Genomic DNA, 72089 nt, shown 5'->3' on the forward strand with positions numbered 1-72089 from the left:
AGCATTTAGCTTACCCCATTCCTTTTGTTTTTCTTAGCAGGGGCCGACGCGCGGATTTTGGCACTTACACTAGTGTAGTTAAGTTTGTTTGTAATAGTTGGACAGTTAGGATGTTTGTTTTTGTTTTGGTGGTTTGTATAAGGACCCTTCTTAGGGTCTATCTTCTGCTGGTTGTGGTTGTAGTATATTAGAGTGGTTTGACTCGAGACTTTTGAAGATGTAAATATAACTTTTGGGATTGTACATATTGTATATAGTGCTCTTTCGATCTATCTCGTTTTATTGCTTTAAGTTTTGAGTCCTGGCGCGAGCTAGGCAGGCGGCCCGCCAATACCCTTGGGTTCGCCCTTGGGAGAAGTGGGGTCGTCACACCTACTAACTGGATTTTCTTCAGAGTAATGCTCTTCCATCTGCTTATCAGATGGCTCAACAGTTGGAGTATCTCGCTTCCTTTGAGCAGTTTGCTTCACCTTTCCACCTCGATTTGCAGTTTTCTTTTTGGATGCTTTGATGGAGGGTTCCACAATATCAATATCCTCATCTCTAAGTCTAAAAGAGTGTCCTTTATCGGGTGTTAAGAGATAAGTAGGGTGTGTGAAGTGATTGATGTGAGAGAGAAAAGAAATGACAAGATTGCATTTAATGTAGTGCCACTTGTCACCATGTCATTAGTCTTACTTTAAGAGTTACTATTCACCTTTTGACATTTTTTGACTTTTGACCCAAATAAGTAAATATCTTCAAAAAAATTCACCAAAAATTCTCTCATTTTCTTCCTCCATGGCCGGCCCTCCCTAAGCAAGAAGAAAGACAAAACTCTTCAATATTCTAGCCAACTCCAAGCTCAAATCAACTAAACCACTTGCTTAACTTAGTTTTTACTCCATAAATTTCTTCCTTCTAGTGCTAGCAAGTTGTTTGGTGAACTTTGTTTGAAGAGCAAAGGTGTCCTACATCCCTCTCTCTCTTGATCTCTTGGTAAGTGTTGCTTGAACACCCTACTACCTTCAATAATGGTTACATGATGCTTAGAAGTGGCTTAAGTGGTTGAAAATGTGGTTTATCTCTTGGTTTGGCTTGTTATGGTGAAGTTTTTATTTTATTGGGAATTTTTCTGGTTTAATATGATCTTGATGTTGGGGGCTTGTATGATGAATTGTAATGGTTGGAAATGGCTCTAGTGGATGTCAAATGTGGTTAAATGCAACTAATTTTGGATTTGGATGGAAAATTGGAAAGTTAGGGTTCTTGAAGCCCCAATTCTGTCCGGTTTTAGATCACTGTGTTAGAGGCCGAATTTGACTTTGCTCAAAACATGAAAGTTGTAGGTATTGATGAGGTTGATGTGCCTGTAAAATTTCAGGTCATTTGGATTAATGTAGAATGAGTTATGACGAAATTACTGTAGCTGTTCTGCTTTGAGCAGAATGCGAAAACTGCGATAGTAATTGGCCATTTTGACTGGAATTGGTTTGGATTTTGGAGTTGGTGTCTTCTGATGAAATGTAGCTGAGTGTCTTAGCTAACATATGCCTTTGGAATTTCGGCATTTGGACTTGTAAGGACTGAGATATACCGATTACAGTTTTTTGTGTTTTGCGAACCTGTTTTAGGAATTCTGGGCTAGTATTTGGCATATTTGACCTAGTTGTGTTACGAACTGGATTGAGTGGTCTTCTACATTATTGTAGCCCTGTTTCATAGCTTCGAAACGGTGGGTCTTACACCCCCAACCGATATTTGTAGTGAGAGTTGTACCATTACCGCATAATGAGTGTAAAACAGTTTTCTATTTGGGGCCTTTCTGGTTTGCTATTATGCCCATTTATGCATATGAAACCCTATTAGGGTTGTGAATTGGTGTTGTTTATGGCTCGGCATGGAGTCTTATTGTATGTGTTGCATGATTCTAGGGCGTGAAGGTAGTGCACGACGGCTTGGTGATCGTGGTACATGAAATACCACTTACTTGCTTGGTGAGTATACCACTCACTAAATTGTTACTATGTGGCTTTGTTAAATGTTATGTGATGCCTTGATGGCTTATTCGAATATTGAAATTGATTAAGGTGAGGGTGTACTTGACCGCCCTCACCTCTTTTGATATTGTCACTGAATGGCTACCGTTTTATTGCATTACTGAACTTGATATATTGGTTGGTGAATTCCATTTCATGGAACTGAATTGATGTCGTTTGGACGATGTCCAACGGCCTTACTGCATTACTGAGCTCAACCCCGTTTGGTAGTCAATTGGATCGAGCCGGCGAGGGCTTGGTCGTGAAGATTGAATCGCCACGGGGACTGTACTGGGGAACCTTGTGGTAATGAGACCCTTGGTTCCGGTAAACTCGAGTATTACCAAAATATTACTGAATGGAGTGCGGGCCCGGTTGGGGTATGTTGGGTGGAAGGAATGGAAGTAAAGAGTTGTCTACGGTTTGGTATTTTAACATTGACGGAGAGTCAATGAGATTGGTTCAAGATTGCAAGCGTGGAAATGGGCTCTTGAGAGCCGACCGTATCCTTTTACTGTTTTGCTTCATTGCTTATTTGTGCACTTTAAATGAAGGTTCATTCTTATATGACTTTGATTGCTTATTGGGTGGTATACCACTGGGCTTTAGCTCATTCCGTGTTATTTGTTTTCCTTACAGGGTTATAATTACTTTTGAGAAGGGATTGGATAGTCAATTGCCGATTGAGCATGTAAATGCCTTTTGTATTGCTCTTGAAGTGAAACCCTAATGTTAAACGGGTTCATTTCCTTTTGATAGGCAAATCGAATGTGTACTTGTTAGTGAATGGTTTTGGTTTGCCGTTGTGGCTTGTAAATGGCTAATGTTATGTTGTATATGTTTTTAAATGCTTGGTTGGGTTTCGGACGGGTCGGTTACCATTCATGGCCGACTCTGGAGTTCGTTTCTTTTATTTTGGGTTATTTTGCCCTTTTGCATTGTTGCGCGCGTTATAAGTTTCAAAACGTGATAGATTGCTTTATACTGCACCGTTAGTCCTGGCGAGAGCTGGGCAGGCAGTCCGCTAACCCCTTTGGTTCGCCTTAGGGGAAGGTGGGGCTGTCACAGGTGGTATCAGAGCCTAGGTTTGAATTAGCCTGGGTGTTATAGGAATGCTTGACTTGAGGATTTTATTGTTTATGCCTATTAAGTGTATTCATGTTATTTCTTCCTTTGCTATAGGATGGATGCCAGTGGTGACCCGAGTGACCGTCCGGTAGGCGATCGTCCTCGTAGCACGCTGCCGACAATTAAGTATCAACTTAGGCAGAAGGGGGCCGTGGTCCGTTGGAGCCCGGCCAGCCGCGTTCGACAGTGTGGGTGTCGTAGCAACTTTGCCTACCCAAATACACTAGTTTTGTCGGTGGCAAAGGAACGTGAGGAGTTTGCTAAGGAAAATACTAAGCTGGAAGCTGTGGTTGCGGCGTTGGAGACCGAGGTGGCCCAGGTGAAGGCCACTAACGAGAAGCAGGCCTCGCGTATTAAAGAATTAGAGTATGACGTGCTTGAGGTCGAGGACCGAGTGGACGACCTCTGCGATCAGCTGAGGACTACACGTGAGCGCGAGACTAAGCGAGCTCGCAAAGTGAGGGGTCGTGCTGAGGCGATCCTCAACCTATGCGACGACGGACTTGAGGAGTCTAGTGACGAGGCCTCGTATGCTGGGGCCGAGGCTGGGGAGGAATCTACCCCATCGCCTGGGTCTCAGACCCCGGCGACTGACTAGGCCTTGATCTTAGAGGCTTCTTTTGGATAGGTGGTGGTTTTGGTATGTACATAGGGATAGGGATAGAGCCTTAGCTAATCGTTTTGGATGTAGGGTTAGCTACGTGTAAATTTCTTTTGATAGGCCTATCCTCGGGAGGATCGTGTATGTACGTACGTGCTCTGGCCGTACTTGACTGACTGATTGTAAATATGTGTTTGGCTTGTATATATGTGTGCTTGTGATCCTGTTTGAAATGCATCTATATGTGCTAAGTGAAAGTTTATGTGTTACTTACATGCTTTGTTACTGCTTTGGTTTAGTACTTTTGCCTAGACCAAGTATACCTTATGGAAGGAACACGAAGTGGTCGGGGACGTGGGCGCGGTATTAGGCAACCCACACCAGTTAGGGAAACGGGGGAAGCTTCTACTGGACCAAACCCTGAACCCCAGATAAACCCCAACATTCAAATAGCTGCTGCTATGCAGCAAATGACCAACCTACTTGCACAGGTTGTGCAACAACAGGGCCAAAACCCAAACCCTAATCCCGGAAACCCTGGCCACCATATCGAGAGCGAAGATAGGGCGCTAGAACGTTTCCAAAAGTTTTCCCCACCAAAGTTTATTGGGGGACCCGACCCTGACGTCGCCGAGAAATGGCTGGAGAAGATGGTTGATATATTCGCGGCTTTACACTACCCGGACGAACGGCAGGTCACTTTTGCCGTGTTTCAACTCGAAGGGGCTGCCCGTTCCTGGTGGAACGTAATTAGACAGAAATGGGAGCGAGAGCAGACTCCGAGGACGTGGGTGAACTTCATCCGGGAATTTAATGCCAAGTTTTTCCCTCCTCTAGTCCAGGAGAGGAAGGAGGACGAATTTATCCGGCTCCGGCAAGGGGCTCAGACGGTGGCGGAGTACGAGAGCCAGTTTACCCGCCTGTCCAAATTCGCGCCTGAACTAATCATGACCGAGCAACGAAGGGTGAGGCGCTTTATTCAGGGCTTGAACGTTGAGATCCAGAAGGACCTCGCGGCGGCTCAAATCACTACTTTTAGCGAGGCAATGGAAAAAGCCCAACGGGTCGAGAGTGCACGGCTTCAGGTCCGAAACTTCCAGGCTAAGAAGCGTGGTTTTCCTGGGAGTACGTCCGGACAAGGTGAGAGGAGCACTCCCTCCAAATTTGGACGAGGCATGGGTGGTGGTCGACAGTCCGGATCAGGCAGAGGGACTCCGTTCAGGGGTGGTCAAGCTGGGCGAGGACCGAGGGGAAACACCCAGAGTGGCTCGGCTTCGGCACCTCGTGGTCCCTGTGGGCACTGCGGAAAGACAAACCACACCGAGGACAATTGCTGGAGGAAACTGGGGAAATGCCTGCGGTGTGGAAGTGCGGACCATCAGCTGGCTACATGTCCGGTCCTGAAACAAGACGGAAAGGGGAGCCAACTACCGTCGAGGACCAATACTGGAACGGCCAAGGGAGACGGATCCAAACCAAAAGTGCCAGCTAGGGTATATTCCTTAGAGCCCCACCAGGTCCCAGAGTCTTCCGAGGTGGTGGAAGGTACGATCCCTATTTTCCACCGTTTTGCCAAAGTTTTAATTGATCCTGGTGCCACTCATTCGTTTGTTAACCCTGATTTCATGTGTGGCATCGATATAAAACCTGCTAGCTTACCATATGACTTAGAAGTTAGTACACCTACGGGGAATCAACGTTTGGTGACTAGTATGGTTTATAGGGATTGCGACGTATGGGTAGGTGAAAGGAGGTTTTTAGGGGACTTGATTAGCTTATCCATTAAGGGGTACGACGTGATTTTGGGTATGGACTGGTTAGCCAGATATAACGCCCAACTGGACTGTAAAACGAAAATAGTTGAATTTCGCATTCCTGGCGAGGCAACCTTAAGGTTAGATATAAGGGGTAGGTTAGCCTCATCTGCTCTCATTTCGGGCATTCGAGCTAGGAAATTGATAAGTAGAGGGGCGCAAGGATATTTGGCCTTTTTAATTAATACCCCTACGGATAAGTTAAAAGTGGAAGACGTGGCGATAGTGAGGGAATTTCCGGATGTATTTCCTGACGAGTTAGTAGCCCTACCTCCGGAAAGAGAGATAGAATTCCGAATAGATCTTTTACCTGGAACCGCACCTATCTCCAAAACCCCTTACCGAATGGCGCCTGCAGAACTTAAAGAGCTTAAGTTGCAATTACAAGACCTTTTGGAGCGGGGATTCATCCACGAGAGTGAGTCTCCTTGGGGAGCTCCGGTCCTATTCGTGAAGAAAAAGGATGGAACTTTGAGGATGTGTATTGACTATAGGGGGCTGAACAACGTGACGATCAAGAATAAGTATCCACTGCCCCACATCGACGAGTTGTTTGACCAGCTGCAAGGAGCAGTGGTCTTCTCGAAGTTGGACCTCCGACAGGGATACTATCAGTTATTGATAAAGAAGGAGGACATTCCGAAAACTGCCTTCAACTCGAGATACGGGCATTACGAGTTCGCCGTTATGCCCTTTGGATTGACTAATGCTCCCGCCGCCTTCATGGACCTAATGCATAGGGTTTTTAAACCCTATCTAGACCGGTTTGTCGTGGTGTTCATTGACGACATTTTGGTCTACTCTAAGTCACGTGAGGAGCATGAGAAACATTTGAGAGTGGTGTTGCAGACCTTGAGGGAACATCAGCTATACGCCAAGTTTAGCAAATGCGAGTTCTGGTTGGAGAAAGTGGCATTTCTAGGGCACGTGATCTCTCATGAAGGTATTTCGGTGGACCCGGCGAAGGTTGAGGCCGTGACAAATTGGAAGAGGCCAGAAACCCCCACGGAAATTCGTAGCTTTCTAGGGCTAGCTGGGTATTACCGAAGGTTTATTAAAGATTTTTCCAAACTGGCAGGACCTCTAACTGACTTGACAAAGAAGCATGGTCAGTTTATCTGGAACGGCCGATGCGAAACAAGTTTTCAGGAGTTAAAGAAAAGATTGACCATGGCTCCGGTCCTAGTGTTGCCAAATGGAGTGGACGGGTTTGCGGTGTATGCGGACGCGTCGCGAGAGGGATTGGGATGTGTTTTGATGCAGAACCGGAATGTGATTGCTTTTGCCTCTAGGAAATTGAAGCTTCACGAGCAGAACTATCCGACTCATGACCTGGAACTAGCTGCAGTTGTGTTTGCACTGAAAAAGTGGAGGCATTACCTATATGGGGTGACCTTCGAAGTGTTTTCGGATCACAAAAGCCTTAGATATCTTTTCTCCCAGAAGGAACTGAACATGAGGCAACGGCGATGGATGGAATTCCTGGAGGATTACGACTGTACGATCAATTACCATCCGGGAAAGGCGAATGTGGTAGCAGATGCCTTGAGTCGCCAGGTGCAAGTGGCAGGGCTAATGATTAAGGAGTGGGATCTACTAGAATCCGTGTGCGAGTGGAAACCCTGTCTTGGGAGTCATAAGGTGATATTTAGCAATGTCAGGGTGACCTCCACTCTACTGGAACGTATAAAAGAGGCGCAAGGCGAGGATGTGATGGTACGGAAGTGGAGAGAGAAAGTAGAAAAGGGAGAAACTACGGACTTCAATTTGAGTCCTGAAGGTATTTTGAAGTACCGAAACCGAATGGTGGTACCAAAGGACGAGTCATTGAAAGCAGAAATTCTGGAGGAAGCTCATAGGTCCAAGTATACAATCCATCCGGGTAGCAGTAAGATGTATCAAGACCTAAAAGGAATTTATTGGTGGGACAACATGAAGAAGGAAATCGCGCTGTACGTGCAGAAATGTCTCATTTGCCAGCAAGTGAAGGCAGAGCATCAAAAACCATCGGGTTTGTTACAACCCTTGGAGATACCCGAGTGGAAGTGGGAAAACATCACCATGGACTTCGTTTCAGGTTTACCAAGGACGCAAAGAGGACATGATGCCGTTTGGGTGATCGTTGATCGATTAACCAAGTCGGCCCATTTCTTACCGGTGAACATGAAGTATTCAATGGACAAATTGACCCGATTGTACATGGATGAAATTGTAAGGTTACACGGCGTGCCGGTGAGCATTGTCTCAGATCGGGATCCACGGTTCGTATCCCGGTTTTGGCAGAAGTTCCAAGAAACCCTGGGGACGAAACTCAATTTGAGCACTACTTATCATCCCCAGACGGATGGCCAGTCGGAACGGACGATTCAGACGCTAGAAGACATGCTACGAACCTGTATTCTGGACTTTGGAGGCAACTGGGGTCAGCACATGACCTTAGTAGAGTTCGCGTACAACAATAGCTTCCACTCGTCGATTCAAATGGCTCCGTACGAAGCTCTCTACGGACGCAAGTGCCGCTCACCGATTTACTGGGACGAAGTTGGCGAAAAGAAAGCACTGGACCCGACAACTATTCCGTGGATGGAAGAGGCTCACGAGAAGGTTAAGTTGATACGGCAACGAATCCAAACTGCCCAAAGTCGCCAAAAGAGCTACGCGGATAACCGAAGAAAAGACTTGGAGTTTGAAGTTGGGGACTACGTATTTCTCAAGATTACACCCTTACGAAGTCTTACAACGGGTAAAGGAAAGAAACTTCAACCACGGTACGTCGGACCCTACAAAATCCTTCAGAGGGTTGGAGCGGTCGCGTATCGATTGGAACTGCCATCCAGTCTATCTCGAATCCACGATGTATTTCACGTCTCGATGCTAAAGAAGTACCATCCTGACCCATCTCATGTTTTACAACCGGAGGATATCGAAGTAGATGAATCACTGGCCTACGAAGAGAAACCGGTTCAAGTACTCGATCGAAAAGTCAAAGAGCTCAGAAACAAGAAGATTCCGCTAGTGAAAGTGCTATGGAGAAACCACGGAGTGGAGGAAGCTACTTGGGAGATGGAAGAGGAAATGCGAAAGAAATACCCAAACCTTTTCGGGAATTAAGGTGAGAAATTTCGAGGACGAAATTCTTTTAAGGGGGGGAGAGTGTGAGAGCCCGTAAAACCCTAATTATTTTCCTAGGGTTTATTCCCCTTTAATTGCATAATTTTGCATTTTCTGGCTTAGAAATATTTTCTGAGAGGATTTTATGAGCAATTATAGTTTTAAGATGATTTTTCTAGCATTGGCGAGTTTTTAGAAAATTAAGGATAAATAATGGACGTGGGACCCACTAGTGCGAAAAGTTCGGAAAAATTCGGCCAATAAGGTTAAGTTTCGGATACTGTTTAAAATTTATCGGGTGTTAAGAGATAAGTAGTGTGTGTGAAGTGATTGATGTGAGAGAGAAAAGAAATGATAAGATTGCATTTAATGTAGTGCCACTTGTCACCATGTCATTAGTCTTACTTTAAGAGTTACTATTCACCTTTTGACATTTTTTGACTTTTGACCCAAATAAGTAAATATCTTCAAAAAAATTCACCAAAAATTCTCTCATTTTCTTCCTCCATGGCCGGCCCTCCCTAAGCAAGAAGAAAGACAAAACTCTTCAATATTCTAGCCAACTCCAAGCTCAAATCAACTAAACCACTTGCTTAACTTAGTTTTTACTCCATAAATTTCTTCCTTCTAGTGCTAGCAAGTTGTTTGGTGAACTTTGTTTGAAGAGCAAAGGTGTCCTACATCCCTCTCTCTCTTGATCTCTTGGTAAGTGTTGCTTGAACACCCTACTACCTTCAATAATGGTTACATGATGCTTAGAAGTGGCTTAAGTGGTTGAAAATGTGGTTTATCTCTTGGTTTGGCTTGTTATGGTGAAGTTTTTATTTTATTGGGAATTTTTCTGGTTTAATATGATCTTGATGTTGGGGGCTTGTATGATGAATTGTAATGGTTGGAAATGGCTCTAGTGGATGTCAAATGTGGTTAAATGCAACTAATTTTGGATTTGGATGGAAAATTGGAAAGTTAGGGTTCTTGAAGCCCCAATTCTGTCCGGTTTTAGATCACTGTGTTAGAGGCCGAATTTGACTTTGCTCAAAACATGAAAGTTGTAGGTATTGATGAGGTTGATGTGCCTGTAAAATTTCAGGTCATTTGGATTAATGTAGAATGAGTTATGACGAAATTACTGTAGCTGTTCTGCTTTGAGCAGAATGCGAAAACTGCGATAGTAATTGGCCATTTTGACTGGAATTGGTTTGGATTTTGGAGTTGGTGTCTTCTGATGAAATGTAGCTGAGTGTCTTAGCTAACATATGCCTTTGGAATTTCGGCATTTGGACTTGTAAGGACTGAGATATACCGATTACAGTTTTTTGTGTTTTGCGAACCTGTTTTAGGAATTCTGGGCTAGTATTTGGCATATTTGACCTAGTTGTGTTACGAACTGGATTGAGTGGTCTTCTACATTATTGTAGCCCTGTTTCATAGCTTCGAAACGGTGGGTCTTACACCCCCAACCGATATTTGTAGTGAGAGTTGTACCATTACCGCATAATGAGTGTAAAACAGTTTTCTATTTGGGGCCAAGACTAAGGCCATTTTCTAATTTCTGGTTTGCTATTATGCCCATTTATGCATATGAAACCCTATTAGGGTTGTGAATTGGTGTTGTTTATGGCTCGGCATGGAGTCTTATTGTATGTGTTGCATGATTCTAGGGCGTGAAGGTAGTGCACGACGGCTTGGTGATCGTGGTACATGAAATACCACTTACTTGCTTGGTGAGTATACCACTCACTAAATTGTTACTATGTGGCTTTGTTAAATGTTATGTGATGCCTTGATGGCTTATTCGAATATTGAAATTGATTAAGGTGAGGGTGTACTTGACCGCCCTCACCTCTTTTGATATTGTCACTGAATGGCTACCGTTTTATTGCATTACTGAACTTGATATATTGGTTGGTGAATTCCATTTCATGGAACTGAATTGATGTCGTTTGGACGATGTCCAACGGCCTTACTGCATTACTGAGCTCAACCCCGTTTGGTAGTCAATTGGATCGAGCCGGCGAGGGCTTGGTCGTGAAGATTGAATCGCCACGGGGACTGTACTGGGGAACCTTGTGGTAATGAGACCCTTGGTTCCGGTAAACTCGAGTATTACCAAAATATTACTGAATGGAGTGCGGGCCCGGTTGGGGTATGTTGGGTGGAAGGAATGGAAGTAAAGAGTTGTCTACGGTTTGGTATTTTAACATTGACGGAGAGTCAATGAGATTGGTTCAAGATTGCAAGCGTGGAAATGGGCTCTTGAGAGCCGACCGTATCCTTTTACTGTTTTGCTTCATTGCTTATTTGTGCACTTTAAATGAAGGTTCATTCTTATATGACTTTGATTGCTTATTGGGTGGTATACCACTGGGCTTTAGCTCATTCCGTGTTATTTGTTTTCCTTACAGGGTTATAATTACTTTTGAGAAGGGATTGGATAGTCAATTGCCGATTGAGCATGTAAATGCCTTTTGTATTGCTCTTGAAGTGAAACCCTAATGTTAAACGGGTTCATTTCCTTTTGATAGGCAAATCGAATGTGTACTTGTTAGTGAATGGTTTTGGTTTGCCGTTGTGGCTTGTAAATGGCTAATGTTATGTTGTATATGTTTTTAAATGCTTGGTTGGGTTTCGGACGGGTCGGTTACCATTCATGGCCGACTCTGGAGTTCGTTTCTTTTATTTTGGGTTATTTTGCCCTTTTGCATTGTTGCGCGCGTTATAAGTTTCAAAACGTGATAGATTGCTTTATACTGCACCGTTAGTCCTGGCGAGAGCTGGGCAGGCAGTCCGCTAACCCCTTTGGTTCGCCTTAGGGGAAGGTGGGGCTGTCACAGGTGGTATCAGAGCCTAGGTTTGAATTAGCCTGGGTGTTATAGGAATGCTTGACTTGAGGATTTTATTGTTTATGCCTATTAAGTGTATTCATGTTATTTCTTCCTTTGCTATAGGATGGATGCCAGTGGTGACCCGAGTGACCGTCCGGTAGGCGATCGTCCTCGTAGCACGCTGCCGACAATTAAGTATCAACTTAGGCAGAAGGGGGCCGTGGTCCGTTGGAGCCCGGCCAGCCGCGTTCGACAGTGTGGGTGTCGTAGCAACTTTGCCTACCCAAATACACTAGTTTTGTCGGTGGCAAAGGAACGTGAGGAGTTTGCTAAGGAAAATACTAAGCTGGAAGCTGTGGTTGCGGCGTTGGAGACCGAGGTGGCCCAGGTGAAGGCCACTAACGAGAAGCAGGCCTCGCGTATTAAAGAATTAGAGTATGACGTGCTTGAGGTCGAGGACCGAGTGGACGACCTCTGCGATCAGCTGAGGACTACACGTGAGCGCGAGACTAAGCGAGCTCGCAAAGTGAGGGGTCGTGCTGAGGCGATCCTCAACCTATGCGACGACGGACTTGAGGAGTCTAGTGACGAGGCCTCGTATGCTGGGGCCGAGGCTGGGGAGGAATCTACCCCATCGCCTGGGTCTCAGACCCCGGCGACTGACTAGGCCTTGATCTTAGAGGCTTCTTTTGGATAGGTGGTGGTTTTGGTATGTACATAGGGATAGGGATAGAGCCTTAGCTAATCGTTTTGGATGTAGGGTTAGCTACGTGTAAATTTCTTTTGATAGGCCTATCCTCGGGAGGATCGTGTATGTACGTACGTGCTCTGGCCGTACTTGACTGACTGATTGTAAATATGTGTTTGGCTTGTATATATGTGTGCTTGTGATCCTGTTTGAAATGCATCTATATGTGCTAAGTGAAAGTTTATGTGTTACTTACATGCTTTGTTACTGCTTTGGTTTAGTACTTTTGCCTAGACCAAGTATACCTTATGGAAGGAACACGAAGTGGTCGGGGACGTGGGCGCGGTATTAGGCAACCCACACCAGTTAGGGAAACGGGGGAAGCTTCTACTGGACCAAACCCTGAACCCCAGATAAACCCCAACATTCAAATAGCTGCTGCTATGCAGCAAATGACCAACCTACTTGCACAGGTTGTGCAACAACAGGGCCAAAACCCAAACCCTAATCCCGGAAACCCTGGCCACCATATCGAGAGCGAAGATAGGGCGCTAGAACGTTTCCAAAAGTTTTCCCCACCAAAGTTTATTGGGGGACCCGACCCTGACGTCGCCGAGAAATGGCTGGAGAAGATGGTTGATATATTCGCGGCTTTACACTACCCGGACGAACGGCAGGTCACTTTTGCCGTGTTTCAACTCGAAGGGGCTGCCCGTTCCTGGTGGAACGTAATTAGACAGAAATGGGAGCGAGAGCAGACTCCGAGGACGTGGGTGAACTTCATCCGGGAATTTAATGCCAAGTTTTTCCCTCCTCTAGTCCAGGAGAGGAAGGAGGACGAATTTATCCGGCTCCGGCAAGGGGCTCAGACGGTGGCGGAGTACGAGAGCCAGTTTACCCGCCTGTCCAAATTCGCGCCTGAACTAATCATGACCGAGCAACGAAGGGTGAGGCGCTTTATTCAGGGCTTGAACGTTGAGATCCAGAAGGACCTCGCGGCGGCTCAAATCACTACTTTTAGCGAGGCAATGGAAAAAGCCCAACGGGTCGAGAGTGCACGGCTTCAGGTCCGAAACTTCCAGGCTAAGAAGCGTGGTTTTCCTGGGAGTACGTCCGGACAAGGTGAGAGGAGCACTCCCTCCAAATTTGGACGAGGCATGGGTGGTGGTCGACAGTCCGGATCAGGCAGAGGGACTCCGTTCAGGGGTGGTCAAGCTGGGCGAGGACCGAGGGGAAACACCCAGAGTGGCTCGGCTTCGGCACCTCGTGGTCCCTGTGGGCACTGCGGAAAGACAAACCACACCGAGGACAATTGCTGGAGGAAACTGGGGAAATGCCTGCGGTGTGGAAGTGCGGACCATCAGCTGGCTACATGTCCGGTCCTGAAACAAGACGGAAAGGGGAGCCAACTACCGTCGAGGACCAATACTGGAACGGCCAAGGGAGACGGATCCAAACCAAAAGTGCCAGCTAGGGTATATTCCTTAGAGCCCCACCAGGTCCCAGAGTCTTCCGAGGTGGTGGAAGGTACGATCCCTATTTTCCACCGTTTTGCCAAAGTTTTAATTGATCCTGGTGCCACTCATTCGTTTGTTAACCCTGATTTCATGTGTGGCATCGATATAAAACCTGCTAGTTTACCATATGACTTAGAAGTTAGTACACCTACGGGGAATCAACGTTTGGTGACTAGTATGGTTTATAGGGATTGCGACGTATGGGTAGGTGAAAGGAGGTTTTTAGGGGACTTGATTAGCTTATCCATTAAGGGGTACGACGTGATTTTGGGTATGGACTGGTTAGCCAGATATAACGCCCAACTGGACTGTAAAACGAAAATAGTTGAATTTCGCATTCCTGGCGAGGCAACCTTAAGGTTAGATATAAGGGGTAGGTTAGCCTCATCTGCTCTCATTTCGGGCATTCGAGCTAGGAAATTGATAAGTAGAGGGGCGCAAGGATATTTGGCCTTTTTAATTAATACCCCTACGGATAAGTTAAAAGTGGAAGACGTGGCGATAGTGAGGGAATTTCCGGATGTATTTCCTGACGAGTTAGTAGCCCTACCTCCGGAAAGAGAGATAGAATTCCGAATAGATCTTTTACCTGGAACCGCACCTATCTCCAAAACCCCTTACCGAATGGCGCCTGCAGAACTTAAAGAGCTTAAGTTGCAATTACAAGACCTTTTGGAGCGGGGATTCATCCACGAGAGTGAGTCTCCTTGGGGAGCTCCGGTCCTATTCGTGAAGAAAAAGGATGGAACTTTGAGGATGTGTATTGACTATAGGGGGCTGAACAACGTGACGATCAAGAATAAGTATCCACTGCCCCACATCGACGAGTTGTTTGACCAGCTGCAAGGAGCAGTGGTCTTCTCGAAGTTGGACCTCCGACAGGGATACTATCAGTTATTGATAAAGAAGGAGGACATTCCGAAAACTGCCTTCAACTCGAGATACGGGCATTACGAGTTCGCCGTTATGCCCTTTGGATTGACTAATGCTCCCGCCGCCTTCATGGACCTAATGCATAGGGTTTTTAAACCCTATCTAGACCGGTTTGTCGTGGTGTTCATTGACGACATTTTGGTCTACTCTAAGTCACGTGAGGAGCATGAGAAACATTTGAGAGTGGTGTTGCAGACCTTGAGGGAACATCAGCTATACGCCAAGTTTAGCAAATGCGAGTTCTGGTTGGAGAAAGTGGCATTTCTAGGGCACGTGATCTCTCATGAAGGTATTTCGGTGGACCCGGCGAAGGTTGAGGCCGTGACAAATTGGAAGAGGCCAGAAACCCCCACGGAAATTCGTAGCTTTCTAGGGCTAGCTGGGTATTACCGAAGGTTTATTAAAGATTTTTCCAAACTGGCAGGACCTCTAACTGACTTGACAAAGAAGCATGGTCAGTTTATCTGGAACGGCCGATGCGAAACAAGTTTTCAGGAGTTAAAGAAAAGATTGACCATGGCTCCGGTCCTAGTGTTGCCAAATGGAGTGGACGGGTTTGCGGTGTATGCGGACGCGTCGCGAGAGGGATTGGGATGTGTTTTGATGCAGAACCGGAATGTGATTGCTTTTGCCTCTAGGAAATTGAAGCTTCACGAGCAGAACTATCCGACTCATGACCTGGAACTAGCTGCAGTTGTGTTTGCACTGAAAAAGTGGAGGCATTACCTATATGGGGTGACCTTCGAAGTGTTTTCGGATCACAAAAGCCTTAGATATCTTTTCTCCCAGAAGGAACTGAACATGAGGCAACGGCGATGGATGGAATTCCTGGAGGATTACGACTGTACGATCAATTACCATCCGGGAAAGGCGAATGTGGTAGCAGATGCCTTGAGTCGCCAGGTGCAAGTGGCAGGGCTAATGATTAAGGAGTGGGATCTACTAGAATCCGTGTGCGAGTGGAAACCCTGTCTTGGGAGTCATAAGGTGATATTTAGCAATGTCAGGGTGACCTCCACTCTACTGGAACGTATAAAAGAGGCGCAAGGCGAGGATGTGATGGTACGGAAGTGGAGAGAGAAAGTAGAAAAGGGAGAAACTACGGACTTCAATTTGAGTCCTGAAGGTATTTTGAAGTACCGAAACCGAATGGTGGTACCAAAGGACGAGTCATTGAAAGCAGAAATTCTGGAGGAAGCTCATAGGTCCAAGTATACAATCCATCCGGGTAGCAGTAAGATGTATCAAGACCTAAAAGGAATTTATTGGTGGGACAACATGAAGAAGGAAATCGCGCTGTACGTGCAGAAATGTCTCATTTGCCAGCAAGTGAAGGCAGAGCATCAAAAACCATCGGGTTTGTTACAACCCTTGGAGATACCCGAGTGGAAGTGGGAAAACATCACCATGGACTTCGTTTCAGGTTTACCAAGGACGCAAAGAGGACATGATGCCGTTTGGGTGATCGTTGATCGATTAACCAAGTCGGCCCATTTCTTACCGGTGAACATGAAGTATTCAATGGACAAATTGACCCGATTGTACATGGATGAAATTGTAAGGTTACACGGCGTGCCGGTGAGCATTGTCTCAGATCGGGATCCACGGTTCGTATCCCGGTTTTGGCAGAAGTTCCAAGAAACCCTGGGGACGAAACTCAATTTGAGCACTACTTATCATCCCCAGACGGATGGCCAGTCGGAACGGACGATTCAGACGCTAGAAGACATGCTACGAACCTGTATTCTGGACTTTGGAGGCAACTGGGGTCAGCACATGACCTTAGTAGAGTTCGCGTACAACAATAGCTTCCACTCGTCGATTCAAATGGCTCCGTACGAAGCTCTCTACGGACGCAAGTGCCGCTCACCGATTTACTGGGACGAAGTTGGCGAAAAGAAAGCACTGGACCCGACAACTATTCCGTGGATGGAAGAGGCTCACGAGAAGGTTAAGTTGATACGGCAACGAATCCAAACTGCCCAAAGTCGCCAAAAGAGCTACGCGGATAACCGAAGAAAAGACTTGGAGTTTGAAGTTGGGGACTACGTATTTCTCAAGATTACACCCTTACGAAGTCTTACAACGGGTAAAGGAAAGAAACTTCAACCACGGTACGTCGGACCCTACAAAATCCTTCAGAGGGTTGGAGCGGTCGCGTATCGATTGGAACTGCCATCCAGTCTATCTCGAATCCACGATGTATTTCACGTCTCGATGCTAAAGAAGTACCATCCTGACCCATCTCATGTTTTACAACCGGAGGATATCGAAGTAGATGAATCACTGGCCTACGAAGAGAAACCGGTTCAAGTACTCGATCGAAAAGTCAAAGAGCTCAGAAACAAGAAGATTCCGCTAGTGAAAGTGCTATGGAGAAACCACGGAGTGGAGGAAGCTACTTGGGAGATGGAAGAGGAAATGCGAAAGAAATACCCAAACCTTTTCGGGAATTAAGGTGAGAAATTTCGAGGACGAAATTCTTTTAAGGGGGGGAGAGTGTGAGAGCCCGTAAAACCCTAATTATTTTCCTAGGGTTTATTCCCCTTTAATTGCATAATTTTGCATTTTCTGGCTTAGAAATATTTTCTGAGAGGATTTTATGAGCAATTATAGTTTTAAGATGATTTTTCTAGCATTGGCGAGTTTTTAGAAAATTAAGGATAAATAATGGACGTGGGACCCACTAGTGCGAAAAGTTCGGAAAAATTCGGCCAATAAGGTTAAGTTTCGGATACTGTTTAAAATTTATCGGGTGTTAAGAGATAAGTAGTGTGTGTGAAGTGATTGATGTGAGAGAGAAAAGAAATGATAAGATTGCATTTAATGTAGTGCCACTTGTCACCATGTCATTAGTCTTACTTTAAGAGTTACTATTCACCTTTTGACATTTTTTGACTTTTGACCCAAATAAGTAAATATCTTCAAAAAAATTCACCAAAAATTCTCTCATTTTCTTCCTCCATGGCCGGCCCTCCCTAAGCAAGAAGAAAGACAAAACTCTTCAATATTCTAGCCAACTCCAAGCTCAAATCAACTAAACCACTTGCTTAACTTAGTTTTTACTCCATAAATTTCTTCCTTCTAGTGCTAGCAAGTTGTTTGGTGAACTTTGTTTGAAGAGCAAAGGTGTCCTACATCCCTCTCTCTCTTGATCTCTTGGTAAGTGTTGCTTGAACACCCTACTACCTTCAATAATGGTTACATGATGCTTAGAAGTGGCTTAAGTGGTTGAAAATGTGGTTTATCTCTTGGTTTGGCTTGTTATGGTGAAGTTTTTATTTTATTGGGAATTTTTCTGGTTTAATATGATCTTGATGTTGGGGGCTTGTATGATGAATTGTAATGGTTGGAAATGGCTCTAGTGGATGTCAAATGTGGTTAAATGCAACTAATTTTGGATTTGGATGGAAAATTGGAAAGTTAGGGTTCTTGAAGCCCCAATTCTGTCCGGTTTTAGATCACTGTGTTAGAGGCCGAATTTGACTTTGCTCAAAACATGAAAGTTGTAGGTATTGATGAGGTTGATGTGCCTGTAAAATTTCAGGTCATTTGGATTAATGTAGAATGAGTTATGACGAAATTACTGTAGCTGTTCTGCTTTGAGCAGAATGCGAAAACTGCGATAGTAATTGGCCATTTTGACTGGAATTGGTTTGGATTTTGGAGTTGGTGTCTTCTGATGAAATGTAGCTGAGTGTCTTAGCTAACATATGCCTTTGGAATTTCGGCATTTGGACTTGTAAGGACTGAGATATACCGATTACAGTTTTTTGTGTTTTGCGAACCTGTTTTAGGAATTCTGGGCTAGTATTTGGCATATTTGACCTAGTTGTGTTACAAACTGGATTGAGTGGTCTTCTACATTATTGTAGCCCTGTTTCATAGCTTCGAAACGGTGGGTCTTACACCCCCAACCGATATTTGTAGTGAGAGTTGTACCATTACCGCATAATGAGTGTAAAACAGTTTTCTATTTGGGGCCAAGACTAAGGCCATTTTCTAATTTCTGGTTTGCTATTATGCCCATTTATGCATATGAAACCCTATTAGGGTTGTGAATTGGTGTTGTTTATGGCTCGGCATGGAGTCTTATTGTATGTGTTGCATGATTCTAGGGCGTGAAGGTAGTGCACGACGGCTTGGTGATCGTGGTACATGAAATACCACTTACTTGCTTGGTGAGTATACCACTCACTAAATTGTTACTATGTGGCTTTGTTAAATGTTATGTGATGCCTTGATGGCTTATTCGAATATTGAAATTGATTAAGGTGAGGGTGTACTTGACCGCCCTCACCTCTTTTGATTTGCCCTTTTGCATTGTTGCGCGCGTTATAAGTTTCAAAACGTGATAGATTGCTTTATACTGCACCGTTAGTCCTGGCGAGAGCTGGGCAGGCAGTCCGCTAACCCCTTTGGTTCGCCTTAGGGGAAGGTGGGGCTGTCACATTAGTGAAAAGAGTAGTATCTACTGTGCCTCTTTTGAAGCCATTTTCAATCAAAAAACCACTCAAACGTTCATACCATGGTCTTGGAGCTTGTTTTATTCCATATAAGGTTTTTGAAAGTTTAAAAACATGATTTGGATAAATTTCATTTTCAAAACCAGGAGGTTGATGAACATAAAATTCTTGATCTATAAAGCCATTTAAGAAAGCATTTTTAACATCCATTTGAAATAATTTAAAATTCTTGAAACATGCAAAAGTCAAAAATATTCTAATAGATTCTAACCTAACTACGGGTGCAAATGATTCATCAAAATCTATTCCTTCTTCTTGAGTATATCCCTTAACTACCAATCTGGCCTTATTTCTAACTATCTCACCTTTGTCATTTATTTTATTTCTAAAGTCCCACTTAATACCAATGATAGGATGATCTTGTGGTCTAGCAACTAATATCCAAACTTTGTTTCTTTCAAATTGATTTAACTTCTCTTCCATGGCTAAAATCCAGATATCATCTTTCAATGCATCAACAACATTTTTGGGCTCAAAATGTTAGACCAATGCAAAGTTATCTATTAGTTGTCTAGAAGAGGAACGTGTTCTGACCTTTTCGGATGGATCACCGATGATAAGTTCCTTAGGATGGTTTTGGACAAATTTCCAACCTCTTGGAAGATCATGAGGAATGGTAGTGTCTCTGTCATTGTCTTCCCTAATAGGACTGTCTTGATTTTCATCTTCCTTTGAATCATTTTCTGATGAAGTTGTGCCTTGGTTACTAATTGTTAGCTTTTTAGTTCTTTTAGAATACCTACATCATCATGTTCACTACAACTCATGGAAATGTCACCATTAGATTCATCGAAAGTGATATGTATAGCTTCCTCTATAACCAGAGTTCTACGATTATAAATTCTAAAATCTCTCTTATTTTCACAATATTCCAAGAAGATCCCCTCATCAGATTTTTTATCAAACTTACCAAGATGCTCCTTGATGTTTAGAACGAAGCATTTGTAACCAAAGACTTTAAAATAACCAACGACAGGCTTTTTATCAAATAACAACTTATACGAAGTTTTGTTCAAGATTGGTTTTAAAAGAACTCTGTTTATAGTATAGCAGGCAGTGTTTATAGTTTTAGTCTAAAAGTACATTGGTAAATTACATTCACTAAGTATGGTTCTAGCAGCCTCTTGAAGAGTTCTATTTTTCCTTTCAACCACTCCAGTTTGCTGGGAAACTCTAGCAATAGAAAACTCATGTGTAATGCCATTGTTGTCACAAAATTCTGGAAAGCCACAAAAATAAAATCTGTGCCGTTGTCACTTCAGATTTTTATGATTTTCAAACCAATCAGATTTTGAACCATAGCAAATAGAGAAACAAAGTTTTTGAAAGCATCATCTTTATGTGCAAAAAACATCACCCAAGTGTATCTAGAATGGTCATCAACAACAACAAAACAAAATCTTTTGCCACCTAGGCTTGTCGTTTGAGTAGGACCAAAAAGATCAACATGTAAGACTTCTAAGAGTTTTGTAGTAGAAACACATTTCTTGGGTTTAAAAGATACCTTGACTTGTTTTTCAAATTGGCAAGCATCACAGATACAGTTTTTACTAAAGTTGAGTTTTGGAAACCCTCTAACCAATTCCTTTTTGGAAATCTCTTTTAGCAAATCCATATTGAAATGACAAAGCCTTCTGTGCCACAACCAGGGATCCTCATTTGCTACTTTGAGACAACTAAGGCTAGAAGAATCAACCTTTTCAAGAATAACTACATGAATGTCATTAACTCTTTTCCTTTGAAAACAATGTTGAACTTTGAGTCAAGAACAAGGCATTCATGTTTTTTAAATAACACAAATAGGTTCCTATCACATAATTGACTATCACTTAGCAAGTTATAGCTCAGGCTGTCAACTAAAAAGATATTATGAACAAAAGTTTGACTATTCTTACCAATATCACCAATTCCAACAGTTTTGGCTTCATTGTCATCTTCAAAAGTTACCTTTCCACTTGCTTTTGGCTTGAACTTGATGAACTGTAATGCATCACCGGTCATATGTCTTGAGCATCCACTATCAATGAATCATTTTGATTCTTTAACAATGTTCACTAAGTTCACCTACACAAAAGTCCACAAGATAATATTTGGTAACCATTACTTTTTGGATCCTTGAGAGTTAGCATTATGTCTAACCATCTACATGCATCTCATACCATTTCTCATGTTTTTCTTAACATGATAGTTGCTATTCATGTGACCAAATTGACAACAAAAGCTGCACATAGTTGATGGATCATTCAAATGAACAGGTTTAACAAAACTGACTTGACTTCTCCTATAGATTGAAAATCATTCGCATGATAATTTAACTTATTCTGATGAGAGCTAAAGTGAGATTTTTTAACATTCCTTTGAATGTAATTCTGTTTCTGATGTTGAAGCCACTGGCCAAGATCATTCATTCTTCTTTTCAAACAATTTTGTTTATTTTTGAGTATGTCACAGAAATTTGTTTTTCTATCGAGTTTAGCATGCAAATCTAATTCAATCCTTTTCAGATTTTCATTTTCATTTTTCAAGCGTTTGTTTTATCGATAAAGATTTGCATTGTCTTGAATTAAAAAGCTGATCTTCTGTTTTAGTTCCTTGTTTCTGACATAGGATTCTTTCAAATTGTTGCAAATTTTTTCTAAAAACGAATTAACATCATCATCAGATTCACTGTCACTATCAGTTAGAGAGTTACACGAAATTACCTCTTCATCACCAATGGCCATGAACTTGGGCAGATTCCTCTTCTTCTTCGACTTGACCTTCTGAATTGCAGTTATTCTAGGTGATTTGAAAATTGTTGAACCTTGATTTTAGTTCAACATTGCTCTCCTTCTTCCTTTTTATTGGACACTCATTTGCATATTATCCAAGTTGGCCGCATTCAAAACACTTATCAGTTTGCTTTTTGTTAAACTCTAGTTTCCCTTTATTTCTCAAGTTGTTGGACTGATTCAGGAAGGAATTGCTCGGACTACCTTTTCTGAATCCCCTCTTGTTGAGTATTCTTTTAAAACCTCTTGTGATGAGTGCAATGTGACTGTCATCACCTTCCATGTCTTCTCCATTCAGGGAGGCTATATCCTCTTCATCTTGTGAAGCTTTCAAAACAATACTCCTCCTCATTTTTGTGTCTTCTTCTTCCTGCAGCTTGGATTTGAGTTTCAACTCATAAGAGGTTAGATAGTTAATAAGAGATTCAATAGGTAGAATATTTAGACCTTTAACTTTCTCTATGGCAGTCACTTTACTCTCCCAATCCTTTGATAACGCATTCAAATTTTTTTATTTTTTCCACTTAGAGAGTAGTTCTTCTCAAGCACTTCTAAATCCTTGATAAGATCATTGAATCTGCAGTACATCTTGTCAATGTTTTCATGAGGTTCCATAATAAAGAATTCATACTTAGTGACTAGGATGGACTTCTTTTGTTCTCTCACATTCACGTTTCCTTCATGGATTTCTCTAAATTTATCCCAAATTTCTTTTGTAAATTTGCAGCCTTTGACTCTAATGGACTCATTTGTATCTAGAGCACTATATAATACATTCATAGCCTTGGCATATAGAATAAGATGAGTTATATTTTCAGCAGTCAACTCACTTCTTGTTTTTGGTCTCGGCCTATGAGTATTATCATCAATAATAGAAGCATCACATGGACCCTCATTAACAATAAATCATAACTCAATATCAATAGATTGTAAGAAAATGATCATCCTCTCCTTCCAACTCACATAGTTTGACCCATTGAATATTGGAGGCCTGGTGACAGATTGTCCTTCAAAGAACATGGCATTGTTGGTTGTCAATTTTACTTCCAAGCTGATTGAGTTTAATCCCTATGAGACCAAATTCTGATACCAATTATAAGGATCGAAAACAACCTAAGAGGGGGTGAATTAGGTTATCTAAAAAACTAGCCAAGATATGAGTCACTTTTTCTAAAACTTGCTTTCTTTTTCTAAAGGACCTCACAAAGAAACAATTAATGGACTAGCACAAGTAATTTGTAAGTAAAAGAAATAAACAATATATATTGCAAGACAGTAAGTAAAGGGATAGAATGACAGACCAAGTTTCAAACTTGACTTAAGTTTGAATATCACTTTATATACCAAGTTTCTTCAAGTTGATCAACTTACAACCAATCTCTTATGTACAAAGCAAGGATCACTTCCTCCTTGCCTCAAGTCTCACTTGATCAATCAAGGAAGTTTTACAATCACTTGGAATACCCCTCACAAAACTACACTATTGAAGAAACTGAATCACACTTGAAAAGCTAAAAGAAGATTACACAACTAAGAGGACAAATCTTCTTTTTTGGAGTATTCTTACACTTGAATCACTCAAAATCTGATGTAGACATAATGTGTGTCGCGCCCCATTTTTTGAATAAATAAATAAGATGGTTTAAAAAATGTATTTTTGGATTCAATTTGTGATTGGAAAATAAATTGTGATTTAAAAGAAAAAAATGGGTCTAAATGGGGTTTTGAAAATGCGACGATTTGACCCAAAATTATAGTTTAAAAAGGGTTTTTGAAATGAAGAACGGTGTCGCCACTTGGTAATGAGTTAAGGTGTACCAAGTCACCTAAAAAAATGTATTTTTAAAGAAAAATAGGAAAAAGTAGTGAGAAACCCTTTTTAAACGACTCCTAGTCTACGTAAACCAAAGAAAAAGGTTCGGGAGTCACATTTGACAAAGGGGAAGGCAAGGATAAAATCCAAGGCACCCCTTTGACCTAGCCAAGGCTAGTTGCATGATTTAATCAAAGATTTTCTTATTTTAACCAAAGAATTTATTACATTTGGGTGCACTACATGAATGCAAACCCTAGACCTAGGGGTATTGGGGGAAATTTCTCTTCAAAGGTTGAGTGGTGCCAATCACATTAATTGTGAAGCCCAATAACGATCCTTTGAAGAAGTCACGAATAATGCGAGTGGGATGCAAATGAATGGAATGCATGTATGCAATGTGAGGACATGAGTTTGAAAAAGTAATAAAAGGCAATAATATGTAAGTGAAAATGTGCACGTGAGTGGGCAAAGTACGGTATGTGAAATGATAATATGAAGTGCATGTGTGCAAATGATGATAAAAGTGTTCGTGTGCAAGTGAAGAAACATAAAGGTGCACGTGTGCAAAATGGGAGGAAAGATGAAAGTGTAATGATAGAGTGGATTTAGAATGCATGAGCCTAGGGAATTCATGCATATTGGGTACGGGGAGACCTAAATCGTGACTCAATTTGCCCTTTTATAGAGGGAATACAAGCGTGCTAAGGCTTAGAAAAAGCCACACTCGTCTATATCCCATATTTAAGGGGACTCTCAAGCAAATGAACCCTATAACTAGCATGAAATGCAAAAATCCTAAAATGGAGGGAAAAGGGGTTCGAGGGGCATGCAAAATGATAAAACTAAAAAAATGCATGAAATGAAGTGAAACATGCAAACATGTACTAACGAGGGGAAATCCCTAAGGGTCTAGCGTTGGACTAGCCCATTCTATGAATTCCGACTAGCGTTGGACTAGCGGAAACGTACATTCATCCATCACATTCATTCATGGCTATGAAAAGCGAGTAGACATGTCAAACACTCATAAACACATAGCACATAACATTTAGCATGCTCGACTAGATGCAAGGCCCTAACAAAGCAAATTAACACGTAGCAACTAAGCATGCAAGACACATAAGACAATTAAAGCCCTAACTATTACATTTGCTAGCTAGGCACACGTCTTCAATAGGTCTTCATCAAGTGCTCTCCAAGCCCTATCTATTACAAGCCAAGAGGTGTACACATACCCCATTAAAAGAATAACTTAATGAAAACAAAAGTAAATGACATAAGTAAAAGGAATTAAGGAAAAGCTAGGAAAGCAAAATAAGCATGCAATTCACTTAACACGTTGGGTCACATAGGAGAGAAACAAAAGGGATAAAAGAAATTATACCACCCCTTTGAATGGTGTCCTAATGAAAGAAAAATGGCTTCAAAATAATAAAAAGGTCAAGGTATCTCAAATAATAAAGTATAACAAAGTCACCAAATCTCTCCTAATTGCAATTTAAATGAAATCAAATAATGCATAAGTTTCAAGAAAAGGACCCACCAAGGACCCAATTACCAACTAAAAACCCAATTGCAAACCTTAGTCAACCATTCAAATTCAATTGAAACATTTAAGCACTCCAAAGGTCCCAAGAGCCAAGAAAAGGTCAAACAACCAATTTATTTAGGGAAATTAAAGAAAATAGGCAAACACGAGCTCATTTGGTCATAAAACCCCTAAAGTCATGACTTAAGCGCAATTGAAACAAAGCATGGTAGTTAATTGAAACAAACAAACAATGAAGTTGCACAAATTAAAATTTATCAAGGACCAAATTGATGAAATTATTTAATTGATTGGGTCCTAGTGGAACAAGGGGAGACTTGGGGGGTCAAAGTGCAATGTTAGAAAACTTTGGCATGCATGCATACGTACGAAACAAGATTTTCTGCAATGAACATCTTCTTGGCATTAACAACTGCTGGCTGCCTTTCTAATTCATACACAAATTCTAAACAACTTTAGCTAACCTTTTCACTTATCCAAACTTTGGATTAAACAACCAAACAATCAAGTTCCACATCTAACAAGCAAAACATGGATGGAAACTATACAAACACTTATGAATCCTTTATGCAAGATAGAAGAAGATTGCTGCAATTTGGAAGCTTTTGTAAAGGGTGGGATTTTTGGCAACAAATCTAGTTGTGACTTTCCTTTCCAAAACGCAAATTTCAGACCCAAGGCTTTGTTTAAAACATAAAAAGTTAACCAAGATCATAATGCGGAACTAAGCCACAAGGTCCGAAAATTTGACAGCAAACAAGTAAAAGCATAACCAAAAACTGATGCAAATTTTTTTCATAAACTGTCAGGCAAAATAATCCAGCTACCTATTTCTATGTGACCAACAAACATTCAGTTCCAACTCAAATATGTTTAGACCCAAACGTCCAAAACCAATCTAGACGTCATGACAACCATTTCAACATTCGAACAAACCAAAAACCTTAGAAGAAAATCACGCAAAGGCTGGAAAATTCTGGGCAAACGTTTCGGCACTTCAAACCAGTTTTTCAAACATAAACCAACCAATTATCACACAATCTTTCTATCTTGTAACATGACACCTGTGGATTCTAACATCAAGATGGTCGGACAAACCAAGCAAAAATCTGAGCAAACTCAGTAAACAATCCTACAACAAGAAGAAAGAAAAATTCTCGACAGCCAATGAACATGAGGAATTCCAGCAACCTTGTGCGAATAACAAAGCTTTAACACGGAGAAAGATTCAAATACCGAGCTCACACTAGACTCCAAAAATACACAGCCAAGATACTATGTAAGAGAGAAACAGAGCAAGAGGAAAGAAAAAGGTTCCAAATCCACTCCAACTTATATTTGTTGCTGCCATTTTATTTCCTAACTCAAGTTTCCAATCAAATTTTTGATCGAAATTTCCTAACCGAACATGCAGATTCTGAACCAAACAAACAAGTATAGAACTTCACCATCTAACAAGACAAACATAAAAAAAAAAACCTATGCAAAAGTTTGCAAAGAAATTTATGCATTTAGCAAATCCCAGCCACGGCATTTTTCATCTCCATCAGGCCACCCAGATTTTTTTTGATTTAAACACACAATCTTGAATTAGATATGCCTCATTTCAAAATCCAATTTTACCAAGCAACAAAACTATATGATGACCACGATCAAATGACCAGAAACTTGGAAAGGTTGAAAAATCAGCACTTGAAATCAAAGTTTAGAGGGGAGAATGGCTTACAGTGACAGCTCTTTTGTCGATGGTCTGGGCTACCAAAGCGTGGTGGAGCGCCGACAGCTTCTCAGGAAAACAGCCGACACCCACCAACGATTCTTCCGTCCGCCTTTTTTGCTCTCAGCTCCAATCCTTCAGCTTTCTATCCCCCCCCTTCCCCTCTGTTTCCACTCCTTTCCCTTTTCACTTTCTGGTTGTTTCCCTTGTAAACTCACGGCTCCTTCTCCCTCTGATTCTATGATTCCCTTTTTTTTCTTTCGCTGTTTCTTTTTTCTGGTTCTCTTACTCTTTTCCCCGTCAATCCCCCCTTAACTCTCTCTCCTCTTTGCGGCTGCCCTTTTCCTTGGCTTTTTATAGGTTAGAAAACCTAGAAACCTAGCTAACCTCTTCAACCATTTGCAGCCGAAACCCCTCAGGCCCTTCTGTGCAAACTGCGCTTGCAGCTTGCCGCGACTGGAAAATGTTTTTTTTTCTTTTTTTTTAATAATTAAAACAATATTGATAATAATAATAAAAATAAAAATAAATAACAAAATAATTTAATTAACCTTGCATAAAACAAATAAACTAGAAACAACAAAGTATAAAATCCAATTCTTTTTTTTTCATTTTCCATTTTCATCATTTTTTCTCTTTTCTTTTTTTTTTTCTAAATGAACCAAACAAAAATAAAAGATAAATTAAGTAGAAATGACTAAAATAGATAAATAAAACCAAATAAAACAAAAAATTGCTATTTTCCTTTTCCTTTTTTTTCCTTCTTTCTTTTTTTTGATTTTTCTTTTTTCCTCTTTTTTCATGATTTTTCCTTTCTTTTTTCATTTTTCATTTTTCATGATTTTCCTTTTTTTCATTTTTTCGTGATTTTCTATGCTATAACTTAAAAATAAACTATAAACTAAAAACTAAAAACTAAAAATCGAATAAAACTAACACGACAAATAAAAAACTAAAAATAAACAGTAAATGAAATTACACCAAAAATTTGGTGTCTACAATGTGTAAAAATTATTTTGAAGTAGTTGACTAATCTCTATTTATAGGAGATAAAAAAATTCTTCAATTAATGCTGTCAACGGATAGAAGGCAACTGAAGAGTCAACTAGCCGTTGATGATGTCGGACATCCGGTACTCTGATTTTCTGCGTCCGAACTAAGACAGTGAGTTCAAGACATTTTCTTAAGATTCTTAGGACGTCCAGTCCTTCCACAATATACGTTCAAATGTAAACTTACAAATCCTTCTTCATTTCTTTCGGACGCCCGGTGCTCTCAGTGTGTGAGAACCCATAATTTTCTCATTTTTTAGGTTTTATTCTCTTTAATGGCATGTTTTCTGCATTTTCTTTATTAGGAAAATTTTTTCGATAATTTTTATGAGTATATATCATTTGTAGACGATTTTTCTAGGATCGGTTAGTTTTTGAGAAATTAAGAGCGTACACCGGACGTGGGACCCGCTAGTGCGGAAAGTTCAAAAAAATTTGGCCAATTGGGTTAAGTTTTGGATACTGGATTTAAATTATCGGGTGCTAAGAGATAATTAGAGGTTACCAAGTGGATTGGTGTGAGAGGAAACAAAGTGATATGCATGCATTAAATAGGGTGACAAGTGTCACCATATGATTAAATCTTGCATTTTGACTACTATTCACCTTTTTACCATTTACTAAATAAACCCAAAAATTGACCAAAAACTCTTCATTTCTAAGCTTCTTGTGGCCGGCCACTTCAAACAAAAAGAAAGGGAAAAGCTCTCCAAATTCTTGCTCAAATTCAACAAACCAACCGTTTAATCTTGCTTTTACTCCATAAAAACCCTAAAGTGAGTGGTTGTGAGGTGATTAGTGAAGTTGTTTGGAAGCTTAAGGTGCTAAGTGGTCTCTTTTCTTTGGTTCAAAGGTGAGTAGTGAAGGAACCCCTCTCCTCTATCTAATGATGTTTAATTAATGACTTGTGGTAGCCTAAGAGATGATATTAGGTGTTATTTCATGATTTTGGTTGAGATTGATGACATTTTCTATTTATTCCTGATTTTTCTGATTTAATATGATTGATATGTTGTGGCCATAGATGATGATTGGAAATGATCTGGAATGAAGCCTTAGTGTGTCAATTGTAGTTATTTGCGGAAAATTTCCGCATTGAACGGAAATTTCAGAAGTTAGGGTTTCGATTACCCCCTTTCTGCCTGGCACTGTTCATCATAGTTAGAGGCTGAATTAGCCTCGGATTAAAGCATGAAAGTTGTAGGAAATGATATTTTAGAGATGCCTTCAAATTTTCAGGCCCATCGGAGTAGCGTAGCCTATGAAAAGACCGAAATACCCCAACTGCCCTGTTTCTACCCGAACTTGATAATTGCTTCTGTAATTGGTTAATTTGGTTGGGAATACTTCTGATTTGGGTGTTGACGTCTTCTTAATAAATGTAGCCTGGTGTTTTAGCTTTCGGATGGCTTTGGAATCACTTGATTTAGACTTAGGTAGCCTGAATTACGGTTGGTTAACCAGAATGCGGTTTGTTTACCTGTTTTTGCGGTTCTGGTTTAGTATATTGAAGTTTGACTTGGTTGCACTAGAAACTGGACTGAGTGGCCTTCTTCAACATTGTAGCCCTATCTCTTAGCTTTGAAACGGTGTATATTACATATCCATCCGATAATCGTAGTACCAATGGTGCCAAAACCGCAAAATGATGTCAAAAACTGTTTTTAGGGTTTAAAGTTTAACTTCATTTCTAGACTTTTCCTAGTTTACTTTAGTACTTATACATTCTAGTGGAACCTTGTTTTGGTGGTATGTGGATTTGGCTATGACTTGTAATCGAGTCTTATTATGCTTATTTGAATGTTTTAGGACGTGACGGTGGTCCAAGAGGCTCTTTGGGCGGAAATTGATGAAATTTCACTTGCTTGCTTGGTGAGTGTACTACTCACTTGTTTGTTTACAATGTGGCTTTGCTATACTTGAACTTGATGCCTTGAGGGCCTATTGTGTGACGCCCCGAAAAAAAATGAGTTTGAGAACTCGGAAATTTTCTAAATTTCTAGGGTTTATTTTATTAAATCGCCCGCCTTTTCTACATTTTCTTTATTAGAAAAATTCCCCACATAAAGTTTATGAGCAAAGATAGTTTAAAAATGATTTTTCTAGTGTCGGTTAGTTTTTGAGAAATTAAAAGCGTATTTTGGACGTGGGACCCGCAAGTGCGGTAAATGCATTATATTTTTGACAACTTGTTGGAATTTTGTATTAAGTGATATTATTTTACAATGTGTTAAGATATTTGTATTGGAGAGACAAAAAGATAAGTTTTGAACCAAAAGGTGACAAGTGTCACCATAAGATTAAGTCTTGGACTTTGACTACACTATTCACTACTTTACCAAATAAATCAAAAAATTGCCAAAAATCATCCTTATTTCTAAAGCTTCATAGCCAGCTCTCTCTCAAAGGAAAAGAAAGAAAAGCTCTCAATTTCTTCCTTCTATTTCTTGCTCAATCTTCAAATCCAACCAATAAAACTCCAAATCATTCCATAAAATCTCTTTGCTAAGTGGTCTTGAGGTGTTTTGTGGAGTTGTTTGGAAAGCTAAGGTGACTAGTTGCTCTATCTCTTGTATTGCTAAGGTGAGTTGTGAAGGACCCCTCTCCTTCCTCTAATGATGTTCAATTCATGATTGGTGGTGGTATGAGATGCAATATTATGGATTATTTCTTGATTTGTGGTTGAAGTGATGAAGTTTTATTATTTTTGGGGATTTTTCTGTTTTAATATAAGCATGGTTGTGTGGCTATCTATGATGATTGGAAATGGTATATAATGATTCTAGAAGGTGGAAAAAGTGGACAATTGCAATCAATTTCTGTTTTGGAAGAAATTTCAGAAAATTAGGTTTTGTGAAGGAACATTCTGCCCAAATTTTTAGCTCCTAGTTAGAGGCCGAATTTGTGAGAACCTCGAAAAAATGCCTATACATTTATACATAGATTCACATAGGTATATTCCATTCGCATGTTAATTCTTAAATAAGTATTACCTCTACTCGATTAAGTATGTAAAAGTAGTTTTTATATTACAAACAAATTAATTGTATAAAATATTAAAATCCTGATAATTGAACTTTCGCAATCAATAAAATAATTGTAGGCTAACAAATTTCATTTGCAGTAAAATCTTGGAATTAGCCTACGAATAAGAACATAAGTGGAAATTCGGACATGGCGTGAAAAGACTTAATTAGCCTTCCCCATCTCGAATTAACTAGGCACATATTAATTCCATTTTCGCCGTTAGAAGTATTAAACACTAGTTCATAGAGCGAGCAAATGTTTAAATTTAAAACTAATAAGAAGGTGCGAGAACCTGTATAAACCTCACTGCATAATTCACTTATAAATTTTAGTACTTTAATAAACTCTAGCATTATTTCTTTACTTATTTTAATTAAGTGCATAAAAATAAACTTTATGTGAAAAATAATATAATTGTAACAAATGATTATTTTACTTGATCTTTGCTCCCCTAAAGTAGCATTTTTGAAGTTAGACGTGTATTATTCTTTAAAAACAAATTATGTAAATTTCGATAGCTAAATTAAAATCACCCATATCAATCGAGATTATTTGGAACCTTAGTATTATAGTGCAATCGATAAATTTTAAAACAAAAACAGTACCCGTATGCTAGGTACATATTTAGGACGTAGAAAGTGCGATAATTGAAACCTTTATTCTTTAACCACTTCTAGACTTACTTTTATCCGTTCTTAAATATTAGTGCATGTTTCATTCGCATTCTTTATACTCAAATAAATCATAGATTATTATTATCTGTGTCACTAAGTGCATAAGAGTAATTCTACGAGAATAATAAAGGAATTACCTTAATACTAAATTATGACCGATAAAAAATTTCGATAAAACGGTTTAGGTATACCAAAGTATAATTAGGCCATTGAATCATACTTGAGGAAAATCATTGATACTAATTTCGAATCTAAATTCAAGTAGAGGTTAGAGGGCAAAGTGAAAGGACCAAAATGCCCTTCGCAATTCACCAAATCCCCACTGCACCACAACCATCACCGCTCACGGCCAAACGACTCCTTGGACACCATGATAGTCCGCCACTCCAGCTAACCAATCGGCAACTTCTCCACTGCAATACACAAGCTATTCCAACACTCCAGCCCTTCCACCAAGCCGCCCCATACCACCAATCGAAATACATTACCAACTCCACACTCAATCGATTCCACCCTCAGAAAAAACCACGGCACTCTTTCATCCACTTCCACTTCACATCTCAAACTACAACTGCAACTCACTCTGCTTAGCTAGTGTCGACAATCCGAGAGAGAGAGAGAGAGAGAGAGAGGCCGAGCTGCACTCTGCAGCCGAGAGGAAGATTTCTGGTTCTGTCCGCGAGCTGCAACCATTTCTGGTTCCGTAAGTGAGCTCGAGGGAAGAGAGGGAGAGGCTGTGCGTTAGTTCCTCTATGTTTTCTTCACCTCAACCAACTGCAACCGTTTCCAGCAACCCCACCGCAACTGCAACACCCAACCAGAACCAGGCCTGTGACCAAGGCCGAGAGAGAGGGACAGACTCTAGCTTCCTTGACGTACGAGTGAACCTTGAGTGAGGTAAATTTTCTGGAATGAAAATAGTTTCTCAGAGGTAGATTAAGCTAGCCGTGGTCTTGCATGTGTTAATTTGTGCCATCGGATGTTGAAATCAAAGCTGTGGAAAATTCTGTTTCGGCTAGATGGTTCTGCCGAGGAGCTGAGCTGATAGTGCAGCTTTATTTCTGTTTTTCTGGGACAATCTGAGCACCTAAGTGTACTTAGCTGAATGAAAACTGGATGATTAAGACCATGCATGTTGATTGTGCTTTCGGATGATAATGGTAAAGCTTAAGAAACTTCTGTTTTAAGAGGAAAATGTCTTAGCCGAGAAGATGATTGGAAGTGCAGCTTTAATGTGTTTTTCTGAAGTGATTTGAGCCTGAAATGGTGATAAATTAACTGGAACTTGGATGATTATTGTGATTAGGGCCTTGCATGATCATTTTATATAGTTGGATGATGAAATCAAATTGTTAGAAATTCTGTTTTGGAAGTAATGGTCCTGCCGTGAGGTTGTTTGGAAGTAATGCATCTTGATTTGGTTTAATTTTGTTGTTTTGAGCCTATAATCATATTTAGCTAGCTAATGACAAGAAATTTTAGCTTTGCATGTAGTTGATTAGTTGAGCTAGAACTGAAAATAAAAATAAGATGCAACCGGATTTTTGTGCAGCTCAAACCGAGAACTTGATCTGGAAATTTTGGTTTTAATTTGCTGGGTACGATGATTTGAGCTTAATCTTGGATCAACCTGATAGATAACCTCCTTACTTAGTGATGCATGTGAACTTTAAGGCTCGGAATTTCGGATTGCATGGCTGGAAAACTTAATAGAAAATTTCTGGACTGCTGAACTAATTTTCCAGATTAGCTGTTGAAGTTGTTTTGGAAATTGCTTGGGAATTTTAACATGAAATTGCTGGAACGTGTTTGATTTCCACTTGGTTAGGTGTTTGACTAATTAAAACAAAATGATCAAGCCTTGCATGAAGTGTTTTGGTCCGACTAATCTAGAAACAAAAATAAACAAGAAAATCTGCTGCATGCAAGATTATCCAAGAAGAGCTGAATGAAGTCCTGGATTTTTGGAATGTTTGCAGTTGTTAATTGAACATGATTCTGAATGAGAGATGTTAAGTACCTAGCTAAGTGTTGGCATGTTGAATTAGAGTAACTAATACCCTGTTTTGGCCAAGGAAAAAGTTGGAGTTAAGAACATACAATTGCTGGAAATTTTTTCCTTGGGGTATTATGAGCTCGAAACGCATGACAAAATGTATACGTTAACCTGTGAAGGCTGTTTAGCAATGAAACGTTTGATATCTTGAGAGATTTAACCAAACATATGGGTATACAATTGCTGGAAATTTTCCTTGTGATTGTCAAAGTTTGAGTTTAAAATTCCCAGTTTGATTGTGAAGTTTTCTTTGAATTCATAATGGAAAATGTTGATGTTAATGTCTGTGACCCGATCCTATTGTGATAGTGGAAGTGAATTGTTGAAATTTAGTTTTCCTTGAGAAAACAATGTGTTAGAATTGTTGACAGTGGGCTCTATGAATTCCCACCTTTGAACTATTGGTCAATCTATTGGAAAACTGTTGATAGTGGGCTCTATGAATTCCCACTTGAATAGATGACTGAATTGCTGAAGTTGATTAGAAATCTATGCTACCATTTTTGTAAAACGGTGAGTTGATATAAGTACTGATTACCATGTGCTAAGTATCGACGAAGCCTTGGCAAATTTTCCTGCTTGTGCTTAGACATAATTCATCGGAACTCAGGGCTAATGATTGGCAAAGCCCTAGTGATATGACTATTTAAAATTCCGACTGTACAATATGATAAAATGTGATTTTTGGATTGGAATCGAAAACGTGAGAAGTCGCACCGACCTTATGAACCCAAGCAAACGCTTGAACAAGTAAACGGAAAGACTATTTTTCTCTAAAGTCTTGAATGGTACCGATTTAACACCGTACTACCAAACACTGTATCTACTATTTTTGCTCGACAAACTTAGACAACATAATTTTTACTCCTGGAGTTAGATTAGCCTTATTAACTTGGGAAAAATGATTCTCCCAGACTCAAAACCTAAATTCTTGTTGTAAATCCTTTCCTTCTTTATAAATCGTTTAAGGCTAGTCGGAACTAAGGAAAATTTAAAAGGTGAAACTCGATCACTTTAGTTTTAAACGTAGAAACCTGCTCGGCAAGAAAAACCTTATTTTAGCAACATTTTTCAATAGACCTTACCCCAAAGCCTTAGCAAAGATTTTGTAGGCACAACCACTCCAATGAACTTTTTCCAAGGTATACTTTTAGCCTTGATATTAAATATCTTGCCGACTTATTTTAAGAAAATAATAATAGTATTTTCTTCGAGGAAAAGTATTCCAGGAATATTATAAGAAATATTGAACGGTTCTCACAAGCTCGATTCCAAGTAAAATATTTTGAGAAAAAGTAAACTAGCAACATGCTAGAAAACTCTACATGTGCAAGCCAAAAGTTCCAATAGAAAACTTATGGCTTAAATTCTGATATTCTAGGATTTTACGAGGACGCGGAACTCGATCCTCAATCCACTATCTGAACTTCACTCGTGGTGAGTGTCCCTGCTTGTTCTATGTTATGTGGTTAAGCGCTTTATCAATTCGCTATGTGATAATTGTCAAAATGCAATAAATGATTTTGATCCATCGAAGTGAGCAGTGTGTACTTTATCGCACTAGCCGTTCGAGTGGTGACATGTGTGAAATATTTTCTAATGAATCTGTGAATCTAAATGTAGTTGCGTCGTTGGGTGAATCCCTCGACATCTGAATCCAACTACCATAACATCTGAATCTGTAGTTGCGTCGTTGGGTGAATCCCTCGACATCTGAATCCAACTACCATAACATCTGAATCTGTAGTTGCGTCGTTGGGTGAATCCCTCGACATCTGAATCCAACTACCAAAACGTCGTTGGGTGAATCCCTCGACAAATTTATTACGGGTATATCTCGAGTATACTGCGTCGGTAGATGAAGTTTGGGCCCAAAGCAGAGGTATGAATGGTGACGGATTAGGATTAAAATAAGTGGATCTACATGGACTATAAGTAGTGAAAGTTGACGGAGGGTCAACTACGATGGTATCTAATCAAGCGTGGAAATTGGCTCCTGAGAGCCCTGTATCCTACCCTGTGTTGTTACTCGCTTTCCTACTTGTTTAATGCTGCAAATTTCTATCTGTTAAATGTTTATTTGGATGCATGTTTTGGGGCACCACTGAGCTTCGGCTCACCCCACGTTTATTTGTTTTCCTTACAGGTTTTGAGGCTTGAGAAGTTGGATGCTGTTTTTATTTGGTTACGCGTGTGTTTGGACAATGTGGTTTTTAAGAATTGTAAATTTCAGTCTGTAACGTGTAATCCTGCTTGCGTACTTTCGCCTTTGTGTTACCACTTGAAGCTGGAAAATGTGTGGCTCTCGTGGTGACCTATGGCTGGGGTATTTTTATGTTTCCGCTGTTTGGGTTTTTGTACGTTAGGATTGTATGACTTTGTTCTTGTAAGGCGCGTGAACGATAGTTTTAAGAGCCGTCGAAAGGCTGACTTATGTCACTGTTATCCCTGAAGTTACTGTGGAGTTATAAAGTTTTACTTGGACGAATTGCTGATGTAATAGATTAGACTTTTCTTCGGAGGAATTCAGGTTTGAAATGCGTGCGTGAGTCCTGGCGAGAGCTGGGCAGACGCCAACCCTTTGGTTCGCCTCAGGGGGAAGTGGGGTCGCCACAGGTGGTATCAGAGCTCTTATCGAGCTTAAACCGGGAAAAGGGTTCTCGGACCGTGGGAAATGGCCTATTAAGTGTTGAACTAATTGCTGTTGCTAAAGGAATTAGATATGTACGTTGGGTAGGAATCTCAAATATAGGTGATTCATGCTTGGGACTGGCCAGCTTGAGTTGTGAATCATCTTATTTTCGGATTCTTGTACCCGAGTACGAAATATTACATTTAATGGAGTATTTGCAATTGAAAAGAATCCAGTATACTGCATTACGATGTGACTAGAAACCATGATTAAGTTTGGAAAGGAATTAAAGAGACCAAGGTTAGCTTTTGGAAGTTAAAAGTGAAAAGGCTTGATTGGTGGCCTTACTAGCCTTTATGATAGTAAATGAACTTTTTACCATCCCTTATCCTAAAATGTGGCTTTAGATCTAGAATCTGAGTGAAATGGCAGTTCAAGTAAGAGCTATTCAGTTGTGAGTGGCTTTAGATCTGGGAAAGGGATAAGTTTGATGAATTTATCATGTGTTTAGTATGCTACCATTTGCAAATAACTAGAGGTGAGTTCTAGATGACATGGTGGTCTTTAAGTTTTATTGGAGGATTATTGGGGCTAATGTTCGAAAGGATAAAGATAACTAGTTGTTAGGATATTAGAAAAGCCAATGTATGAAATGTTTGAGATCATTTAGAATACTTAAGAGCCACTGATGTACTTAAGTAATGATCATATTATTTGATTCGATATTAGACATAGTAGATCTACAATTTACTAAGGAAATTTGATTAGTGTTACCAAAGGGGTCTAGTGGGATTGTCCAGGACTAAACTAATGAAGGTTAAGTTGAATCTACACTAAGAGTTGAGCTATTAGCTATGTGATTATAATAATTTGTGTATTGTTGTATTGTTTCCTTTCATGTTTACGATGATTGAAGTTTGAGTTATGTATGAAAATATTGAATGTATTCGTGAATTATCTAGCTTTTGAAGTTGTGTGAATTTGGTATGCAATGTGACTTATATTGTGAAGTATATAATTTGATGATTACGTGTTTCATTTTTTTGTAACGCTGCAATATTTATTAGTCCCGGGAATTAAATAATTACTAACCTGAGTGAAATTTTGGTAACCAAAGTGGTGTATAGAACTATGAGATTAAGAAAAAAAATAATAAATAAATAAATAAATAATAATAAACTGAACTTTTGTGAATAAAGGTAGGAATTTCAAGGATTTATCAACCCTATTATGGATAGAAATCAATAGGATGGGATGTTGGAGTCGGAACTTTGCCATGTTTGGATATTGAATGCACTTAAAAAAAGAGATTTGTTTGATTTCTGATTAGAGTGTACTTGAGCTTGATATATGTTGCAATTGACTTTGTTCTGTGATGTAATTAAGTTGATCATGAATTTACTTGGTATTAATAATATATATGGAGTGAAATTAACCGCAATCGGATGTATGCATAATTGGTTATTACTTATTTTAAATCAACCGTTGTGAGAAATATAAAGCTTAGGGAGCGATAATGTCAGATTGATAATGCTATCTTGGGTGAGAATTTTTAATTGAGTATGACGCGCAGATAAATCGTAAATTCAAGCAGTTGAACTTTTATATACTTTAGGAAGCAGTCGATTCGACACTTAAATTACGGAAAAACACTAAGACCAAATTCCTTTAGTTAAGGTTTCGGGGCAAACATGAGTGATTAGACGAGGTGATGTGGAAATGAAAGATAAAATATGGAAAGGATACCGGAAATCTTTACGATTAAAAGCGTGAAATTTTGACTATCAAGATCAGAACCAATTTCTTTTCTTCTTGTCCTCCATTCGAATAACCAGTTTATTTATATAGGTATATAGACCACAATTTTTCCAAAGGTGTATTTAATATCCCGTTATTAGTCACGAAAGGTACGTAAATTTTGAAAGTTGAGCCTATAATGATGTTATAATTGTTGCAAGGGCCAATGGTAGATAGACTTTGACAAAGATGCTATCAATGGGAATTTAGAAGGAACCCACCCACGTAGCTACCCCTATTGACCATATGACTGATACCTTAGAACGGTGGGTAGAATACCAAAGCTCTAGGCCAATCAACTAGCCTAGGAACCAAAAGAGTTGCGAAAATGGAATGACTCTTGAAATTCGTCTATCTAGGTTTCATTGGGAAATCTGATTTCAAAATAGTAAGCTTGAATCGAAGGAATACACTAAGGCCCTAGTGAGAATAAGAAGTATGACTGTGGTTTCAAATAACTTTGAAGGTAAGTATTGGACAGTGCACTAAGACATGAAATTTTTCTTTGGGATAAGGTTTCCTTATTCTGTCGTGATAGTGATTAATGATGGCAATCTTGGTGACACTTAGGAACTCGCTGGGTTTAATAGAAAGTAGATGAGGTTTATATTTTGGGAGTAACCATTAGTAAAAGGATGAAAGAGCATTACGGCTCAAACTTCCAGTATGAATAGTTGCTTATTTTGATCTAATGATTTGTCTGGCAGGCTAGCTATTTGACTTAAGCCAACTAGTGAGATGACAACTTTAGAAGAACTGCGTAAGGAAATGGACATTCTCCGAAATAAGGTAGAATTTCAAAGGAAATTGGCTGACTACTGGGAAGGACGATGGAAACAAGAATATGCAGAGAAAATTGAGCTGCTACGCCAGAACGTAGAACTGGAGAAGGAAAATAAAGAAAACTCTCGAAATAGCCAGGCCGCCACTTTTCGAGCAAATTGTGGGTATTGTAGGAAAGCTGGTCATACCGAGAAGGAATGCTGGAAAAAGGGAGGAAAGTGCTTGAAGTGCGGTAGTACCCAGCACAAGATTTCGGAATGCCCTAGAGCATTTAAAAAGAGGAAATACTCAGCAGACAACTAAGTCGGCTACAGAGCGACCAAGTGCCAAATGGAAGTAACTTGTGCTAATGGCCATGAATGGAGTCCTAGTAATAAATGTTTAGCTAATCAAGAGGGATTGACCTCACTCGAGGAATAGGAGTTATAGTTACCCTCTCTTAGACCAGCACTTTTGGAAGATGTAATCCTACGCTATGAATATTATATGTATGCTTTGAGCATCTTTTGTCTTCATTACTTCACTATTAGGAATATTATAACGAATAACTGGTTAAATCAAGTGCCTAATTGAAGTTATACAAAAAAAAAAATTTTAAGGTAACAATACCCCGACCTATTTCCCTAGCAGATAAGAATTTTGAGGACAAAATTCCCTTTAAGGAGGGGAGGATGTGAGAACCTCGAAAAAATGCCTATACATTTATACATAGGTTCACATAGGTATATTCCATTCGCATGTTAATTCTTAAATAAGTATTACCTCTACTCGATTAAGTATGTAAAAGTAGTTTTTATATTACAAACAAATTAATTGTATAAAATATTAAAATCCTGATAATTGAACTTTCGCAATGAATAAAATAATTGTAGGCTAACAAATTTCATTTGCAGTAAAATCTTGGAATTAGCCTACGAATAAGAACATAAGTGGAAATTCGGACATGGCGTGAAAAGACTTAATTAGCCTTCCCCATCTCGAATTAACTAGGCACGTATTAATTCCATTTTCGCCGTTAGAAGTATTAAACACTAGTTCATAGAGCGAGCAAATGTTTAAATTTAAAACTAATAAGAAGGTGCGAGAACCTGTATAAACCTCACTGCATAATTCACTTATAAATTTTAGTACTTTAATAAACTCTAGCATTATTTCTTTACTTATTTTAATTAAGTGCATAAAAATAAACTTTATGTGAAAAATAATATAATTGTAACAAATGATTATTTTACTTGATCTTTGCTCCCCTAAAGTAGCATTTTTGAAGTTAGACGTGTATTATTCTTTAAAAACAAATTATGTAAATTTCGATAGCTAAATTAAAATCACCCATATCAATCGAGATTATTTGGAACCTTAGTATTATAGTGCAATCGATAAATTTTAAAACAAAAACAGTACCCGTATGCTAGGTACATATTTAGGACGTAGAAAGTGCGATAATTGAAACCTTTATTCTTTAACCACTTCTAGACTTACTTTTATCCGTTCTTAAATATTAGTGCATGTTTCATTCGCATTCTTTATACTCAAATAAATCATAGATTATTATTATCTGTGTCACTAAGTGCATAAGAGTAATTCTACGAGAATAATAAAGGAATTACCTTAATACTAAATTATGACCGATAAAAAATTTCGATAAAACGGTTTAGGTATACCAAAGTATAATTAGGCCATTGAATCATACTTGAGGAAAATCGTTGATACTAAGTTCGAATCTAAATTCAAGTAGGGGTTAGAGGGCAAAGTGAAAGGACCAAAATGCCCTTCGCAATTCACCAAATCCCCACTGCACCACAACCATCACCGCTCACGGCCAAACGACTCCTTGGACACCATGATAGTCCGCCACTCCAGCTAACCAATCGGCAACTTCTCCACTGCAATACACAAGCTATTCCAACACTCCAGCCCTTCCACCAAGCCGCCCCATACCACCAATCGAAATACATTACCAACTCCACACTCAATCGATTCCACCCTCAGAAAAAACCACGACACTCTTTCATCCACTTCCACTTCACATCTCAAACTACAACTGCAACTCACTCTGCTTAGCTAGTGTCGACAATCCGAGAGAGAGAGAGAGAGAGAGAGAGAGAGAGGCCGAGCTGCACTCTGCAGCCGAGAGGAAGATTTCTGGTTCTGTCCGCGAGCTGCAACCATTTCTGGTTCCGTAAGTGAGCTCGAGGGAAGAGAGGGAGAGGCTGTGCGTTAGTTCCTCTATGTTTTCTTCACCTCAACCAACTGCAACCGTTTCCAGCAACCCCACCGCAACTGCAACACCCAACCAGAACCAGGCCTGTGAGCAAGGCCGAGAGAGAGGGACAGACTCTAGCTTCCTTGACGTACGAGTGAACCTTGAGTGAGGTAAATTTTCTGGAATGAAAATAGTTTCTCAGAGGTAGATTAAGCTAGCCGTGGTCTTGCATGTGTTAATTTGTGCCATCGGATGTTGAAATCAAAGCTGTGGAAAATTCTGTTTCGGCTAGATGGTTCTGCCGAGGAGCTGAGCTGATAGTGCAGCTTTATTTCTGTTTTTCTGGGACAATCTGAGCACCTAAGTGTACTTAGCTGAATGAAAACTGGATGATTAAGACCATGCATGTTGATTGTGCTTTCGGATGATAATGGTAAAGCTTAAGAAACTTCTGTTTTAAGAGGAAAATGTCTTAGCCGAGAAGATGATTGGAAGTGCAGCTTTAATGTGTTTTTCTGAAGTGATTTGAGCCTGAAATGGTGATAAATTAACTGGAACTTGGATGATTATTGTGATTAGGGCCTTGCATGATCATTTTATATAGTTGGATGATGAAATCAAATTGTTAGAAATTCTGTTTTGGAAGTAATGGTCCTGCCGTGAGGTTGTTTGGAAGTAATGCATCTTGATTTGGTTTAATTTTGTTGTTTTGAGCCTATAATCATATTTAGCTAGCTAATGACAAGAAATTTTAGCTTTGCATGTAGTTGATTAGTTGAGCTAGAACTGAAAATAAAAATAAGATGCAACCGGTTTTTTGTGCAGCTCAAACCGAGAACTTGATCTGGAAATTTTGGTTTTAATTTGCTGGGTACGATGATTTGAGCTTAATCTTGGATCAACCTGATAGATAACCTCCTTACTTAGTGATGCATGTGAACTTTAAGGCTCGGAATTTCGGATTGCATGGCTGGAAAACTTAATAGAAAATTTCTGGACTGCTGAACTAATTTTCCAGATTAGCTGTTGAAGTTGTTTTGGAAATTGCTTGGGAATTTTAACATGAAATTGCTGGAACGTGTTTGATTTCCACTTGGTTAGGTGTTTGACTAATTAAAACAAAATGATCAAGCCTTGCATGAAGTGTTTTGGTCCGACTAATCTAGAAACAAAAATAAACAAGAAAATCTGCTGTATGCAAGATTATCCAAGAAGAGCTGAATGAAGTCCTGGATTTTTGGAATGTTTGCAGTTGTTAATTGAACATGATTCTGAATGAGAGATGTTAAGTACCTAGCTAAGTGTTGGCATGTTGAATTAGAGTAACTAATACCCTGTTTTGGCCAAGGAAAAAGTTGGAGTTAAGAACATACAATTGCTGGAAATTTTAATAACCGAAAGGTTGAACTGAATCTTTTAAGTGGTTCCTGGAAATTTTTTCCTTGGGGTATTATGAGCTCGAAACGCATGACAAAATGTATACGTTAACCTGTGAAGGCTGTTTAGCAATGAAACGTTTGATATCTTGAGAGATTTAACCAAACATATGGGTATACAATTGCTGGAAATTTTCCTTGTGATTGTCAAAGTTTGAGTTTAAAATTCCCAGTTTGATTGTGAAGTTTTCTTTGAATTCATAATGGAAAATGTTGATGTTAATGTCTGTGACCCGATCCTATTGTGATAGTGGAAGTGAATTGTTGAAATTTAGTTTTCCTTGAGAAAACAATGTGTTAGAATTGTTGACAGTGGGCTCTATGAATTCCCACCTTTGAACTATTGGTCAATCTATTGGAAAACTGTTGATAGTGGGCTCTATGAATTCCCACTTGAATAGATGACTGAATTGCTGAAGTTGATTAGAAATCTATGCTACCATTTTTGTAAAACGGTGAGTTGATATAAGTACTGATTACCATGTGCTAAGTATCGACGAAGCCTTGGCAAATTTTCCTGCTTGTGCTTAGACATAATTCATCGGAACTCAGGGCTAATGATGGGCAAAGCCCTAGTGATATGACTATTTAAAATTCCGACTGTACAATATGATAAAATGTGATTTTTGGATTGGAATCGAAAACGTGAGAAGTCGCACCGACCTTATGAACCCAAGCAAACGCTTGAACAAGTAAACGGAAAGACTATTTTTCTCTAAAGTCTTGAATGGTACCGATTTAACACCGTACTACCAAACACTGTATCTACTATTTTTGCTCGACAAACTTAGACAACATAATTTTTACTCCTGGAGTTAGATTAGCCTTATTAACTTGGGAAAAATGATTCTCCCAGACTCAAAACCTAAATTCTTGTTGTAAATCCTTTCCTTCTTTATAAATCGTTTAAGGCTAGTCGGAACTAAGGAAAATTTAAAAGGTGAAACTCGATCACTTTAGTTTTAAACGTAGAAACCTGCTCGGCAAGAAAAACCTTATTTTAGCAACATTTTTCAATAGACCTTACCCCAAAGCCTTAGCAAAGATTTTGTAGGCACAACCACTCCAATGAACTTTTTCCAAGGTATACTTTTAGCCTTGATATTAAATATCTTGCCGACTTATTTTAAGAAAATAATAATAGTATTTTCTTCGAGGAAAAGTATTCCAGGAATATTATAAGAAATATTGAACGGTTCTCACAAGCTCGATTCCAAGTAAAATATTTTGAGAAAAAGTAAACTAGCAACATGCTAGAAAACTCTACATGTGCAAGCCAAAAGTTCCAATAGAAAACTTATGGCTTAAATTCTGATATTCTAGGATTTTACGAGGACGCGGAACTCGATCCTCAATCCACTATCTGAACTTCACTCGTGGTGAGTGTCCCTGCTTGTTCTATGTTATGTGGTTAAGCGCTTCATCAATTCGCTATGTGATAATTGTCAAAATGCAATAAATGATTTTGATCCATCGAAGTGAGCAGTGTGTACTTTATCGCACTAGCCGTTCGAGTGGTGACATGTGTGAAATATTTTCTAATGAATCTGTGAATCTAAATGTAGTTGCGTCGTTGGGTGAATCCCTCGACATCTGAATCCAACTACCATAACATCTGAATCTGTAGTTGCGTCGTTGGGTGAATCCCTCGACATCTGAATCCAACTACCATAACATCTGAATCTATAGTTGCGTCGTTGGGTGAATCCCTCGACATCTGAATCCAACTACCAAAACGTCGTTGGGTGAATCCCTCAACAAATTTATTACGGGTATATCTCGAGTATACTGCGTCGGTAGATGAAGTTTGGGCCCAAAGCAGAGGTATGAATGGTGACGGGTTAGGATTAAAATAAGTGGATCTACATGGACTATAAGTAGTGAAAGTTGACGGAGGGTCAACTACGATGGTATCTAATCAAGCGTGGAAATTGGCTCCTGAGAGCCCTGTATCCTACCCTGTGTTGTTACTCGCTTTCCTACTTGTTTAATGCTGCAAATTTCTATCTGTTAAATGTTTATTTGGATGCATGTTTTGGGGCACCACTGAGCTTCGGCTCACCCCACGTTTATTTGTTTTCCTTACAGGTTTTGAGGCTTGAGAAGTTGGATGCTGTTTTTATTTGGTTACGCGTGTGTTTGGACAATGTGGTTTTTAAGAATTGTAAATTTCAGTCTGTAACGTGTAATCCTGCTTGCGTACTTTCGCCTTTGTGTTACCACTTGAAGCTGGAAAATGTGTGGCTCTCGTGGTGACCTATGGCTGGGGTATTTTTATGTTTCCGCTATTTGGGTTTTTGTACGTTAGGATTGTACGACTTTGTTCTTGTAAGGCGCGTGAACGATAGTTTTAAGAGCCGTCGAAAGGCTGACTTATGTCACTGTTATCCCTGAAGTTACTGTGGAGTTATAAAGTTTTACTTGGACGAATTGCTGATGTAATAGATTAGACTTTTCTTCGGAGGAATTCAGGTTTGAAATGCGTGTGTGAGTCCTGGCGAGAGTTGGGCAGACGGCCCGCCAACCCTTTGGTTCGCCTCAGGGGGAAGTGGGGTCGCCACAGAATTGGCCTTGGCTTAAAACATGAACGTTGTAGGGAATGACATTTTAGAGGTGCCTACAAAATTTCAGGTCAATCGGAGTAGTGTAGAATGAGAAAAGTCGAAATTACTATTGCTGTTCTGGTTTTACCCGAATGTAAGAATTGCGCCTGTAATTGGTTGTTTTGGTCAGGATTTCTTCCGAATTAGTTGTTGAGGTCTTCTGATGAAATTTAGCCCTGTTTCTTAGCTATCAGCTGGTTTTGGAATTTCTGGATTTGGACTTGGAGAGCCTGAGTTATGATGTTTCCGCTAGAATGCATTCTGTGAAGCTGTTTTTGTGATTCTGGTGTAGTTTCTTGTGTTTTTGACCTGGTTACACTTGAAACTGGGTTGAGTGACCTTCTGTAATATTGTACCCCTATCTCTTAGCTTCGAAACGGTGGGTCTTGTACCTTCATCCGATAATCGTAGTGCCTTTGGTACCGTTACCGTAAAATGACGTCAAAACCTGTTTTTCTGGTTTTGAGTTTAACTTTCATTTCTCGACTTTTTCCTAGCTTGACTTGTCTTTGTACTACTCGGAGCTTGCTGAATGGCTATTGGATGAACTTGTTGTTGTGTGTGTACCTTTGGGACTGGCTGAGGAAATAATGAAGCCATGATGGCTGGAAAAGTAAGCAAATTTGGGGGAAGTGCTGTCCGAACTTTTAAAGGACTTGTTTGCATTGAGTTTGTGATCTAAAACTTGGATTTGAGCAAGGCAATGATATATGATGGATGGTTTCTGAGCCATGGAGGTGAGTGACCTCAAACTATTTCTAAAGTTATTTATGAACTGTTTTTTTTGCATTATTTACCTTTAAACTATTTCCAATGTTACTTTTGAACTGTTTTCTTGTATATCATGCGTGCTTGCATATGAGTGTTCCTTGTTTGCTATATCACTTGATTTATTGGCTTGTTATTATTGATTGATAATATGTTAAGTGCTTTCAATGATTGTTAAAACGAGTTTTCTAGGCGAGTGTGTACTTTATCGCACTCGACCTAAATAAATATGAAATTTTCAATGATTAATGATTCAATACTAGTTGCGCATGAATGTAAGCCGTTTGGCTGAATTGGGCCCTGCCCTTCGTTACCGATCGACTCGAGCCAGAAGCGGACTCGGTCGGGCGATATGGTGACCCTGGATGAATTTGGTATACTCGAGTATTACCTTGTAGTCCGGCTACGTCCGGATGGGTGGAGTCCGGCTACGTCCGGATGGGTGGAGACCGGCCAACGTCCGGAAAAAAAAAAGATGAACGAGGGATTATTTATAAAAAAATGAACGAATCCTTTTCATGAATGTTACTCTTGCTTTCCATTGTACATGTTTCTTGAATTATTGATACTCCATATTTAATGTTTTGTAAATGCTGTAATCGTTTCTGGACTTATCATTTGATCTATGACATCATTGATTTATGACATCATTGAAAAGAAATATTGTTAAACCGATTTGATTACTGATTTTCTGGTTACTCGCTGAGCTTCTAGCTCACCCCAAAAATATTTTATTCCCCTCCACAGGGCTCAAGGCGAAGGCAGGACTTGTTGTGCTTATTCACGTGAATGGATGGCCTATATCTTGTACAGTTTTGGATTTGGAATCATTTGATGTATAGTTGGGAATTAGTTTCCGCTGCATTTGTGACATGTAATTATTGGAGACTTGGATGTATATTTGTGGACCATGTGATGTTTTTTTGAGATTTATATTGTAATCTGTTTGAGGACTGTAGTGAACGACTGAGTCCCGGCGAGAGCTGGGCAGGCGACCCGCCGAACCCTCTGGTTCACCTTAGGGGAAGGTGGGGCCGTCACATATTGGCCATTGAAACTGAATAAAGTGAGGGTGTACTTGATCGCTCTCACCCCTTTTGGTACTATGTACGACTGTTTACTGTTTCACTGTGGTATTTAAATGATACCTGATATACTGGATTTGGTGTCGTTTGGACGAGTATCGAACGGCCATTACTGTTACTACTGAGTTCAACCCCATTGGTAGTCGATTGAACCGAATCGGCGATGGATTGGTCGTGAAAATTGACAAGCCATGGGGACTGTTATATGGAATTCTTGTAGTAGTGAGACTCTTGATTCCGGTATACTCGAGTATTACCAAATTTCTACTGTTTGGAGTTCGGGCCCGGTAGGGGTATGTTGGGTGGAAGGAATGGAAGTAAAGTGGAGTCTACGGTGGGTTGCTTTGTAAACATTGACGGAGGGTCAATAATGTCCGATCAAGCATATAAGCGAGGAAAAGGGCTCTTGAGAGCTGTTCGTATCCTTTTATCAACCCTATTGATGCATGCTCTTGGCTTACTTTTGATGAATTGGATTGAAAAGCTCTATGCCTATATGAATTTGGTTGCTTGAGTGATAGTATCTCGCTGGGTGTAAGCTCACTCTATTCCTTTTGTTTTCCTTACAGGAAATTGAATACTTTTGGAAAGGCGTTGAATATGGATTGCCGAGTCGAGCTTATGTGCAAATATATTTTGAATTGCTCCTTTTGGGCAAAACCCTAAACTTATTCTGACCTAACCCATCGTTGAATTGTAATTTGCAACCGTACATGTATAAACTTATGGGATAATTTTGTATGCCATTTTGGTATGTAAATGTTGAATTTCAAGATGTGTATGTTTGCATGATGTTTGGCTGGATTCTGACGTGGCCGGTATTGTTCATGGCCGGCTCCGATTTTTTTCATTTTTCTTATTTTGTGATTTTGACTTGTTTACATGCGTTGGTATGTTTCGGACCGATTTAGATCGATGGAAGCTGAACCGTTAGTCCTGGCGAGAGTTGGGCAGGCAGTCCGCTAACCCCTTTGGTTCGCCTTAGGGGAAGGTGGGGCTGTCACAGGTGGTACCAGAGCCTAGGTTTGAATTGGCCTGGGTGTATTAGAAATACTCGATTTGAGGATTCTTTTGATTGTGTCCGTTAAGATTATTAATGCTAATTATTCTTTTGGTGTAGGATGGACGGAAGTGGTGAGCCTAGTGATAGCCCTACTAGGGAGCGACCGCAGGGGGTGCTTCCGCTGATTCCGTACCAGATCCGGCCCAGAGGGGCCGTTGTGCGTTGGAGCCCGGCTGACCACCTTCGACATTGCGAGTGTCGACACACGTACGCCTACCCTAATGCCTTAGTGTTGGCTGTGGCGGAGGAACGTAAGGAGTTGGCCGCAGATAACTCTAGGCTTGAGACCAAGGTGAATCAGTTGAGGGCGGACAATGAGAAACAAGCCAAACGAATCAAGGATTTAGAGTACGATGTGCTTGAGGTAGAGGATCGGGTGGATGACCTGTGCACTCAGCTTAGGGAGGCACATGAGCGTGAGACTAAGCGAGCGCGGAAGGTTAGGGGTCGAGTCGAGTCGATTCTGCACCTCTGTGAGGATTTGACCGATGACGAGAGCGACGAGACCTCATGTGCGGGGCCCGGGGCTGGGGTCGAATCCACCCATCGGGTGGGTCTACTAGCCCGACGTCGGATTAGATCATGACTCCTAGGTCTTTTGGATGGTTGTGTACATATAGGGCGGATAGAGAAAAGAGCCTTAGCTAATCGTTTTGTACGTTTGGATTAGCTACGTGTATATTTCTTTTGATGAGGCCATTCCCTCGGGGATTGTCTATGTTGGTACTTGACTTAACTGGTTGTTGATATGTGTGTTGTTTGACCTTGTTTGGAATGTATATATATGTTATTGTAAAAGTTTTTGGGTGTTACTTACATGCATTGTTATTATATTGGTTTAGTACATTTGCCTAGCCCAAGTAGATTTCATGGAAGGTACACGGAGTGGACGGGGACGTGGGCGCGGGAATAGACAACCTACGCCGGACAGGGGTACTGGGGAAACCTCATCTGGACCTAATCCTGACCCCAACGTGCAAATAGCTGCCGCTATGCAGCAAATGACTAACCTGCTGGCACAAGTGGTGCAGCAACAGGGTCAGAACCCTACTCCTAACCCTGGAAACCCTGGCAACCACGTCGAGAGCGAAGACGAGCCCTCGAACGATTTCAAATGTTTGCTCCACCCAAGTTTATTGGGGGGCCCGATCCGGATGTCCCCGAAAGGTGGCTTGAGAAGATGGTCGATATTTTTACGGCCTTGCACTACACTGAAGAAAGGCATGTGACTTTTGCTGTCTTTCAACTGGAGGGGGCGGCCCGGTGCTGGTGGAACGTCATTCGATAAAAATGGGAATGGAAACAAACGCCCAGGACTTGGGTAAATTTTATAAGGGAATTCAACGCGAAATTCTTCCCTCCTCTAGTTCAGGAGAGGAAGGAAGACGAGTTTATCCGACTCCGCCAAGGGGCCCAGTTTGTGGTGAAATACGAGAGCCAATTCACCCGCCTGTCCAAATTTGCTCCTGAGCTGATCATGACCGAGCAACGGCGGATCAGGCACTTTATCCAGGGTTTGAATGTCGAAATCCAGAAGGATCTCGCAGTGGCTCAAATCAATGCTTTTAGCGAGGTCGTAGAGAAGGCCCAACGGGTAGAGAGTTCTAGGTTGCAGGTAAGGAACTTCTAGGCGAAGAAGCGTGGCTTTCCTGGAAGCAGTTCGGGGCAAGGGGACAAATGTACCCCCTCCAAGTTTGGACAAGGAATGGGAGGTGGACGATAGTCGGGTTCAGGCAGAGGGACTCCGTCTAGGGGTGGCCAAGCTGGGCGAGGCCAAAGAGGAAATTTTCAGGGAGGCTTAGCTTCAGCACCTCGCGGTCCCTGTGGGCATTGTGGGAAGCCAAACCACACGGAAGATAACTGCTGGAGGAAGGAGGGAAAATGTCTGCGATGTGGAAGCGCAGACCACCAGTTGGCTACTTGCTCGGTCCTAAAACAAGATGGAAAGGGGAGCCAACCACCGCCGAGGGCCAATGCTGGACCAATTAAGGGAGATGGGTCCAAACCTAAGGTGTCAGCTCGAGTGTATTCATTAGAGCCCCAACAGGTCCCAGATTCCTCAGAGGTCGTAGAAAGTACGATCCCTATTTTCCACCATTTTGCCAAAGTTTTAATTGATCGTGGTGCCACTCATTCCTTTGTTAACCCTGATTTCATGTGTGGCATCGATATAAAACTTTCTAGTTTACCATACGACCTAGAAGTTATTACACCTATGGGGAATCAACGTTTGGTTACTAGTATGGTTTATAGGGATTGTGAAGTGTGTGTAGGAGAGAAGAGATTGTTAGGGGACTTGATAAGTTTGGTTATTAAGGGGTATGATGTGATCTTGGGCATGGACTGGCTAGCCAAGTATAATACCCAACTGGATTGTAAAACGAAAGTGGTAGAATTCCGCATTCCTGGTGAGGCAACCTTAAGGTTGGACATAAGAGGTATGTTAGCCTCATCTACTTTGATTTCGGGCATTCGGGTTAGGAAATTGCTAAGTAGAGGGGCGCAGGGATTTCTAACCTTTCTGATTAACACCCCCACGGATAAAAGTTAAAGGTGGAAGACGTGGCCATAGTAAAGGAATTTTCGAATGTATTTCTTGATGAGTTAGTAGGCCTGCCTCCGGAAAGAGAGATAGAATTCAAGATAGACCTGCTACCTGGAACCTCACCTATCTCAAAAACACCATACCGAATGGCCCCTGTGGAGCTCAAGGAACTAAAGTTGCAATTACAAGACCTCCTGGAGCGGGGATTCATTCAAGAGAGTGGGTCTCCTTGGAGAGCTCCTGTCCTGTTTGTCAAGAAAAAGGACGGAAGTTTGAAGATGTGTATCGACTACCGGGGCCTGAACAACATCACGGTTAAGAATAAATATCCACTGCCCCACATTGATGAGTTGTTCGACCAGTTGCAAGGAGCAGTGGTCTTCTCGAAACTGGACCTCCGCCAAGGGTATTACCAGTTGTTGATTAGGAGAGAGGATATTCCGAAAACCGCTTTCAACTCGAGATATGGGCATTATGAGTTCGCAGTTATGCCCTTCGGACGAACCAATGCTCCTGCCGCCTTCATGGACCTAATGCATAGGGTTTTTAAGCCCTATTTGGACCGATTTGTTGTTGTTTTTATTGATGACATTTTGGTCTACTCCAAAACTCGCGAGGAGCATGAGCAGCATTTGAGAGTTGTTTTGCAGACCCTAAGGGAGCATCAGCTATACGCCAAGTTCAGTAAGTGCGAGTTTTGGCTGGAGAAAATTTCTTTCCTAGGGCATGTAATCTCCCACGAAGGTATCTCGGTTGGCCCGGCGAAAGTAGAGGGCGTGACGAATTGGAAGAGGCCAGGAAACCCCACAGAGATCCGCAGTTTTCTAGGACTAGCTGGGTATTACCGACGTTTCATTAAAAACTTCTCCAAGTTAGCAAGTCCTTTAACTGACCTGATAAAGAAACATGGTCGGTTCGTATGGAATGCCCGATGTGAGACAAGTTTTCAAGAGTTAAAGAAAAGATTGACCATGGCTCCAGTGCTAGTCTTTGTGACAGCCCCATTTTCCCCTTAGGTGAACCAGAGGGTTCAGCGGACTGCCTACCCAGCTCTCGTCGGGACTCAGTTGTTCACTCACACAAATCGGAAATAGAACCACAAGAAAGAGCAAAACGAGGATCCAAAACTTAAAACAAAACTTATATAATTGCTATCTCAGAAAGAAGTACAACCGTCGAGAATACAAAAGTTCTCAAGTCACCATACAACCAGCCCGTGCCAAGCACTAGGGCGAGAACCAAAACAAAACCAAAACTAGACCCAGCCAGTCGATACAGAGCTCTCGCCCCTGCCCGCCTTCCCCTGTTAAGGAAAACAAAACTAAAGGGATGAGCTAAAAGCTCAGTGAGGTTCCGAACATAGGATCAAGCCATAAATCAAACAATAAGTCAAGAAACATTTACCACATTTACAATAAGTCACACATGAAAAAGATACGTTCGTTCATTCGTTCGTTCTCCTGTCATTCCCTTTATTCCTTCATTCATTTGAAAATGCATTTTTCATTTATCAATAAAACCCTCGTTTGTTCGTTCGTTCATTTCATTCAACCCTTCCTGGACATTGGCCAGGCTCCACCAACCTCCACCAACCTACAAGGTAATACTCGAGTATACCAAACGTTCACCCAAGTCACCAAATCGTCCAACCGAGTCCGCTTCTGGCTCGAGTCGATCGGTAACAAAGGGCAGGGCCCAGTTCAGCCAAAAGGCTTACATTCATGCACAAGTAACGTTCCAATCATTCAATCTTTTAAAATTCACATTTATTTTGGTCGGGTGCGATAAAGTACACACCAGGCTAGAAAACTCGTTTTAGAAATCATTGAAAGCACTTAACACGTTATCAAACAATAATACAAATCATGAAGTCAAGAAAATATAGCAAACAAGGAACACTCACCGAATTATGCAAAATAACGTCCAAAATGTCCTATCGGATCTTACCCTCGGTCATCGAGAAAACCTATGATTCGACGAGAAAGAATATTACAATTCATCTAGCAAAACAAGTAAGTGGAATCAAGGAACTCGACTAGTTACGAGTAAAATGGATAAAGGTGACTTTAAAGTGAAAATAAAGCCATTTGGATCTATGGACGGGAACAACTAGGGTGTCATAAACCAAACTTAAAGGGTTATAACAGCTCCAATGGAAAACACTTGAATCCAAGTCAAGTCGGAATCCAACTAGATAGGCTCAGAAATATTATTTTTTGGAATCATTTATGTGGTTCAAAATCAATATACATTGAAGTAGGTATTATGGCCTACATGTCTTGACTGAGAAAACCTTAGGTCATACCTCTATATTTTGGTATGAAGTAGTAAATAAACATTTGAAGGTTCAAATGGAAAAGGTATCATGTTTTAAGATGGAAAACGGTCATAGTATTTGCCAAACAAAAAATATACAAGTTCAAATAGAAACTTAGCCCTCGAGCGAAAATTTGGGCAGCACGCCCTTTGTTTTTTCCTATTTTCAGCCTTTTATGGCTTCATTAGTTTTCTCATTCAAACCCAAAGGTACACACACAACAATTTAATTTCAATAGCCGTTCAATAGGCTCAAGACAATACAAGGACAAAAATCAAGCTAATAATAAGTACGTAAATGACGTTTAGGTTAGAAAACAAAAGGCAGATTTGCTGTTGTTTAGCGGAACTAACACAACTGAAGTGACACTAGTCGGATTGAGGTGCAATGTACACCGTTTTGAAGCTAAGAGAAAGGGCTACAATGTTGAAGAAGGGTCCCCAGTCCAGTTTGCAATGTATATAGGTCAAAATTGCAATATACGAAACCAGAATCTCACAAATAGGTTGGCTAACCATACAATTGTTAAACAGCAATAACTCAGGCTACTGAAGTCCGATTGAAGTGTATCTTATGGTGTTTCGAAGCTAAAACACAACCCTACATTTCTTATGAAGACCTCCAAGGCCCAATCATGCATTTTCATGATCAAAAATGGAAAACTACACGAAAACAGAATTCTGGGCGCGAAACAGGTTTCATGGACAGTCAAGGGTATTTCGGTCATTTCACATGCTACAGTGGTTGGATCAAGCTGAACTTTTGTAGGTAACTAGTTTATACTATTGGATACAACTTTCATGTTTTGGCCAAAATCGAATTCGGTAAGGATCATGGTGAAAAGTCACGGTCCGATTGGGTGAAATGTCAACCCTGTTCGCTGAACTCCTACCTAGACCTGTCTGGGTATTTCAGTTTTATCTCAGGCTACCAAGCTCGGATTGGGCTGAAAATTTACAGAAAACTAGAAAAAATCATTCTCTACAACTTTCATGTTTTGTGCTAAGGCCAATTCGGCCTCTAACCTGGTCAAACAGAAACGGACAGAACAGGGGTTAGTGAAACCCTAATCTGGAATCTTTGCCCCAAACCAGAATTTTTGTACAATCTATCACATCCAACATATATCAACTTCATTTTACACTATAACTAACCAACAATCCATGACTAACCAACACCAAACATATGAAATAAGAAAAATCAAGCATAAAATAAAAATTCATCAATCTCCACAAAAAATCATAAAATCTTCCACTAAAACATCTCTTTAGCCATCACAAGTCATGAATTCACCATTATTGAAAACGAACAATGGATATTTACACACCACACCTTGATAACTCACAAAAGGTAGTAGCTTAGGTCTCTTGCTTCCAAAACAACTCCACCAACTTCCTCAATCCTACCTAGTTAGAGGTTTTTATGGAATAATCTCAAGATTAATCGATTGGATTGCAAGATTTAGGCAAGATTAGAAGCAAAAGGTTGAGAGTTTTCTTTTCTTGTCTTCTTGAGAGAGATATAGTCGGCCAAAGGCTTGCAAAATTAGGTGATTTTTGGGTCAAAATTGAGTATTAGTAAAGGTAAGAAATAATGGTCAAAGTCCAAACTAAAATGAGAAAGCGACACGTGGCACTTTATAAGTTTAACACTTATCCTTTTGTCTCTCCATCATTAACCATCTAAGCAACCTCTAATTATCTCTTAACATCTAGCAAATTAATCCCAGTACACAAAACTTAACCTAATTGGCCCAATTTTACCGAACTTACTGCACTAGCGGGTCTCACGCCCGGTATACGCTCCAAAAATCTCATGAACTAAATTATACTAGAAAAATAATTTAAAACCCTATTTGTTCATAAATATTATCTAGAAAATTTTTCTAATAAAGAAAATGCATAAGAAGCGTGCAAATAAATAAAATAAAGCCTAGAAAATAAGAAATTTTACGGGTTCTCACAGTCTTGCCTAACGGAGTGGACGGATTTGCTGTGTATACTGATGCATCGCGGGAAGGCCTGGGATGCGTTTTAATACAGAACCGTAATGTGATTTCTTTTGCCTCTAGAAAATTGAAACTCCACGAGCAGAATTACCCGACCCACGATCTAGAACTAGCCGCCGTTGTTTTCGCACTGAAACAGTGGAGGCACTACCTATATGGGGTAACCTTTGAGGTTTACTGGGACCACAAGAGTCTTAGGTACCTCTTCTCACAGAAGGAATTGAACATGAGGCAACGACAGTGGATGGAATTTCTGGAAGATTACGACTGTACAATCAACTACCATTCGGGGAAGGCAAACGTGGTAGCCGATGCCTTGAGTCATAAGGTTCAAATAGCAGGGTTGATGATCAAACAGTGGGATTTGTTAGAATCCGTTTGTAAGTGGAAACCCTACCTTGGGAGTCATAAGGTGAGTTTTGGCAATGTTAAAGTGACCTCCACTCTACTGGAACGCGTTAAAGAAGCACAAAAGGAGGATTTGATGGTGCAGAAGTGGAAAGAGAAGGTGAAAAAAGGGGAAACAACTAATTTTAATTTTAGTTCCGAGGGTATCTTAAAATACCGGAACCGAATGATGAATCATTGAAAACGGAGATCTTAGAGGAAGCCCATCGGTCCAAGTATACCATCCATTCGGGCAGCAGCAAGATGTATCAGGACCTGAAAGGAACTTATTGGTGGGACAATATGAAGAAGGAAATTGCTTTGTACGTGCAGAAATGTCTTGTTTGCCAACAAGTTAAGGCAAAGCATCAAAAACCATCAGACCTGTTACAACCCCTGGAGATACCCCAGTGGAAATGGGAAAACATCACAATGGACTTCGTTTCAGGTTTGCCGCGAACGCAAAGAGGGCACGATGCCGTTTGGGTGATCGTCGATCGATTAACCAAGTCAGCCCATTTCTTGCCGGAGAACATGAAGTATTCCATGGACAAGTTAGCTCAGCTATACATGGATGAGATTGTGAAGCTACATGGCATTCCTGTGAGCATCGTCTCCGATAGATATCCGCGGTTCATATCTCCGTTTTGGCAGAAATTTCAAGAAACTCTGGGGACTAAACTCAACTTGAGCACGACTTATCACCCTCAGACGGATGGACAATCGGAGCGGACAATCCAGACTCTCGAGCACATGCTACGGACTTGCATTCTGGATTTTTGAGACAACTGGGGTCAACACATGACCTTAGTGGAGTTTGCGTATAACAATAGCTACCATTCGTCGATTCAAATGGCTCCATACGAGGCATTATATGGACGAAAATGCCGGTCACCGATCTACTGGGACGAAGTTGGCGAGAGGAAAGTGCTAGACCTAGTGTGACAGCCCCACCTCTCCCTAAGGCGAACTAGAGGGTTCGGCGGGCCGCCTGCCCAGCTCTCGCCGGGACTCAGTTGATCACTTCAAGCAACTACCGGAATAACCATAAGAACAACATAATAACGATCCAAAACCTAAACAAAACTTATCTACATTATTATCTCAAGAGGAAGTACAACCGTCAAATATACACAGGTTCTCAATTCACCATACAACCAACCCGTGCCAAGCACTAGGGTGAGAACCATTACAAAAATCAAAAACTAGACCAAGCTAGTATGCCAAGATCCCGTCCTTGCGCGTCTTCCCCTGCTAAGGAAAACAAAACTAAAGGGGTAAGCTATATGCTTAGTAAGTAAACAGGGGCAAAAGCGTAAATTTCAAGTAACAACAGTGACATAGTAAGAGTAAAGCAAAAGCAGAAAATAACATCACATAATAAGGATACAGGTGGCTCCAAAGCCAATTCATATGCCATGCGTGATCTCCTGCCGACACTCCGTCGACCACACTTAATGGTCCGTAGAACTTCACTTGTACACCCACCGACACCTTATCACCCTCACTGGCCAGTCACCTCACAAACTTGCCCGGGCGAACGAAATCACAAACTTGAGCTTGAGTCACAAGCTCGGGTCACAAACTTGGTCCACATACTCGGTGAACCGGATTCACAAACTTGGTGACCTCCAACCAAGTTGGACTGACTTCGACCAAGCCCTAACCGGCTCGAATAGTCCATCTAGGTCAAGAGCTCGCCCCAAACTCACAAACTTCACAAAATTATTCAAAATCACCCCGAGCCACAAGCTCAAGGGTTTTAGTTCCAAAATGATTCACATACATATGTCATGTACAAATATGAGCGTAAATTAGGGTTTAGAGCGAGTGCAATAAAGTACACCCTCGCCTAAGTACCCTCTTCATACATGTCGAAACACATAAGCAACTAACACCTAAAAGCGGCCTGAATACTTACACAACGAACAAAAGGGCAAAATACGAAATTCGTGCCGCGAGGAGTAGCTAGTAGGCCCCACCGGCTCCACCTAGCTCACCAATGTCTGAAATAGAAGATTGTGTCACAATATATCACAAACGGCTACTAACATACTTAAAACAAGCAAAACGGAAAAATCGGCACACGCAAGTTCGGAAACGGCAAAAAGGGGGACGCGTGCGCGCGGACGGCAAACGGGATGGCCAAATCTGCCATCTCAAACCGTTTTGGTCAAACGTTAGGCTAGGAGTGTCGGATCAAGGTGGGTGAGACACCGTTTCGAAGCTAAGAGGAAGAGCTACAACTTTAATTTAGACATCTCAACCCAGATCTCAATCGGTATAGGTAAAAAATGCATGAAATAGTGCCAGCTGTTTCATTACGGGTTACCAAACAGGCCCTGTTTGCAAGGCCGTAACTCACGGCTCAGAAATCGAAATCAAGAAATTCCAGAGGCGTTAGAAATCTGAGACATAAGGCTAAAACTTTGATGTTTTGACCAAGACCTGAATCCACTCAAAACAGAACGAAAATCGAGTGCTAAAGTACCCGTCAGAACTGTCCAGATACAAGGCAGTTCTGACGATCACTTTTATTTCGGTCATAACAGGAGCTACGGAACTTGGATTTTGACGTACTTTATACCGTTTCGAAGCTGAGACCAAGATCTAAATTTCATATGAAGGGATCAGCACCCAGTTCGTACATGTTCAACACGGAAAAACCCACGATCAGAAACTAAAATTCAAAACGTACACAAACTAATGTCTAAAACAGGCCTGAGGGTTTGCTCCATAACTCAGGATACTCTAATCCGTTTGACCTGAGATTTTACAGGTAGATTCAGGACTTAAGAGGCTACAATGTTGAAGAAGGCCACTCAACCCAATTTTGAGTGTACTTACGTCAAAAATATAACATATTATACCAGAATCTCATAACAGGTTCACAAACCGTATTCTAGTGCAAACATCATAAAACAGCCTATATAAGTCCAAATCCAGAAATTCCAAAGCCACATGAAAGCTTAGAAACAGGGCTACATTTCATCAGAAGACCTAAATAACCAGTTCGGAAGCATTCCTAACCAAAATCACTAATTACAGGTGCAGTTCTTACATTCGGATAAAACCAGGACAGCAAGGGTAATTTCGACTTTTCTCACTCTACACTACTCCGATTGACCTGAAATTTTGTAGGAACCTATAAAATAACATTTCCTACAACTTTCATGTTTTAATCCAAGGCCAATTCGGCCTCTATCTAGGACCAAAATATTCGGACAGAATGAAGAACCAAGGAACCCTAATTTTCCAGATTTCTTCCAAAACAGAAATTACTTGCAATCTTCCACTTTTTCCACCCTCTAGAATCATTATATACCATTTCCAATCATCATATATAGCCACACCATCATGTTCATATTAAAACAGAAAAAATCTCCAAAAATAATAAAACTTCATCATTTCAACAACAAATCAAGAAATAACCCATAAATTTGCATCTCATACAACCACTAAGCATGATTTAAGCATCAAGTAAGGGAGGAGGGTGGTTCTTCATGACTTACCTTTAAAACAAGAGAGAGAGAGCTATAGGTCCTCCTAGCTTTTCCAATCACTCCACCAATCAACTTACTAACACTAATTGAAGAGGTTTTATGGAGTAAGTTTAAGTTCCAATGGTTAGTTTTGATGATTTGGAGCAAAATGGAAGCAAAACTTGAAGAGTTTCTTCCTTTCTTTTTGAGAGAGAGAGCAGGCCAAGCTTGAAGAAAAATGGAAGATATTTGGTAAATTTTTTGTTTTATTTAGTAATTGGTAAAAGGTTGAATAGTGGTCTTATGTAAGAAACAATACTATGGTGACACTTGTCACCTCATTTAATGACTTGCCTAACTTTTTTCTCTCTCTTCCACTTATCCACTTGATACCTCTAAATATCTCATAACACCCGGTAAATTAAACCCAATATCCGAAACTTAACCTAATCGGCCGAATTTTACCGAACTTTCCGCACTAGTGGGTCCCACATCCGATATACGTTCTTAATTTCTCAAAAACTAACCGATACTAGAAAAATCATCTAAGAACTATATTTACTCAATAAAAATTATCTGGGGAAATTTTCTAATAAAGAAAATGTAGAAAAAAAATGGGTGATTAAATAGAATAAACCCTAGAAAATTTAAAAAAATTCTTGGGTTCTCGCACTCATTCTTTCGGGGCATCACAACCTCCCCCACTTAGAACAATTTCATCCTCGAAATTTCTATGAACGGAATCTATCAAATCTAAAGTAACCAGAAGCCTGTACCTTCCACGTTCTTAAAAGAAACGAGACTCTTCATTCCAGTCCCTTCTCTAGTTGACGGTCCAGGGTCGGTCTGGGTTGGCTGCTGGGTTCCTTTCTTTTCGTGCAATAAACCCGGGCAATTAGCAATTTGATGCTTGGCGCTCCCACAGCGCAAACATCTCCTCCCCTTTCTCCAACAATTCACTTCAATATGATTGGATTTTCTACAATAACCACAAATTGTCACACCACCTGCTCCACGACCCTTCTTAGCAGACGACCTAGCTCGCTTACTCGGTTCTAGCCTTTGATTCTCAAGAGATGCGCTCCTTTTCTTTGCATGGAAGGTCTTCACTTGCGGCCTTGAAATTTCTGTCCTTTGAGTTCTCTCTAGAACCCCCATAGAAGTAGTGCTCTGTGCCATTGCTAAGGCCTCCCCGGAAATCCCTTCGTATTTCCTTTTTAGCTCTAAGTTCTTGTGCAAGAGCTCAATTTTCTCTGAATACTCGTGCTTCCATCGCCCTTCCCAGTATGCGACTAGTTTCTTTTGGACTTCTATTTTGTCTTGAAGAACCGCAATTTCCTTATAAATCTCAACCCAATGTGCCATCTCACAAAATTGCTGGAACTCAGATGGTAGCCTGTCGGGCAAAACAATGGGTCATAATCAATTCTTGGACACAAGTGGCATTCTCGGTCCATGTTTTGTTCAGCTATTGTTTCCTCCCTTTCTTCTCTTAACTCTCGGCCTCGTTTTGTTCCACAGCTATGACCATGTCCGCGACTATGTCCTCCTTCCACATATATACATATATATATACAGTTTTCCCTTCTCTCTCTTTTCTTTCCAAAAAGGTACTTTAATGAATGAATGCAGTAAATTGACTACAATAACAAAATCCAACATACCAATTACACAAATAACATATCGCACATAACACGCCATATCAAAAGACGGACAAGCAAGTATACAAATACATATCAAGTTGGACAGATAACCATGTACACAAACACATATACTAACGTCAGGTGGTCGTAATATACGGGTGAACCAAAAGGAAAAGGTGAAGTCGTCCCAGTATCAGCCCGTCTGATCTCTCACGTCCCTTACTATCCAAACTAGATGTCCATTGACCTTTTGTGCTCATTCTAGTCAGACAAAGCCTGTTCATGTTTCCAAAATACAAGTCTCAAGTACCTAGTAGCTTGCATCGCCTCAATTCTGGAGTATTCGAGCACAAGAATCCAAAATAAGATAGTTCACATCTCGAGCTGGCCAGTCCCAAGAGTAAACCATCTACAAATCGAACTTCCTACCCGACATACCTATCTATGGTCCTTAGATATCATGAGAAAGATTGAAGACCTATAACACTTCAGGGTTCATAGCTTATGCTCGAACGAGCACTTAATCCTTCATACCCATTCACCACTCAGCCCAAGCACACTCCGCGCGGAGACCACGCAAAGCAGGCTCTGGGTTTTATCCCTCAATTGCTTAACTTTCAAATCAAATCGAATCCCACAGTCCGGCATCCTAAACTTCAAGCCTAGGATACACTACAGGAATCTGAAACCTAAGCTCTGATACCAACTGTGACAGCCCCACCTCTCCCTAAGGCGAACCAGAGGGTTCGGCGGGCCGCCTGCCCAGCTCTCGCCGGGACTCAGTTGATCACTTCAAGCAACTACCGGAATAACCATAAGAATAACATAATAACGATCCAAAACCTAAACAAAACTTATCTACATTACTATCTCAAGAGGAAGTACAACCGTCGAATATACACAGGTTCTCAATTCACCATACAACCCGTGCCAAGCACTAGGGTGAGAACCATTACAAAAATCAAAAACTAGACCAAGCTAGTATGCCAAGATCCCGTCCTTGCGCGTCTTCCCCTACTAAGGAAAACAAAACTAAAGGGGTAAGCTATATGCTTAGTAAGTAAACAGGGGCAAAAGCGTAAATTTCAAGTAACAACAGTGACATAGTAAGAGTAAAGCAAAAGCAGAAAATAACATCACATAATAAGGATACAGGTGGCTCCAAAGCCAATTCATATGCCATGCGTGATCTCCTGCCGACACTCCGTCGACCACACTTAATGGTCCGTAGAACTTCACTTGTACACCCACCGACACCTTATCACCCTCACTGGCCAGTCACCTCACAAACTTGCCCGGGCGAACGAAATCACAAACTTGAGCTTGAGTCACAAGCTCGGGTCACAAACTTGGTCCACATACTCGGTGAACCGGATTCACAAACTTGGTGACCTCCAACCAAGTTGGACTGACTTCGACCAAGCCCTAACCGGCTCGAATAGTCCATCTAGGTCAAGAGCTCGCCCCAAACTCACAAACTTCACAAAATTATTCAAAATCACCCCGAGCCACAAGCTCAAGGGTTTTAGTTCCAAAATGATTCACATACATATGTCATGTACAAATATGAGCGTAAATTAGGGTTTAGAGCGAGTGCAATAAAGTACACCCTCGCCTAAGTACCCTCTTCATACATGTCGAAACACATAAGCAACTAACACCTAAAAGCGGCCTGAATACTTACACAACGAACAAAAGGGCAAAATACGAAATTCGTGCCGCGAGGAGTAGCTAGTAGGCCCCACCGGCTCCACCTAGCTCACCAATGTCTGAAATAGAAGATTGTGTCACAATATATCACAAACGGCTACTAACATACTTAAAACAAGCAAAACAGAAAAATCGGCACACGCAAGTGCGGAAACGGCAAAAAGGGGGACGCGTGCGCGCGGACGGCAAACGGGATGGCCAAATCTGCCATCTCAAACCGTTTTGGTCAAACGTTAGGCTAGGAGTGTCGGATCAAGGTGGGTGAGACACCGTTTCGAAGCTAAGAGGAAGAGCTACAACTTTAATTTAGACATCTCAACCCAGATCTCAATCGGTATAGGTAAAAAATGCATGAAATAGTGCCAGCTGTTTCATTACGGGTTACCAAACAGGCCCTGTTTGCAAGGCCGTAACTCACGGCTCAGAAATCGAAATCAAGAAATTCCAGAGGCGTTAGAAATCTGAGACATAAGGCTAAAACTTTGATGTTTTGACCAAGACCTGAATCCACTCAAAACAGAACGAAAATCGAGTGCTAAAGTACCCGTCAGAACTGTCCAGATACAAGGCAGTTCTGACGATCGCTTTTATTTCGGTCATAACAGGAGCTACGGAACTTGGATTTTGACGTACTTTATACCGTTTCGAAGCTGAGACCAAGATCTAAATTTCATATGAAGGGATCAGCAGCCAGTTCGTACATGATCAACACGGAAAAACCCACGATCAGAAACTAAAATTCAAAACGTACACAAACTAATGTCTAAAACAGGCCTGAGGGTTTGGTCCATAACTCAGGATACTCTAATCCGTTTGACCTGAGATTTTACAGGTAGATTCAGGACTTAAGATGCTACAATGTTGAAGAAGGCCACTCAACCCAATTTTGAGTGTACTTACGTCAAAAATATAACATATTATACCAGAATCTCATAACAGGTTCACAAACCGTATTCTAGTGCAAACATCATAAAACAGCCTATATAAGTCCAAATCCAGAAATTCCAAAGCCAAATGAAAGCTTAGAAACAGGGCTACATTTCATCAGAAGACCTCAATAACCAGTTCGGAAGCATTCCTAACCAAAATCACTAATTACAGGTGCAGTTCTTACATTCGGATAAAACCAGGACAGCAAGGGTAATTTCGACTTTTCTCACTCTACGCTACTCCGATTGACCTGAAATTTTGTAGGCACCTATAAAATAATATTCCCTACAACTTTCATGTTTTAAGCCAAGGCCAATTCGGCCTCTATCTAGGACCAAAATATTCGGACAGAATGAAGAACCAAGGAACCCTAATTTTTCAGATTTCTTCCAAAACAGAAATTACTTGCAATCTTCCACTTTTTCCACCCTCTAGAATCATTATATACCATTTCCAATCATCATATATAGCCACACCATCATGTTCATATTAAAACAGAAAAAATCTCCAAAAATAATAGAACTTCATCATTTCAACCACAAATCAAGAAATAACCCATAAATTTGCATCTCATACAACCACTAAGCATGATTTAAGCATCAAGTAAGGGAGGAGGGTGGTTCTTCATGACTTACCTTTAAAACAAAAGAGAGAGAGCTATAGGTCCTCCTAGCTTTTCCAATCACTCCACCAATCAACTTACTAACACTAATTGAAGAGGTTTTATGGAGTAAGTTTAAGTTTCAATGGTTAGTTTTGATGATTTGGAGCAAAATGGAAGCAAAACTTGAAGAGTTTCTTCCTTTCTTTTTGAGAGAGAGAGCAGGCCAAGCTTGAAGAAAAATGGAAGATATTTGGTAAATTTTTGGTTTTATTTAGTAATTGGTAAAAGGTTGAATAGTGGTCTTATGTAAGAAACAATACTATGGTGACACTTGTCACCTCATTTAATGACTTGCCTAACTTTTTTCTCTCTCTTCCACCTATCCACTTGATACCTCTAAATATCTCATAACACCCGGTAAATTAAACCCAATATCCGAAACTTAACCTAATCGGCCGAATTTTACCGAACTTTCCGCACTAGTGGGTCCCACATCCGATATACGTTCTTAATTTCTCAAAAACTAACCGATACTAGAAAAATCATCTAAGAACTATATTTACTCAATAAAAATTATCTGGGGAAATTTTCTAATAAAGAAAATGTAGAAAAAAAAATGGGCGATTAAATAGAATAAACCCTAGAAAATTTAAAAAAATTCTTGGGTTCTCGCACTCATTCTTTCGGGGCGTCACACCCAGCAACTATTCCTTGGATGGAGGAAGCTCGAGAAAAAGTTAAATTGATACGACAACGACTCCAAACCACTCAAAGTCGACAAAAGAGCTACGCGGATAATCGAAGAAAAGACTTGGAGTTCGAAGTTGGAGACCATGTGTTTCTTAAAGTTACACCATTACGGAGCCTCACAGCAGGTAGAGGAAAGAAGCTCCAACCAAGGTAAGTTGGACCTTACAAGATCCTCCAGAGGATAGGAACGGTAGCGTATCGATTAGAGCTGCCGTCCAGTCTCTCTCGAATTCACGACGTCTTCCATGTCTCGATGCTCAAGAAGTACTATCTCGACCCATCTCATATCTTACAACCAGAGGAGATCGACGTAGATGAATGGCTTGCTTACGAAGAGAAACCTGTCGAAGTGCTTGACTGGAAAGTCAAAGAGCTAGCAGATTCCGTTGGTTAAGATACTGTCGAGAAATCATGGGGTAGAGGAAGCTACCTGGGAGATGGAAGAAGAGATGCAAAAGAAATACCCTGAACTTTTCGTGAGTTAAGGTGAGAAATTTCGAGGGCGAAATTCTTTTAAGGGGGAGAGAGTGCGAGAACCCGTAATTTTCTCATTTTTTAGGTTTTATTCTCTTTAATGGCATGTTTTCTGCATTTTCTTTATTAGGAAAATTTTTCCGATAATTTTTATGAGTAAATATCATTTGTAGATGATTTTTCTAGTATAGGTTAGTTTTTGAGAAATTAAGAGCGTATACCGGACGTAGGACCCGCTAGTGCGGAAAGTTCTGAAAAATTCGGCCAACTAGGTTAAGTTTTGGATACTGGATTTAAATTATCGGGTGCTAAGAGATAATTAGAGGTTACCAAGTGGATTGGTGAGAGGAAACAAAGTAATATGCATGCATTAAATAGGGTGACAAGTGTCACCATATGATTAAATCTTGTATTTTGACTACTATTCACCTTTTTACCATTTACTAAATAAACCCAAAAATTGACCAAAAACTCTTCATTTCTAAGCTTCTTGTGGCCGGCCACTTCAAACAAAAAGAAAGGGAAAAGCTCTCCAAATTCTTGCTCCAATCTTGCTCAAATTCAACAAACCAACCGTTTAATCTTGCTTTTACTCCATAAAAACCCTAAAGTGAGTGGTTGTGAGGTGATTAGTGAAGTTGTTTGGAAGATTAAGGTGCTAAGTGGTCTCTTTTCTTTGGTTCTAAGGTGAGTAGTGAAGGAACCTCTCTCCTCTATCTAATGATGTTTAATTAATGACTTGTGGTAGCCTAAGAGATGATATTATGTGTTATTTCATGATTTTGGTTGAGATTGATGACATTTTCTATTTATTCCTGATTTTCCTGATTTAATATGATTCATATGTTGTGGCCATGGATGATGATTGGAAATGATTTGGAATGAAGCCTTAGTATGTCAATTGTAGTTATTTGCAGAAAATTTCCGCATTGAACGGAAATTTCAGAAGTTAGGGTTTCAATTACCCCCTTTCTGCCTGGCACTGTTCATCATAGTTAGAGACCGAATTAGCCTTGGGTTAAAACATGAAAGTTGTAGGGAATGATATTTTAGAGATGCCTGCAAAATTTCAGGTGAATCGGAGTGGCGTAGCTCATTAAAAGACCGAAATACCTCTGTTGCCCTGTTTCTACCCGAACTTGATAATTGCTTCTGTAATTGGTTAATTTGGTTGGGAATACTTCTGATTTGGGTGTTGACATCTTCTTAAGAAATGTCATCTGGTGTCTTAGCTTTCGGATGGCTTTGGAATCACTTGATTTGGACTTAGGTAGCCTGAATTACGGTTCGTTAACCAGAATGCGGTTTGTTTACCTATTTTTACGGTTCTGGTTTAGTATATTGAATTTTTGACCTGGTTGCACTAGAAACTGGACTGAGTGGTCTTCTTCAACATTGTAGCCCTATCTCTTAGTTTCGAAACGGTGTGTATTGCATCTCCATCTGATAATCGTAGTGCCAATGGTGCCAAAACCGCAAAATGATGTCAAAAACTGTTTTTAGGGTTTAAAGTTTAACTTCATTTCCGGACTTTTCCTAGTTTACTTTAGTACTTATACATTCTAGTGGAACCTTGTTTTAGTGGTATGTGGATTTGGCTATGACTTGTAATCGAGTCTTATTATGCTTATTTGAATGTTTTAGGACGTGACGGTGGTCCAAGACGCTCTTTGGGCGGAAATTGATGAAATTTCACTTGCTTGCTTGGTGAGTGTACTATTCACTTGTTTGTTTACAATGTGGCTTTGCTATACTTGAACTTGATGCCTTGAGGGCCTATTGGCCATTGAAACTGATTAAAGTGAAGGTGTACTTGATCGCTCTCACCCCTTTTGGTACTATGTACGACTGTTTACTGTTTCACTGTGGTATTTAAATGATACCTGATATACTGGATTTAGTGTCGTTTGGACGAGTATCCAATGGCCATTACTGTTACTACTGAGCTCAACCCCATTGGTAGTCGATTGAATCGAGCCGGCGAGGGCTTGGTCGTGAAAATTGACGAGCCATGGGGACTGTTATATGGAATCTTGTAGTAGTGAGACTCTTGATTCCGGTATACTCGAGTATTACCAAATTTCTACTGTTTGGAGTTCGGGCCCGGTAGGGGTATGTTGGGTGGAAGGAATGGAAGTAAAGTGGAGCCTACGGTGGGTTGCTTTGTAAACATTGACGGAGGGTCAATGATATCTGATCAAGCATATAAGCAAGGAAAATGACTCTTGAGAGCCGTCCGTATCCTTTTATCAACCCTATTGATGCGTGCTCTTGGCTTACTTTTGATGAATTGGATTGAAAAGCTCTATGCCTATATGAACTTGGTTGCTTGAGTGATAGCATCTCGCTGGGCGTAAGCTCACTCTATTCCTTTTGTTTTCCTTACAGGAAATTGAATACTTTTGGAAAGGCGTTGTGTGAGAACCCGTAAATTTTCCCATTTTCTAGGTTTTATTATCTTTCATGGCTTGTTTTCTGCATTTTCGTGATTAGAAAAATTTCTAGATATTTTTAATGAGCAGATATAGTTTTTAGATGATTTTTATAGTATCGAATAGTTTTTGAGAAATTAAGAGCGTATACCGGACGTGGGACCTACTAGTGCGAAAAGTTCGGAAAAATTCGGCCAACTAGGTTAAGTTTTGGATACTGGATGTAATTTATCGGGTGTTAAGAGATAAGTAGAGGTTGCAATTTGGATTGGTGTGAGAGGAAACAAAGTGATAGACTTGCATTAAATAAGTGACAAGTGTCACCATTTGGTTGGAGGGATTTGTAAGACCACTATTCATTTTCTTACCATTGACCAAATAAATCAAAAAAATAACCAAAACTTCACCATTTTCTCTTCATCTTGGCCGAGCTCCTTGAGCAACAAAAGAAAGAAAACTCTTCAAGTTTTTGGCTTCAATCTTGCTTCAATCAACTCACTCAACCTTCCAATCTTGTTTGTGCTCCATAAAACCACTTAAGGGAGTGATAGTGAGGTGTTGTGTGGAGTTATTTGGAAAGCTAAGAGGACTTATTGCTCTCTCTCTCTTGTTTCTAAGGTGAGTTGTGAAGAACTACTCTCCTCCCTTTATTGATGCTTAAATCATGCTTAGTGCTAGTATGAGATGCCATTTTATGGATTATATTTTGAGTTGTGGTTGAATTGATGAACTTTTATAATTTTTGGGGATTTTTCTGTTTTAATATGAACATGATTGTGTGGCTATCTATGATGATTGGAAATGGTATATAATGACTCTAGAAGGTGGAAAAAGTGGTTAATTGCAACCAATTTCTGGTTTGGAAGAAATTTTAGAAAGTTAGGGTTTTATTGGGAACATTCTGGCCGGTTTTATAGCTCATAGTTAGAGGCCGAATTGCCCTTGGCTTAAAACATGAAAGTTGTAGGGAATGATATTTTAGAGGTTTCTACAAAATTTCAGGTCAATCGGAGTAGCGTAGAATGAGAAAAGTCAAAATTACCCTTGTTGTCCTGGTTTTACCCGAATGTAAGAATTGCGCCTGTAATTGGTTGTTTTGGCTGGAATTGCTTCGGAATTGGTTGTTGAGGTCTTCTAATGAAATGTAGCCCTATTTCTAAGTTTTTGGATGGCTTTGGAATTTCTGGATTTGAATCGAGCCGGCGAGGGCTTGGTCATGCCAATTGATGTGCCTTGGGGAAGTGTTATATGGAATCTTGTAGTATGAGAGACTCTCGATTCCGGTTTACTCGAGTAATACCAAAGTGCAAGTGTTTGGAGTTCGGGCCCGGTAGGGGAATGTTAGGTGGAAGGAATGGAAGTAAAGTGGAGTCTACGGTTGGTTATTTTTGAACATTGACGGAGAGTCAATGACGTCCGATCAAGAAATGCAAATGAGGGAAAAGGGCTCTTGAGAGCCATCCATATCCTTTTATCACCACCATTAATGTGTGCCTTTGTTTACTTTTGGTGAATTGAAATGAAAAGCTTTATGTTTACATGATCTTGGTTGCTTAAGTGATAGTATCTCACTGGGCAATTAGCTCACACCGTTCCTTTTGTTTTCCTTACAGGCATATGACTACTTTTGGAAAAATTCTTGCTAGTTGGTTGCCAAATGAGCTAAATGAATGTCTCTTTTGTATAGCTTATGAATCGAAACCCTAAATGCACCTTTAGGGCCGTTTCATTTTTTATTTTGGCAAACCATACATGTAGTAACTTTTGTATCACTTTTGTATGCCATTTTGGCTTGTAAATACTAAATGTTATGTTGTATATGTATTTTGATGTTTGATTGGGCTCTGACGGGTCGGTTACTATGCATGGCCGACTCCGGATTTCAATTTTTTTTTATTTTGGGTTATTTTGCCATTTTGACTTGTTTACGCGCGTTATAAGTTCCGGAACGCAATAGATCGCTCTAAACTGCACCGTTAGTCCTGGTGAGAGCTGGGCAGGCAGTCTGCTAACCCCTTTGGTTCGCCTTAGGGGAAGGTGGGGCTGTCACACGTTGAATATGGATTGCCGAGTCGAGCTTATGTGCAAATATATTTTGAATAGCTCCTTTTGGGCAAAACCCTAAACTCATTTTGACCCAACCCATCGTTGAATTGTAATTTGCAACCGTACATGTATAAACTTATGGGATAATTTTGTGTGCCATTTTGGTATGTAAATGTTGAATTTCAAGATGTGTATGTTTGCGTGGTGTTTGGCCGGATTCTGACGTGGCCGGTACTGTTCATGGCCGGCTCCGATTTTTTTCGTTTTTCTTATTTTGTGATTTTGACTTGTTTACTCGCGTTGGTATGTTTTGGAACGATTTAGATCGATGTAAGCTGAACCGTTAGTCCTGGCGAGAGTTGGGCAGGCAGTCCGCTAACCCCTTTGGTTCGCCTTAGGGGAATGTGGGGCTGTCACACAGTGCGTTGCGTCCAAAGTACTGCAACGTTTATCGGACGTCCGGTACTGAGGTATTGTGTGTCCGATCGAGATCAGTGATCATAGACGACTTGCCTTATTATCTTCGGACGTCCGAGTATGAGTTTTTCATGCGTTCGAAGTTACTCGATGGTTGTTGGCCGTTCGATATGGTCCTTTTGTGCGTCCGACAGCTATTTCAGCAATCTGTTAATCTTTGATCCTGTTTTGGTTTCAATCTTTGACCTTGTTTTGGTTCCAATTCCTGAAACAATCTCTTCAAAGATTATTAGTAACATCCAATTGTTTTGTAATCATCAAAAGTTATGGACTGAGATATACAAAGTACAAGAGGGTTATATACTCTAGGTCACATTTAATTGTTCAGACCTCTATTTCTGTAAGGAAAACAAAAACTAAAGGAATGAGCTAAAAACTCAGTGAGGTTTCCAAACAAGCAATCAAGTAAAGAAACCATAGAAGTATGGTACTTAACAGTTTGAACACTTTGCACAATATTAAAGTCATTCAAGAAATGAACATTCATTCATTGGAAGGATACGTGCTCACTTGGAGCTATTCATTCAGTCATTCAGTCGCCAACCATTTCCCTTATTCCTCCATCATTTCAAAACATTTAACAATGAAAATTCCTTCAGTATTCATTGTCACTCATTCATTGATTTCATTGCATTGAATTCACTGGCCAGTTCTCCACCAGATTTCGTGGTAATACTCGAGTATGCCAAACATTATTCCAGGGTCACTAGCCGCCCAATCAAGTTCGCTTCTGGTTCGAGTCGACTAGCAACGAAAGGTATGGGCCCAGTTCAGCTAAAAGATTTACATTCATGCATAAGTAGCATTCAATCATTGAAAATTCACTTTTGCTTCGGTCAAATGCGATAAAGTACACATTCGTCCATCGAAAATCTATTTAGCAATCATTGGAAAGCATTTAACATTCCGGCAACATTCACAACATTTCACATAGTCATTTAAAGCATACACATGTAAGGAACACTCACCACGGTACAAGTTCAAGTGTTCGCTTCAAGTGCATTTCTGGCCTCACCTCCACATCCTAAAATCACATTTTATAAAGTGTCATGAGATCCACTATACCAAGTCACATTATTCCAAAAGAAAAATCAAGTTCAAAATGGTTCAACAACTCCAACTTGAAGATGGAAGTGAAAGTAAGAACAGTTTTAAGAAAACAGAATTTTTCCCAGTTTTGTGCGACGCTATTTGAAAAATCATATTTCAAGTTTCTTAAGTTCAAAATTTATAAACTTTATACCGTTGGAAAATAGATTCAAAGGGTTACAATTTCTTAGAAGACACATTTGCAAGATTCTGTCCAAGTCAGTCAAAATCCAATCTCAAGCAGCTACTTTATCCAGTAGAAAGATAGAACAGGAATGGAAATTTAGTCAACTTTGGAAACTCACAGATATTCATAGGAATTGAGAAAAATTCTAAAATTTTTATGGTTAAAATAGCTATGAGGTGTAGTTTCTAATGCAATAAACGACGCTCAATTTGGATTTTTCTACACCAAGATATAGCAGATTTCCCAAAACTACTCAAGTTCTACTGCTGAAACATTTTTAGTAGCACTTCCCCTTATTTTCCCTAATTTCCAGCCATCTTCAAGGCTACAATCTCATAGTATAACAGCCCCAAATCAAGCTCACAAATTATAGGAGACAATTGGTGTAAGGACTCACAAAAATTCAATATTTTAAATTCTATTTCGAGCTTATTTAAATATTTAATGGCCCGTTTGTTTTGAATATTATTTTCTAACCTCCTTAGACCTAATTACATGGATTTATAGCTTCATTATATTTTATAGAGACTTGTCTCAAAATTTGATTTTTGGAAGCTCGTTAAGTGAAAATAGTGAATACGCGATTGGAGTCAATAATCGATTCGAGAATACAATAAGTTTGAAAAATTAGAGACTTGCACAATGGTCATAAAATAGGTATTTTTATTCTTAAGTATACACGTGATAATTATTAGTACCATCGCTATAAGAATTTTTTGGAGATTTCACTTTATCACGCTTCAATTAGAAATACACGTTTTCACACGTGCGATTTAATTGAGGGATTTTAGACCCTTATTTTGAGACAATTAAGA

The sequence above is a fragment of the Coffea arabica genome, chromosome 10c (assembly GCF_036785885.1).
Source record: "Coffea arabica cultivar ET-39 chromosome 10c, Coffea Arabica ET-39 HiFi, whole genome shotgun sequence".
In the NCBI taxonomy this organism is placed as follows: domain Eukaryota; kingdom Viridiplantae; phylum Streptophyta; class Magnoliopsida; order Gentianales; family Rubiaceae; genus Coffea; species Coffea arabica.